Genomic DNA, 55,863 nt, shown 5'->3' with positions numbered 1-55,863 from the left:
TTACTTCTCTTTCTCTACATTTTTTTAGCACATAAATTTTTATTAGCCAACACAAAAAATTATTGACATAGTATAAAAATTTTTGCATAAAATACAAACTTATGGATATAGCATAAATTTTTTTAACGTAGCACAGAAATTTGGTGAATTTTATCATATCCTTTATAAAGTAACATGTAATTTATCTTGCGTCATATGTCACTTTTTAATTGGTTATTAAATTAACCATGGTTAAACTATTTTATAATTAAATTAGTTTTTAAAATGGATAATTATGCAATTTTTTAAAGTATTAAAAATTGAAACATGGCTTTTTTCCCAAATCATTTCCAGAAGATGTATCCTAACCCTCTGTAATGACTTTTGGCCTTTCGCTTCTCCCTCATTCCTTCACCCTCGTCGCGCCTCCCAAACAGCACCGCCTCGTTGATTGTAATCAAATTATAAGTCAATTGAATAACTAAAAAAAAAAAAAACAGATAGGGAGTTTCAAGAACGCAGAGAAGAGAGAAAACTAACCTGTCCAAGCACGGTGAAGCAGACTCTGGCCAGGGATCACAGCTGCGACGGACGAAGACGCGACGACGAGAGACGCATCGGAACAAGGAGACGCGACGACGCAGAGCAGGGAGCCACAGATGCGACCGCGCAGGGTTGGAGACGCATCGGAGACGGCAAGAAGAATCGGAGGAGCCGGCGATTGTGACTTTTGAACTCTGGAGTTCGGCCATTCGAGACTTCAGGAGAGGCTGACTGGTGAGGAAGAATTGTTGAGTGACACTGAGAGAGAACGAGAAAGAAGAATTTAGGATTAGGACCGTTGTTAACGTGATTTAGGGCCAGTTTGGCTAAACTTCTTAAATAAGTTCTTTTGAAAAAAGAGTTTAAAATATAAGGACTTTTATTAATAACAACTTTTAAATAAGTTATTTTGTATTTGGAAAGTTATTATAGAAGTCTTTATTTTAAAGTTGTGTATTAAATAGGAGTGATAAAATAACTTTTGAAAATAGGAGAAGTCACATTTTTTAACTTCTTTAAAAGCTCTTAAATAACTTTTTAAAAAGTTAAAAGTTTATCTAAAAAATTATACCAAACACTATTAATGTAATTTTTTATAAATCAAAAACTAAAAAAAAAAAAGGTAATTTTTGGAGTTTTTTAAATGGACCCTTAGAAAATAAAAAAAATTAATTTTTAATCTTTTAATAAATTATACATTTATCTCTTTTAAAAATTTAATTACAATATAATTTAACTATAGTTAAGATAATAATTTAAATTAAAAATAAATATTCAATTAAGATGTGATTTAAGAACGTATAATAATAAATAGCGTGAAGATTAATAATTTATCTTCTGCTAAATTTATTATTCAAACTTGCTACATATTTACTTAGCGGAGATTATTTTTAACTTCATTTTAACTATTTATCTCATCAAGACCGTCAAAAAAGCGAAGAAAAATTCTTTAAATTAATTACACCATTAACAAATATTCAATCTTCTAGTTAGTTCAATAAGATTATATTAGGTTTGATTTTCTGTTTGGTCATTGTGTTATTTGCCGACTTAACAAAGCAAACAGATTCTAACCATTTAGAGTAAAGGGTAGGGAAAAGGAAGGGAAGAAGCATATCTTATAGTCATACCATAAACTAATAATAAATAAATAAAAATAAAAAATCATTTATAAACATTTCCAATTTCTTCAATGCATGCTTCTCCAAGAGTCAAATATCTTGATAAACAGTAAGCAAATGAAATTAATGTTGACAAAGATCTCACAAAATTCAGCAGTCGCTGCTTCACAGCCTGGCTAGCCTCAGATGGTAGGATCAAAGTTTTTAACAATTGGGCCTACTCAAATAGTTAACAATATTCTGGATAAACATAAAAAAATGTTGTGACCCAATTCATGATATTTCTCATTCTAATGATATATTTTTTTATTTTTCTCAAATAAATAAAATAAAGATAAGTAATACCAATATATACAAAATTATTGACTAATAAAATAGTAATTGCTCATTGAAATTTTATTAGTAAAAAATAGATATATCATTATATAAAAATATGAAATTTTAAACTTTTTAGTATTAAATTATTAATTTTGAATTTTTAAACATTTTTATATAGATAATTTGAATAATTTATTATTTATTTATTTATTTAAACTGGTTTGACTACAATTAAACCACAAATAAATTATTAAATCTTTGAATTAATTTCTTGACCGATTTACTAACCGGTCCAGTTCTCATAACTTTGATCATTTCTCTATTAATAATTAACATGATTTATTTTCTATTTATCAAATGTTCATAACGTATAAAACTATGGGATGTTGATTTTCGATCCAGTGAACAATCTTTCGATTCTACGTTAGTTTGGATTTGGGTATCCGGCCTCCCAATCTGGTGTTATCAGGAGCAGGCAATACTACGTATTGCAGTTGCAATAGGAGTCCCGATAAAAGTCGATTTGGCCACCAAACTGGCAGAGAGGAGGAGATATGCCGGTGCTTGTGTTCAAATAAATTTAGAGTTGTCGGTGATCAAGAATATCATAGTTGAGGGTGTCTTTTATAATGTGGAGTATGAAAGTCTAACTCTGCTTTGTGAATTTTGTGCAAGATATGGCCATGATAAATCTCAATGCTTAGGTAGGGTTCTCAGGGAAGAGAAGAGGGTTGATCTGTTCAAGGGGAAGTGCAGAGCGGTGACAAGTCAGATCCGAAAATTCAAAATTCAAGTAGAAGGACTGTTGATCCGGCCGATAATTTAGGCAATGATAATGACACTAATTTGCGTGCAAAATATAGAGATGATTCTGTGCAGGCCAATGACAAGGAGGCATGTGGAGAGGGAAAAGTGGGCTGGCATAAGGTGCTAAAGAAAGAAAAATTTAAACTGGGCCACAATTTAACAATGAAGGCCCAAGGTTTCAATCAAACCTGTTCTGGGTCGGATGGCTACCAGAGGCCCAAACCTCAGCTTTCATGAGGATCCAGGGAGCAGGGAGTCCGAGTCAGGCATGAGGCTACCCAGCAGCGCGCACCATCGTCTACCCATACGCCAGCAACGAGAAGGCCCTCCATTAGGAAACGTTCATGTCTGGCATTCTTGTAGAACTTGTTGGTTGGAGCCATAAAAAACAATATTGAGGTGGTGAAAAGGCTTGACTGGACTTGTATTAATAGTGGATGGTTATCTCTTTTTTCTGAGGCCTATATAGAAATATTGAATAGACTGATGTTTGATCACTGTCCTATCTTAGTGTGCGGTAAAGGGTGTCCGCAGCTGAAAAGGAATAAATCCTTCCGTTTTATGGTGGCTTGGGATACTCACCCTGGTTACAGAAATATTGTGAAACAATCTTGGTGGTCTGACTTTAGAGGGGTGCAAGCCAAGCTTTCGGAGGTGAAGAAGAACTCTCTTGAGTTTAATTCTATAGTGTTTGGTAACATCTTTGTTAGGAAATATAATTTATGGCGTCAAATTAATTATCTTCAGAAGCGTTTGGAAAAGAAGGAAGATTCTTTCATGCGTCAAAAGAAACAACAGTTGATTGAGGATTATAATAACACTCTTGTGCAAGAGAAACTTCTTTGGTTTCAAAAATCCAGAGAACTGTGGGTGAAGTTCGGGGACAGAAACACCAACTTCTTTCATCTTCAGACACTTGTACAGCGGAAGATAAATAAGATTCAAGGTCTCTTTCTCAAGGATGGTGTGTGGCAGACCGATCCAGAGGCTCTTAGCTGAAAAGCTAAATCTTTCTTCAAGAGCTTATTCTATCAGCTAGAGGATGTTGATTTAGGGTGTTTGGATGAAGTCCCACTTCCTTCTCTAAATGAGGAAGCTTGTTGTAATCTTACTGCGCCTGTTACTATGGAGGAAGTTAAGTCAACTGCTTTTAGCATGAATTCCTTTAAGGCTTCGGATTTAGATGGTTTCCAAGCTTACTTCTTCAAAAATTACTGGGAGATTATTGGTTCGGATGTTTGGAATATGGTTAGGGAAGCTTTTTCTTGGGGTACTATTGATTCAAGGATGATGGAGACTCTTCTGGTTCTAATTTTTCAGGTGGATTCACCAGTATTGATGAAGGAATTTAGACCCATTAGTCTCTATAATATGGTCTACAAGGTCATCATTAAAGTCCTGGTTAACAGACTCCACCCTCATCTCACGGATATTGTTGGCCCTCTCCAAGGAGTTTATTCCTGGAAGGGGAGTGCCAGACAACATTATTATAACACAAGAGGTTTTTCATTTCATGAAAAGGACTAAGTCAAAGAAAGAAACTCTAGCGTTTAAGATTGATTTAGAAAAAGCATAAAACAGAGTTAATTGGAGGACTCTAAAGCAGACCCTCATGAAATTCGATTTTCCTATTCCTACAGTCAACCTGATTATGAGCTGTGTCACTTCATCTTCTTTGTCTATTCTCTGTAATGGCGATAGATTGGACAGTTTTACTCCTAGACGGGGTCTTCGACAAGGAGATCTTATGTCACCATATTTTTTTGTGTTGTGTATAGAGAAACTGTCCTATTTGATTAACCATCAAGTTGTTATAAGGAGGTGGAAGCCGGTTGCTATTTCTAGAGGGGTCTGAGAATTTTCCATTTAGTGTTCGCTGATGATTTGCTTCTCTTCTGTAAATTGGAGAGACGACAAGTTCAAAATATAATGGCAGCATTGGAGAGTTTTTGTAAAGCTTTTGGGATGAAAATTAATGTGGAGAAGTCTAAAGCGTTGCGTTCCCGTAATGTTTCAGCGACTAGAAAAGAAATCTTTACTGGGGTGTCCTCCATTCCTTTTGTCCAGAATGTGGGCAAATACATCGGAATTACTCTTAGTCATTCTCGGGTGATCCGGACATCTTTTAATGAGGTTCTGGATAAGATCCGAGAATAGCTAGCCAGCTGGAAAGGTTGTTTACTCAACAGGGCAGGAAGGCTCTATTTGATTAATTCAGTTGTGACGGCTATTCCTATTTACCACATGCAAGTCTCTCTCTTTTTTAAAGGGATAACAAATTTTATAGCATCTATGATGAGAAATTTTCTCTGAAAAGGTCAAGCCAATGGTCGGGGGCTAAATCTTGTTAGTTGGAAGGTGTTGGTCATTCCAAATAAGTTTGGTGGTCTGGGAATATGGGATCCGTTTTGTGCCAATGTTACTCTTTTTGGGAAGCTAATTTGACAACTCTTTCATCATTCCCACAAGTTTTGGGTTCAATTGTTGGCAGTTAAATATCGTTTTTCTCTGAGTGAAGCTTTTAGCTATTCTATGGATAACGGATCTTATGTTTGGAGGAGTCTATGTAAAATTTGGGATATTTTGAAGGATGATTTTGATTGGTGCATTGGGAATTTGGCCCAGAAATTTTGGTTCTCTAAATGGAGGAAAGAGAGGTAGCTATGTAATGAGATGGATTATGTTCACATTTCTTATTCGGATATTCAGATTTTAGATCTATAGTCGGTTGGGAAGTTGTACCTTGAGAAGGTCTATTCTCCTCTTCACCAGGTTTTGCATGAAAGCATTCTCTCCTACAATCCGAATGTGCAAGCAGCGGTAGGTTGGATTTGGTCCGGTGGGACGGCTAAGGTTTATGATGCCCGTAATGGCTACTTATAGTTCTGCAAGAAGATGTTTGGATGGAAGGAGAGAGGGAACTGACTTCGGCTTTGACGTGAGCTTGTTCCAGAAAAGATTAAATTTTTGGCATGGCTTTGTCTACGAGAGGTAGGGCTGGAAGTGAGTCAAGCCAGCTCATGAGCCAGCTCGAGCTCGACTCATTAACAGCTCGATAAGCTAAACTCGTGAGCTGGTGAGCCAAGCTTGAGCCTAGAATTGAGCTCATAAATTAAATGAGCCGAGCTTGAGCTTGGATAAGCTCAGCTCATTAGCTCGTGAACTGGCTCGATTATATATATATATATATATATATATATTTTAATATTTAATATTTATATTTATTTTTTACATATAATTTTAATATAGGACATAAATAAAAAATTTAGAATTTATTGATAGATAAACAATATATAAAATTGATCTTTTCAAATATTTTTTAAAATATAGAGTGTTTGATTTACATAATTAAACAAATAAAAAAATGAAAAAAAAAGAACAAGTTTCCTTTTTTCTTTAATTTTTCGGTCTTTGGTCCAACCTAAATGGCCTCACCCGCCCTAAACTCATAAGTCATATCCCTTTCTGAGCTTAATCTTAGCTATAGATCCGCCTGGAGAAAGTTGTTGCTCTAATCAGTAGTCATAGCCACCTAATCGGAACTTGATTGCCTGAGTTATCTTCGTCTGGTTCTGTTCTCTCCCAGTGAATGCCTCAGCATCACTCGCATCAAACCTCCTATTAATATTTAAATTGGTCTGTGAAATTTGACCTGCGATTTAATTTAACTCTCGAATTTTCAATTGATCCAAATTTTACCTTAAAATTTTAACACATGCTTTAAATTGGCCCTTCTGTCCATTTTCATTACCGAAAAAGTGACGCGACAAATTTAGTTGACACCTGGCAGTGGCACAAGAAAAAACGATGTCATTTTACAAAAATCTAATTCTCTATTCCTTCATCACTGAAAGGGGAGTCAAATTTTTATGGTGTCAAATCCAAACAAACCAACAAGAAGCTCCTGCAACATCCTTCCATCACCGCCGTATTCGTGATCGTTGCCACCTCTTCTTTGATCGTGCACCCTTGGCCACTGTACCGACATGCACCATTCGTCGCCCCCTCTTTCTCCTCATCCTCCTTATACTGTATCTTCTTGTTCTTTTTCTTATCCATTTTGTCTTGGCTGGAATAATCAGCCACTTCAATCACATGAAAATCTTTCTTATTTTCTATTTGTAGATGTAATGCAGAGAAAGTGAAGAAAAGTAGAGCAGCACTCACGACGGTAACGGCAGAATCGTATGTGCCGAGGTCCGAGGTGGGGGCGGCGATGTGGTCAATGGGGTAGAGGTAGTGTTCTGGCATCAACGGCTTTGAAAACGTGGATGGGACTCTCGATGAAGGAAGAGGGTGAGTTGAGGTTGTAGTGTTGCACTGAACCCTATCTCCCACTCTGTATTTTCTTTTTCAATAATAATAATAATAATAATAATAATAATAATAATAATAATAATAATAATAATAATGATAATTAAGAATCAATTTGAAGTGAAATGGAGAAAGTAGAAGAGGCCATGGTTGTGGTTGTTGTTGTGAATGAAGCAGTTGCTCATGCGTGTGTAAATGAAGGGGATGATGATTACTTGATCACTGAAAATGGGTTAGAGAGAAGCTATGGAGAAAAGGAGAGAGTGCGAGTGATGGATTTAATGGCTATACCGAAAGGAGAATGAAAAAAGAAGAAGAGATGAATCTAAAGTTGAAGATGAGACCATACCTGAGATTTTTGAAGCTCGAAGTAGTACCCAAGCCATGGCTGCTTATGGAGGAGGAAGAAGAAGAGGAAAAGAAAAATGACGTCGTTTTGGAACAAATAGCAAAATGACGTCATTTAATTGTGCCAGGTTAGCTTTTCGGTGACAAAAATGGATGGAAGGGCCAACTCGAGGCATGAGTTAAAATTTCAGAGTACAATTTAGGTCAATTGAAAATTCGAGGGTTAAATTGAATCGAAGGTCAAATTTTAGAGGTCATTTTTTACTATTAACTCAGGAAAGAACCGAACAGGTTCTCTTAGGTCTTTACCGTGAACAACGTCCCCAAGGGAGGCTCAAATGCTGGAAGGATGACCCTCTAACAAGGCGGACAAAGAAGAGGCGTGGAAGTGCTCAAAGTTGTGGATGACAGAAGACGGCAGAGAATGTATCGGGACTGAAGACCAGAAGCGGAAGGTGGGAAGTGGCATGCGATGTAATATTGGAAGAACTCAGGAACTGACAGATCCTTCTCCTCATTAGCGATGATGGCGATACACATTGAAGGAAGATTTGAAGTTGGCAAGTTCTAGTCCTTGGAGGAGACATCCTAGAAGCCAATTTGCAGCATTATCCTTGTTGGGTACTCATCCAATAAATGGTAAAGATACAACCTGAGTTGACAACTCTTTACAAGGGAGGACTTACTTTTGCATGTAAGAACCTAAAATTTAATTAACCGTTTAAATAAGAATAAAATAATAATTTAATTGTTTGGAATATATAGGTTCAAAAATTTAGAAATATTAATTAGAAAAATTAAAGGTAAAATTCAGATTTAGTAAATTTTTCTGAGTGAGAAAATATAGTTTTCAATGGAAAAATACATTAGTTTTCAATGGAAAAATACATAAAAATGTGTACTGGATTAAATTAGGCCGGCATTGTGAGTAAGGAAAAAAAATTAAATTATGAGTGAATAAATTTAGGAAATTGAATTTATTAACTTGGAAAGATAAAAATAATTTAAAATTGAAAATCAGACGTTAATTTTAAAGGTTTTGGCCTGAAATTGGACTAAACGAACCTAAAACACTAACGAATTGGGCCCAAGGTCTAACATATATATACCCTTTTAATGAGTTTCAAGCTCATTTCCACCAAAAAACAAGAAGGGGCGCTGGGATAAGAAGTGAGGAGAAGAGGGATTGTTACTATTCATTTCCACCTTTTTTCATTCATAACTTGAGATACGGTGCTCCGATTTGTGTGCCGTTTACGGCTACGGGAAACTCTTGTTGATCTCTTTGATTCTATCTAAACTAAGTGATAAGAATCTTGAAAATCCATGCTCCAGTTTTCTGCCCTAAGAGTTTTGCATTTTTAGGTTTGATTTTTGAATAGATTTTGTGATTTTTGTTGTTTAGGGATGATCTAACATTGTAATATTATTGGGTTTTGCCCCTAATACCATTGGGTAAGGTAAGTCTCTTCGAAATCCTTGCGGTTTGATGTTTTGATTAGCCATAATGTTGATTTTGGTATACTATATGATGTTGTTAGATTGAGGTTTGGTGATTTTTGGAGTTGTTTTGGCTACTTGGAGTATTGAGATTGAGTTTGAAGTTTTTGGATTAAGCTTGGTGGCATTGTTTCGGTGTTTTGAATGTGTTGGGAATCAGCCAAGGTATGGTTTTGGTTTTCTTTAGGTAATATGTAATGTTTCGTGAAACTTAGGCTAATGGACCTTAGGATAGGATTGAATTGATTGTTGATAATTATTAAATTGATGATGTATATTGTTGATCATTAATGTGGTGATGAATTTGGATGAAAATGGATGTTAAAGAGGATTGGTGATGATAGATGATGAATGATGTTTATGAAGAGTTGAAATGAGCAAAATTGTTGATATTGTAATCTTGATTTGGAAATTGTTGATTTTGTTGAACTATGAAGAGAAGAGGTGGAAAGTTGAGTGAAATAGGTGTGAAAATGATTGAGATGTACTGAAATAGTAAATTGTAGTGTGTGATAGTGATTTGATGATGATTTTGAGTATGTTTAAGTTTGGTTTACATTGAAGTTTTGGAAAATTAGAGAACTTTGTTAAATTTTGTAAAACCTTATTTTTGATGAATTTTGACGAGGTATAACTTGGCTTCTGGACCTTTATTTTTGATAAAATTTCATTTAAATGAAAGTTGGGTCAGAAAGCTTTAAGACGTTCAAAGAACGAGCGAAAAATATTTTAGAACGAAAAAGTTATGCGCGTTTGAAGTTTGACACTAAAATCTGAATTCTGCAGCTATTTAAAGTTTCTAAGTTTTTCAACCATGCGTGCACGCGACACGGGGATTGGCTGTCGCCAAGTACCCATGCGTACGCGGCACAAGCATGCGTACGCGAAAATGTCTTTTTTACTGGCATGCGTATGCGGCATATTGCACGCGACGCGAGCCTCGCTTGCTGTTTTGAGGATTCACATACGCAAGTGTAACATGCGTATGCGACATGGAAATTTTGATACTATGCGTACGCAGATAGGGGCGTGCGTATGCATGATCCCTGTTTTGCTGAAAACTTGCTTTTCTTCATTTCAATGGTTCTTCTAGCTTTCTAAACTTCCTTAAATACTATTTAAGACTTATAACTAGTGATTAGGTCTTAAGACTAGTGAGGGTGAGTTAGGTAGTTTAAATTAGATATTCTCTGTTAATAAGATTAGAAGACGGTGACTTAGCTTTGGAAAGTTCTATGAATGGTATGACCTGAGTAAATTGATGGGGTGTTAAGTTATTGATGAATTGAGGAAACGGGAGAAACTGAAGTTGCTGAGATTGAATACTATGTTAATGATAAAAACAGATATTTGATTAACTAACAGTACAGTAAATCCTTAAAAATAGCTAACACCAATTACAAACCTAATAAGCTAGGCCTTTAAATTATGTTCTTAGTACAACAATAATAATCCTAACTTTACATACTAAAATAATATCAATAAAAGATACTTTAAAATTTGTATTTAAATAAAATAAAATAAAATTAACAACACTAACCTATAAGTCAAGGGCCTAACAACATGTCACGTGTCATTTATTTTTTGATACATATTTTGTTTTTTAAATAACTTTGTCTATGTTATAATACAATATTGCAGTACATCAATAATTAAAATTAATATTTATCAAAATTTGATATAATTAATAGCATTATATGAAATAAAATTAAAACCATTCAAAAATTTATGTAATATTTTTGTAGTATCCCTTTCTCGGGTTTAGAGTATTTCTTGCATTCGCACATATAGCTTATTTGACACAAACTCTTTTGCAAATAATCCAAATATTATTTAAGGAAAAAAAAATTCAACAGTCAAAATTTTAATTATATTGACTAATATTTTTAATAGTTTATATTTTTAGTTTAATAACCTAATTTTATATTTTTATTTTATACTTTTAAATATTAATAATTAATAATTAATTAAAATAATAAATTATACTGAAATTATACCCACGATTCATTATTTAAACAAGTTGCATCTGCAGAACCCACCGTTTTGTATGATAAGGCATTAAGGCCGCGGGGCGATATTAAATTTATATTTAAAAAATTTGGATTCATATAACGTGGACTACGGCGGCTTTTGAGCCTCTTGTTCCTTTTTTAATAAAAATTATAATGTTCAAAGAAAAAGTAAACGATATATGAATAATGAATAAAATATATTTATTACTTTAATAATGATAGGGTAAAATTAAAAGAAAATTTGATTCCAGAAAATAAAATAAATGAAAGTGGGTAAGAATTAGTTATAGTTGTCTATTAAAACACGTTGAAATTTATTATGGCGATTGAAGTTAGACCTTGAACAACTAATTAAGAAGTGGAAGTCTTAATTAAAGACATTCAAGAAAAACGACACATTGCGTGTATAAATAAGGAACGAAGTAGAAGCTGAAATTGGCGCGTATAAGAATAATGGCATGTTATCCTGCACGATCTGAAGCCATGGTGGTAGAGATTGAGCATGATAATGATGATGAGAAGGGGAATAAGAGAAACGAAGAGGGTATGTGTATGTATATGACATGGAAGGATGTGTGGGTGACTGCATCAATGGGAAACAAAGGAAGCAAACCAATTCTTGCCGGTCTAACCGGTTATGCCAAACCGGGCCAGCTATTGGCCATAATGGGTCCTTCTGGTTCTGGCAAGTCTACCCTTCTTGATGCCTTAGCATGTATTTCATATTTTTCATTTCATTCAAAGGATCGGAATACTTTTTTTTTTTTTGGTGAACAACCAAGAGAAAAAACAAAAGAGCAGAAAAGAAAAAAAAAAAGAAATCAGGTTCTTAACAGCAAGAGAGGACAAACCACCTCTGGCGGCTGGTGCCAAAGGTGAACCTCATCAGCTCCGCTACCTCCAGATCCCATCTTTGCCAACCGATCTGCCACGACATTAGCTTCTCTTGGGATAAGCTCAAAACGAATATCCCAATCCCTTCTTAACTTCAAGTCAAAGATCCGTTGTATCACTTCTTTTTCAAGATGCCAGAATGGAACTTGCCAACTAGTCACTAGCTCAAAAGCTGATGCGCAATCTGTCTCACAGACAACAAGCTTAAGACCCGCCTCCCAAGCCCAAGCCAAACCTTTCCATATACTCCACAACTCCATCTTGATGACACTAGATCCAAAGGAATTTCCTGAGCATCCCATTACCCATTGACTGGAGCTATCGCGAATTACCCATCCAAAACCAGCACAATCATCTCCCAAGTTCACACTCCCATCACAATTTAACTTCCAAGCACCAGGTTCTGGCGGAGACCAAGACAGAGATTTTAATCCCTGGATGCAACACACTCGATTCTGAGTTGTATATTCAAAATCCACCATGCACCTGCGAGCCTTGTATGCAACTGACCCAGCAAATCCAAAAATTCCCTGAAAATTACCCATATTTCTGTCTTGCCAAATTGACCATATTATAGCTGCAAATTTGGAACAACCTTCATTGAGGAGGCCATGCTTGAACCAATCATGCACCTCGTGAGAGCCAAAGAAACACACATCAGAAAAACCTAGAGAAACCCAAACTGATCGCACCACTTCACAATCCCGAAAACAATGAAGAATTGTCTCCGGAAGTTGATTGCAACGTGTACATAAGGATGAGGAGGAGAGATGTCGCCAAAAACGCAGATATTGAGTTGGTACAGCATCATGAAGGCAAAGCCACATTAGGAGCCTCAACTTTTCAGGGACCCGCGCCTTCCAAAGCCAAAGCCAATTGATATTCCTATCCCAATTCAACTTATTCTGAATTAACCATAAATATTCTTGTTTAGCAGAGTAAAGAGTGTGCTCCCAACTCCAACTCAAATCACGACCAGAAGCCGAAATATGTACTAAACTAAGAATGTCTTCCCTTAAGTCCATAGGAATAAAAGAGTAAATCCTCTCCAAATGCCAAACTCCATCATGGTAAACATCTTCAATGGTCAAAGCAGCCTCACAAATATCAAGAAATTCAACCCTCGCTCCTACTGGCCCAGAGTGCAACCAAGAGTCAAACCAGAAATTCTTAGAAAGAGCTCCCACTTCCCAAACAAACCCTTCCTTTAATACGGAAGCTGTGTGCACAATAGACTTCCATATATACGATGAAGAACCCATTGCTTTAATTGCAAATAGGTTTCTATTCTGGAGGTATTTTTGAAGCATAATCTTGACCCACAGTTTCTCTTGATTCATCAAAATTTGCCAAACTAGCTTTCCTAATAAAGAAAAATTGACCAACCGCGACTCCCGCAAAGCAAGACCTCCAAACTTTTTCGGAGTCGTCAAAACTCTCCAAGATGCTAAATGAAGACCACGGTGATTATGACTACCACACCAAATGAAACTTCTAGTAAACTTATCAATGTTAGAGCACACACCTGATGGAAAAAGGCTTACTTGCATCCTATAAATAGGTATAGAAGATAAAACTGATTTAGCAAGGCAAATCCGACCAGCTTTATTAAGGAAGCGACCTTTCCAAGATGCTAGCCTATTAGTAAGCTTATTAACCACATCATTAAAATCAGCTTTAGTAACTCTGCCATGCTTAAGGGGGACACCAAGGTATTTTCCCAGAGAATTAGCAAATCGGATAGAATAAATACCAGTGAAGAGATCCTTGCGTTGTCTAGAAACATTCATAGAACAGATAGCACGAGATTTGTCAAAATTCACCTTCATACCAGATGCTCTGCAAAAGGTGGCCATAGTGTCCAAAACATGAAGCACTTGAGATTTCTTCGCTTTGCAAAAAAGGATAAGGTCGTCTGCAAAAAGGAGATGGGAGATTACAGGACCTCCCCTAGACACAGTCACTGGTTTCCATCTACCAACCTCCACTTGCCTAGCAATGAGGCAACTCAACCTCTCCATACAAATAACAAATAAATAAGGAGACATCGGGTCTCCTTGCCTTAAACCCCTCTTTGGCTGAAAACCATCCAACCGGTTACCATTCCACATTAGAGAAAGGGAGGAAGACTTTACACATTTCATAATAAGAGAAACAATAGTACCTGGAAAGCCAAACATTAGGAGAGATTGCTCCAAAAACTCCCAGCTCACCCTGTCATAAGCCTTTTCTAGGTCAATTTTAAAAGCAAGAACACCTTTCTTTGATTTGGTTTTCTTCATAAAATGGAGAACTTCCTGGGCTACAATGATATTGTCTGGGGCACCCCTTCCAGAAATAAACCCTCCCTGCAGAGGACCAATGATATCTTGTAGAAAAGGTCGTAACCTCTCCACAACCACCTTAGTTATAATCTTGTAGATGACATTACAGAGGCTGATAGGACGAAACTCTTTCATGCGAGACGGGTTATCAACTTTAGGAATCAGCACCACCAAAGTGTCAAATAGAGCACTATCCAGATCAAACCCAGCGAAAGCCTTCTTAACAAGTTCCCATACCTCTGTACCAACCACTTCCCAATATTCCTTGAAGAAAAAAGCCTGAAAACCATCGGCACCTGGGGCCTTAAAAGAGTTCATGCCCATAACCACCTTCCTAACCTTTTCTTTAGAAACATTTCTTGTGAGACTTTCAATAGCCTCACGAGATAAAGAAGGTAATTCCTGATCCCCCATCACATCAAGTTCTACCTGTTCCACATTACAAAAAAGATCTCTATAAAATCCAATTGCACATTCTTCGAGTTCTTGCGGATCAGTACTCCATCTTCCATCCTCCAAAAACAACCCCTGAACCTTGTTACGCTTCCTCCGCATAATGGTTTGCATATGAAAGAACTTAGTATTTCTATCTCCAAATCTGACCCAGTGCTCTCGGGATTTTTGATACCAAAACAACTCCTCTTGCATAAGCAGATTACTATATTCAGCCTGTAACTCCCTTTCTTCCTGTATAAGGGATAAAGCATCAACTCTCTCCATTCGCTGTTGGATACTGGTCACACGCCTCTCCAATTCCCTCTTTCTTTTAAAAATATTTTCAAAGACATCTCGGTTAAAGGCCAAAGCATCATCTCTGACCTGAGAAAGACAACGAATAGGATTGGGTCTACCCTTGTCCCAAGCACCCCTGACCACCGACAAAAAACTTGGGTGATAAGACCAAGCTACTTGAAAACGGAAAGGTTTTACCCCGACTCTTCTATCATTACCTTGACATTGTATCATAATGGGACAGTGGTCAGAATGCATTCTCGCCAAATTCTCCACATAGCTTTTCGGAAAACGAAAACACCAAGCATCAGTAGCCACAGCCCTATCCAGCCTCTTCGAGATGAACCGATTACCCTGCATATGTCTGAACCAAGTGTACAAAGATCCATGGGCTCCCAAATCAATCAAACCACACTCATCTAGGAGAGCTCCAAACCGCTCTGCCCTTCGAGAGACAAAGTTCCCACCTTTAACCTCAGATGAAAGAAGGATCTCATTAAAATCCCCAATAGCTAATAAAGGACCTGAATAATTTCTAGAAAAATCTGTCAAAACCCTCCAAGCTTCTTCCCTTTTGCTAGGAACGGGACTTGCATAAATTGCTGCACAGACCCAAGAAAAACCGCTATTCGAAAATTCAACACACACCACTTGCGAACTCGCTGCCACGACATTGCAAGATACTCCGGGCGATGCAGAAAGCACCCAAATACCTCCACTATGCCCCTGAGCTTCTTCAATATGAATAGGAGTATAACCTAATCTGTTCCAAAAGACAGCCATCTTTTGGAAAGCACAATGAGTCTCTAAAATGATAAAAACGTACGGATGAAAATTCTTTACCAATTGTTTCAGATGCACCCGAGCCAGCTTATTTCCAGCTCCTCTCACATTCCAAGCTATAATGTTTACACAATCCATATTAATATTACTTGGAGTGAGACCCACACCTCAGATTATTTGAGGGTAGTGAGTGGGGTCTCCACTGTAACCACACTGTGCCCATTCTCAACCGGAGAATTCTGAAAAGAATTAGGCCTTAATCTCTTTAAATTGCTTTTGAATGGCATTTTAGAAGTCCCCGCGCCTTGCGAATAAGCCCCTGCCCGTTCTGAACCAGGTCCTTGCTTGCCACCCGTCACACCTTGAGCAGAGGTAAAACCTGACGAAGCTAATTTAAAGTTCCTCGCTTGTTTTAACACTTGATTGCCCTTACTTATGTGTAAAGATGATTCAACCACATTGATGCCTTTCATAGCAGGTTCTCCTTTAGCAACATAATTAGAAGATTTATCCACATAAACTTTTTTGGACTTATCCTGGTCATGCATACCCAAAAAGACCTTCTTGCCCTTTGCCTTTCTTTCCACTTTGGTCCACGTTGTATCCCCTGCATGTGCCCCTTCCATTACATGCACTTCCTTATCCTTATTCTTATCTATCCCAATTGTAGTACTACCAAAAACAAAAGGCTTTTCAATATTAGAAGAAAATGGCACCTAATCTATCTTCTCATGATCTTGTTCCTTGTCTTCATTCACCCCTATTTTATCAATGTTCGCTGAAATTGAACTAATCAATTTACAGTCCACACCAACATGCCCATAACAACCACACGTATTGCAGACCAACTCAAGGCTTTCATATTCAACATCCAAAACCCTCCCATCCACCTCAACACTACGAGTAATGGGAACGCCTAAATCAATCTCCACACAAGCCCTCGCATACTTCCCTCTTGCTGCCATCTTAGTTGCTACATCGACTTTCACTGGCTTTCCCACCGCAGCGACGATCCTCAACATAGCCTTCTCATGGTAGTAACGAATCCCTAAGCCGTAAAAGCGTACCCATACCATGGTGGATCCAAAAACCTCCTCCTCTGAATAGAACTCAGGTGACCATGGTTTTACAGTAAGATAGAACCCAGATATCATCCAAGGACCACCAAGTAATACCCTCTCCCGATCTTCGAAAGCATCAAATTTCACCAGAAAATAACCATTTCCTACATCCAGAACTTGAAACCCACCCTTCAATCTCCACACCATACCCAACTTATGCACCATTGCCGTGTAACTCATATGCTTGCCCAAGACTTTGACGACGATCGCTTCCTTATATGGTACAGATAACGCCGCCAGCCCTTCTTCTGAGAAGATGACCCGAGGAGGATGCGAATCCCCGTGGTTCCCTTTGATCACCTTGGCTAGCCTCTCTCCATCTAAAGCCTCATTCCAAAGCATAGGAGACGGAGACTTCTATCCAGTCACCATGTCGCGGAAGGAAACCTTTTGAAAGCCATGTTCTTCCTTAGAAACCCTAGTATCCTCCTCCTTCTCACCAGATACAAACCCCCGACGCTCTCCCCTTAGTTCTACCGCCAGCATTACTGGTTACCTCACTGTGTGTCACCCTCTTCGTGAACCCCCCGCTCACTCCGTCACTCATACCTAAACCCTAGCAGAAAGAGTACAGAAAGAGTACATCGGAATACATTTTAATTTACACTTGTCTTCTTATAAAATTATTAATACTTAAAAATTGTTACATAATGATTTAATCGTTACGTGAGGTTTACTTTTTAATTTACCCATTAATATCACTACTTATGTTAAACTTGATTCCACGGCAGGGTAAATGTTACGGCCTGGCCCAAACTCACGCGGGTTAACCCGACCCGAGTTCCCGCTGGCCCAACAACGCGCCCTCCACCCGACCCGGACACGCGTCCCGTACGGCTTGCACACAGTCGTGGGATAGCGCCCTTGAGGGTATGGGCCTGACCACTTGAGGGGCCCACTACTGACATGTATATAAGGGGGAGACTGGCTCTCCCCCCGAGGTACGTCACATTCTTACACCACCTCCTTTCCGCCTGCACATATTCTGACAAGAGCGTCGGAGTGTCTTTGCAGGTGGCACCCCCCTCTCCATACGAAGTGCTCGGGACCTCGCACACCCGGGACCAGGAAACCACGACCAGACGAGCTTCTCCACCATCCCAAGCGTTGACCTCGGGGTCCTAACCCGAACCGTCCGGTACCCGACACACCGAACATTGGCGCCGTCTGTGGGGAAACTCGTCCATGGATTTCGTGCTGGTCCAGACTGGGACAGGTTCCGAGGTAGCGCCTCCCGTGCTCGGGGGAGGCGCCGTCGCGACGAAATCCCGGCAACAGCAGAGGTCGCCCCCGAGGGATGCGACGCAGACTCACGAGAGACGCCCCTTCGGGGGGACAGGTGATAACCACGCCAGGATAATGCAGGAACTACGCCACAGAATGCAGGACTTAGAGCGCAGGCTAGCAGAAAGAGAGCGCGACCAACGCTCCCCAGAGCGGAGCCCCACCCGTTCCCGTTCAAGGAGCCGCTCGAGGCGCACACCGAGTCCCCAATACGAGTCGGAGAGCACTGGGGGGCGGGTACGCCCCAGAAGAAGAAGTCGCGACCCCATTATCTACGCCCGACACGAAAGGCGGCGCGCGTCGAACAGGGGCGACGAGGAGGCTCACCGCGAGAACAACGAGTCGAGAAGAACTGCCCGAGGACCCGTCATAATAGGAGCGACTCCTTTCCACCGCTCCATACTCGAGGTCCGACTACCGAAACACTTCGACAAGCCGACAAACATGAAGTATGACGGAACGCAAGACCCCCTGGAACACTTGACGGCCTTTGAGGCCAGGATGAACCTAGAAGGGGTGGGAGATGAGGTCAGATGTCGCGCCTTCCCGGTCACCTTAGCGGGCCCGACAATACGGTGGTTTAACAACCTCCCGCAAGGCTCGGTGATCCAATTCTCCGACATCAGCCACGCCTTCTTGGCTCAATTCACAACTAGGATTGTCAAAGCCAAACACCCAATCAATTTGCTGGGGGTGACACAGAGACCCGGAGAGCCGACCAGGAAGTACCTGGACCGTTTTAATGACGAGTGCTTGGAAATTGACGGTCTGACGGACTCAGTGGCAAGTTTGTGCTTAACGAACGGGCTCTCGAATGAGGACTTCAGGAAACACCTCACCACAAAGCCCGTCTGGACAATGCAAGAGATCCAGTGCGTGGCCAAAGAATACATTAATGACGAGGAAGTCAGCCGAGTTGTGGCTGCCAATAAACGGCAGCCGGCCTATAACCAAGCCCGGCACTTCGAAGCCAGAGAAAGACCAAAGGAACACGCCAGGGACGGCGGTCCGAGTAAACCACCCAAACCGTTCCCCCGAGTTGGGAAGTTCACCAACTACACCCCCCTCACGGCATCGATCATAGAAGTTTACCAACAGATAGCAGAAAAGGGGATACTGGCGAAGCCCCGACCACTGAAGGACAGGACGGGAGGAAACAAGAACCTCTACTGTGATTATCACAAGGGTTACGGGCACAAGACCCAAGACTGCTTTGACCTAAAGGACGCCCTCGAGCAAGCTATTAGGGACGGCAAACTCGCCGATTTCTCCCACCTTATAAGGGAACCAAGGAGACGCAACCGGGACCACGACAGCGAAGATAGATCCCGACCAACGAGGCGACGACAAGAACCAGAGGGTGACGACCACGGCCTCACGGTGGTAAACGTGGTAACGGCCAGAAATACCGCCCCGAAGTCGAAATCGGCACAGAAAAAAGATGCCAAGGTCCTAGCGATCTCCACCTCACCCGTTAGAAGTCTTAAGGGTCTCCCAACTATCTCTTTCGGCCCGGAGGATCAATGGTTCGACGAGGCGCCGGAAAGTCCGCCCATGGTCATCACGGCTAGGGTCGGAACTGGCCTCATCAAACGAATCCTGGTAGACACGGGGGCAGACTCAAATATCATGTTCCGAAACGTTTTCGATGCCTTGGGATTGAGAGATTCCGACCTGACGACCCACCAGCACGGTGTGGTAGGGTTAGGTGACCACTTCATCAAGCCGGACGGAATTATCACACTCCCGACCTCTGTGGGACAAGGGCAAAGACGGAGAACAGTCATGGCAGACTTTGTGATATTACGAGATTCGACGGCTTATAACATCATCCTGGGGAGAAAGACCATTAACGACTTGGGGGCAGCTATGAGTACGAAACTACTGATGATGAAGTTCATCACCGATGATGGATCCGTGGGATCCCTCAGGGGCGACTTGGAAACGGCGGTCGCTTGCGACCACGCCAGCCTTTCTCTCAGGAAAAAATCCAAGGAAGCGTCAGGGGTCTTCCTGGCCGACCTGGATGCCAGGGTAGACGACAAACCCAGACCAGAGCCAGAAGGAGACTTGGAAAAGTTCAGAGTCGACGAGGAGGACGATAAATTCACATTCATAAACAGAAACCTCCCCCACGAGATAAAGGAGCCTTTGATGGAAATGATCAGGGCCAATGCCGACCTCTTTGCCTGGACACCTGCCGACATGCCCGGGATAGATCCCCAGCTCATGTCGCATCACCTGGCCGTAAAGGCAGGAGCCGAACCAGTGGCCCAGAGAAGGAGAAAAATGTCGCAGGAAAGGGAGGAAGAGGTGGCCAAGCAAACGGCCAGCCTCTTAGAAGCGGGATTCATCCGGGAACTGGACTACTCGACTTGGTTGTCGAATGTGGTTCTGGTTAAAAAACACAACGGGAGGTGGAGAATGTGCGTGGACTACTCTGACCTCAACAAGGCTTGTCCCAAGGACTGCTACCCCCTACCTAATATTGATGCACTCGTCGACGCAGCGGCAGGGTACAGATATCTGAGCTTCATGGACGCCTACTCAGGGTACAATCAGATACCGATGCACCGACCCGACGAGGAAAAAACGGCGTTCATAACGCCAGGGGGCATCTATTGTTACAAGGTAATGCCGTTTGGTCTAAAAAATGCCGGAGCCACATACCAAAGGTTGATGAATAAGATATTCAGCGAACTCATGGGCAAAACAGTAGAAGTCTATGTGGATGACATACTCGCAAAGACCGCACGACCTGACGATCTCCTGAGCGACCTTAACGGCGTTTTCTCGTCCCTACGACAACACAACATGAGGCTTAATCCGCCCAAATGCGCGTTCGCCATGGAGGCCGGAAAGTTCCTGGGCTTCATGATCACTCAAAGAAGAGTGGAAGCCAATCCCGAGAAATTCCAAGCGGTCCTTCAAATGAAGAGTCCGGGTTGCATCAAAGACGTCCAGAGACTTGCTGGGAGATTGACAGCTTTGTCCCGTTTCCTCGGTGCATCGGCAGCAAGGGCCCTACCTTTCTTCAATTTAATGAGAAAGGGAATGACGTTCGAATGGACCCCAGCGTGCGAAGAGGCATTCAACCACTTCAAGGAAATCTTGACGGCACCACCAGTCCTCGGGAAACCCAGAGCCGGAGAACCGCTCTACCTCTACCTGTCAGTAACCGAGGAAGCGCTTGCCGCGGTCCTCGTTACAGAAGAAGCAAAGACACAACAACCTGTTTACTTCGTGAGCAGGGCACTCCAGGGACCAGAGCTGAGGTATAGCAAACTGGAAAGACTGGCGCTGGCGCTCCTAGTGTCCTCCCGAAGGCTAAGACAATACTTCCAGAGTCACCGTATAGTTGTGAGGACAGATCAGGCGATTCGACAAATACTGCAAAAACCTGATTTGGCTGGTAGGATGATGACCTGGGCCATCGAGCTCTCACAATATGACCTACAGTATGAGCCCCGACATGCAATCAAGGCCCAGGCAATGGCAGACTTCTTGGTGGAGGTAACGGGCGACCCTCCCGAGGAAACGGGCACACGGTGGAGGCTTCATGTGGACGGAGCCTCCAACCAAACGTCCGGAGGAGCAGGGGTCATCTTGGAAAGCCCAGCAGGGGTCATCTATGAGCAATCGACCAAGTTCGAGTTCCCAGTGTCGAACAATCAAGCAGAATATGAGGCTCTCCTAGGCGGACTAATGCTGGCTCGGGAAGTCGGGGCGACGAGGGTCGAAGTATGCAGCGACTCCCAAGTCGTCACCTCACAGATAAACGGAAGCTACCAAGCCCGGGACCCCCTCCTCCAAAAATACTTGGAAAAGGTTAAGCAAATGACAAGCCAGTTCCAGGAGGTCATTGTCCAGCACGTTCCAAGAGAAAGGAACACACGAGCAGACCTCTTGTCGAAGCTTGCGAGCACAAAGCCAGGATCGGGCAACCGGTCGCTCATCCAAGGCATGGTGAAGGAACCAACGGTCACCCTCCACTTGACGGAGTCGAGCCCTTCATGGCTGGACCCCATCACCAACTTCCTGGAACTCGGCAAGTTGCCCGAAGATGAGAAAGCAGCCAAAGCTTTAAGAAGGGAGGCGGCCAGATATGCAATCATACAGGGACAACTATTCAAAAAGGGACTTAGCCAGCCCCTATTGAAGTGTTTGCACCCCGACCAAACGGACTACGTGCTCAGAGAAGTCCACGAGGGGTGTTGCAGACACCACATCGGGGGCAAAGCCCTAGCAAGGAAGCTCATCCGAGCAGGATACTACTGGCCGACAATGATGAAGGACTCAAAGAAATTCGTCAGAAAATGCACGAAGTGTCAACAAAACGCCAACTTCCACAAGGCACCGGCCTCCGAGCTAAGCTCGCTAACGACTACACGACCTTTTGCACAATGGGGAGTCGACCTCCTGGGACCTTTCCCGGTCGGCCCAGGACAAGTCAAATACCTCATCGTCGCCATTGACTACTATACCAAATGGGTGGAGGCTGAGCCACTAGCCACGATATCGTCCTCCAACTGCCGGAAGTTCATGTGGAGGCAGGTGATAACCCGTTTCGGTATCCCGGAGGTGGTTATCTCGGACAACGGGACCCAGTTCACCGACAAGAAGTTCATGGAATTCCTCCCTGGCCTGGGGATAAAGCAAAAGTTCTCCTCAATAGAACACCCCCAAACGAACGGGCAGGTAGAGGCCGCAAACAAAGTCGTCCTCCTTGGTCTAAAGAAGCGCCTAGACAATAAGAAAGGGAGCTGGGCTGACGAACTCCCCTCCGTCTTATGGTCTTACAGGACAACCGAGCAAAGCGCCACGGGGGAAACTCCCTTTCGCCTGACATACGGGGTCGACGCGGTGATACCAGTCGAAAACGGCGAACCGAGCCCCCGACTACTGCTCGCGGGCATGAGCGAAGCAGTCGAGAAAGACCTGATTGAGGAAACGAGGGAGATAGCTCACCTAACAGAAACCGCGCTGAAACAAAGAATAGCCCTGCGTTACAACGCAAAAGTCCTCAAACGAGATTTCGAGGAAAGGGACCTCGTCCTGCGACGCAACGACATCGGCGTCCCGACCCCAGGGGAAGACAAGCTAGCGGTAAACTGGGAAGGACCCTACAGGGTAAGGGAAGTACTCGGCAAAGGTGCTTACAAGCTCGAAAGACTCGACGGCAAGGAAGTACCCAGAACATGGAATGCGGGTAACCTGAGAAGGTTCTACCCATGACCAGACGATTCGCCGAACTAAGAACTTAAATAAATAAGTAAATACCCGCTTTGTCCACATGACAATTTACCTTTTTATCTTGTCAAATATTCGCCATATTGGTTAAATTGCTTGGCTAACGATTAACTCATACTTAGTTAATTTGCTTTTTACTCATGCTTGCCTACTTGTCTGCTTTTTTACTTCCTCCCTACGTGCGACGCACACGAGCGCACCTTAAAACGGAAGACCGGGACTGATCACCCCGGGGGCCATCTTAGTCACGGCCAAAGACCACTGCGACGACAACACGACCACGGCAATCCAAGCCATAACTATCACAAAACGGGAAAACCGGCGCGAGCCCCCCAAGAGAAATAACAACGAATACAATAAACGACAACCCGGCCAAACGACCAAACAAGTATAACTTATCAAGAGTCAAAACAAAGAACGAACAACAGGTTGTTCAGCAAATGCATTACAAAATATCCTAAGTTACAAGACTTCACTTCCTCGGCATATCAACGATTTTTCCGTCCTGGATAGTCTTGAAAACGCCAATTGACGACGTCTCGAAATCAGGAGCAGCGATCCTCAGCTGAGCCTTCAGGGCATCTTCGGTCATCAAGATAGCATTCTTCCCTTGCTCCTTGGCCACCTTAAGCTTCTTCTTAAGCTCAGCGGCCTCTGCTTTAGCGGCCTTCGCCTCCGAGACGGCCTGCTCCCGCTCCTTTTTCAAGGTGACAACCCGACCCTGAGCGGCGTTCAGTTGACCCTCCAATGTCATCTCGCGCTCAAGAAGCCGGGCCACGGTCTTATCGGATGCCTTCAACCTCTCCGCAACAAACGACGACTTCTCCTCAGCAGCACTAAGCTTTCCCCCCATCTCGGACAGCTGACCCTGGAGGAGTTCAACTTGAGCCTTAAGGTCATTGTTTGCCTTAGCAGAAGACTCAAGCTTCCTCCGAAGCGCCTCCATACCGGATAACTCGAATTCGGCCTTCCGAGCTATCACGGCCCCACGAAGCAAGGTGCGATACATCCACCTCGCCTGCCCGGACAGTTCGGTCTCATGAAAATGCTCTTCTGTCCCGGGTATCAGTTGGGAGTCAATGAATTTGGTAGCATCAAAGTTCCTCTCCATTATGGTAAGGGCCCCTTCCGGGCTGGAAGACATCTTTCGCTTCTTGGGAGTATGGATAAGCTCCACATCACTATCCGGATGAGGGGTGAGAGTCACATGCCCATCAGTGGGCCTTTCCTCGCGGGTAGGGGAAACCTGGCCCCCTACGCCCTGTTTTCCCGACGTTTCGGTATCCCGGGTAGGGGAAGCCTGGCTCTCCTTCTCCCCCGAAGGACCCTCCGACTTACTGACGTCCTTCTCTTCGGCATTCTCGTCATCACTTGCCTCAAAAAAGGTCTTCATCAGATTCTCAAGACCGGTCATGGTAGCAGACATTTCCACTGCGACAAACAACAGGCACGTTAGTCGTTAGATCGGAAAGAGAAAAACAACGACAAAGAAACATAGGCAAACAAAGAAGACAACTCACGAATATAGCTCCTGGCGGCCTCCCGCTCACCCATAAGAAGATGCGGGTTCACGGGGTTCTTTTCAAAGATAGCAAAAAGGACGTCGGCTATCTGCTTATCTACAGCCGACAACCTTTTGTACGTCACTTTGACGAAAGGATTCGACCCCGCGCCAAAACTCCAGTAAGTCTGGATAAGGCGCTCCCCCTCTAACGACAACCAGAAGGGGTGACGACCCTTGACGGGACGAACCTTGAAGTACTTATCTTTAAAACCGTGGTAGGAATCCTCAAAAAGGCTAAAAATCTTCCTACCCTGGGCAGAACGGAAAGAAAGAAACCCTTTTCTCGCCTTCCCCTGTTTGGAGGGGTTGGTAAGGTTGAAATAAAAGAGAAAAACGTCCACTGACGCCGGCAGCTCCAAGTACTCGCAGACCATTTCAAAGCAGCGGATCGAAGCCCAGCTGTTCGGATGAAGCTGAGACGGGGGGACGGATATCCGGTTCAGCAGCGCCATCTGAAACTCGGAGAACGGTATCCGAACACCGACTTGCGTGAACATGGACTTATAAAACCAGATCCAATCGGGGACACGAGGGGAGTGAAAATTGAGCTCATAAATACGCTCATGGGGAGCAGGGACAATGGCCTCGTAGTTGGCCTCTTCGTCAGTCCCCCCACACAAGTAGCCGGCTTGCCGGAACTCCGTCAATTCCTCCAAACCCATCTGGTTGGGTGAGCTCCTTATATCGTCGGTCACCCAAGCATACGGGTCGTAAGCCGCACCAGATCCGGAAGACCGGGAGACAACGCGAGGCATACCTACAGCGGGGTACCACTCCGTTAGTCTATGAGGTCGGGAGTCCGAAAAAACTCAGAAACTACGCCTTTTCAACCCAATCGTGACCAAACACGGCTAAAAACTACGCCTACCACATAAACCACCCAAAAAACCTATCCTGGAATGGTACCCCTCCCCTAACTCACCTACCCCAACATTGAAAAACCTTTCAACAAAAATAAACTAGCCATGCAACAAACGCAAGCTGCAATCGCACAGCAGCAGGACATAACACAGATACCAAAGGAAAGAGACCAAAAAATTACCTGGAATGATGAAGGAAACTTGGACTGAAAGTTGAAGCAGGAGGGAGTTCGCACTGGAAGCTTTGGATGTTAGGGAGAGAAGGAGTTGGAAATAGTAAGAGTGGGAGGTGGATAGGGAGAAAACTGTTTAAAAACCACTTCCAAAAGCGCGAAAGGAAGCAGGGGCAAGATAGTCTTTGCCCGCAGGTTTTTTCAAATCATTATGAGCATTAAATGCCCAGCGCGGAGAACGAAACGGCAAACAGATGGCACAGCAGATCAAGAGACACGCGCACAAGAGACGTGTCTCTCCCACGATCAGCCGACCCAACGACAACGTACGAACGTAGGCATGACGCGCCACCAATGGCCCTCACGGCCATCGCTGACACGTCGGGGGCACTGTTACGGCCTGGCCCAAACTCACGCGGGTTAACCCGACCCGAGTTCCCGCCGGCCCAACAACACGCCCTCCACCCGACCCGGACACGCGTCCCGTACGGCTTGCACACAGCCGTGGGACAGCGCCCTTGAGGGTATGGGCCTGACCACTTGAGGGGCCCACTACTGACATGTATATAAGGGGGAGACTGGCTCTCCCCCCGAGGTACGTCACATTCTTACACCACCTCCTTTCCGCCTGCACATATTCTGACAAGAGCGTCGGAGTGTCTTTGCAGGTGGCACCCCCCTCTCCATACGAAGTGCTCGGGACCTCGCACACCCGGGACCAGGAAACCACGACCAGACGAGCTTCTCCACCATCCCAAGCGTTGACATCGGGGTCCTAACCCGAACCGTCCGGTACCCGACACACCGAACAGTAAACATTATTATTATTATTATTATTATTATTATTATTATTATTATTATTATTATTATTATTATTATTATTATTATTATTATTTTGATAAAATCTTAATATTGTTATATTTATAAAAATAACTATTTTTTGATTCACTATTTAAATGATTAACAAAAATAATAAACTCAAATAAATTATTTTAATTGTCCGTATTTAAAAGATTTATTTTAAGAATTTAAATAAAAAATTAATTAATTTTGATATCTATTAGTATCCAAAAAAATTTACACAAATATAAAATAATTTAATATATATGAACAAAAATATTTAATTAATAACTCATATATGATTTTAAAAAATACTTAAAAATAGGCGTGCAGCATTTGTACTTAATTCCGTATTTTTAGGTACATGGATCTAAGATCGTATAAAATAAAGATGAAAATTTTATGTAATTATTTTTATGTAAAGTTAATAATTGATAATTATTAGATGATAATTTAAATAGTCAATGAGTAATAGCTCAAATGGCATAGTCTCTCCATACTCATCTAAGAGGTTGCGAGTTTGAGTCTCCTATTTTTAGAAAAAAAAAAGATGATAATTTAATCAAATTTTTCAAATTATCTGAATAATTTTTAACTATTAACTTCACACGAAGATAATTAGAAACAATTGAACTATAATGAACCCATCATTGAAACTCCTGATTTGATATTTCTATTGACATTAATTATTTTAAGATAAACTAAGAACAAATTTAACACCTTTCCATTTTTTTTTTAAATTATGTGCTATCCCTCGATCGAGTGACATTATTTAAAGAAGATTACATGATGGGATATCAAATATAAAATACAACACACACATAACCATAGAATACATTTAAATTTATCTTAGAAATGTTAATTAAGAATTAATAATACAAAGTTTTACATTGTGATCATTTAATAAAATGTCTGTACTTATTAAAAGAATGTAAGATTGTAAATAACCGAGTTATATACCTTTTCTAATGCAATCATATATACTTAATAATATATATTTGTCAAAAGAATTTTAATATTAAGATATATGTAAATGCATTATTAATAATGAGCTATATGTTTGAACTCATATTTCAGGTAGATTAGATTCAAACACAAGACAAACAGGAGAGATTCTCATCAACGGTCGCAGAGAAGCGCTGGCCTATGGAATCTCGGTACAAAACCACACACTATAATATTTATTATTTTTTATTAATATTTAGCCAGTAATAATTCGTATTCATATTTACATGAATTTTACATACAAGAAGCATATAATTTGTACTTATATTTATCAGAATTTATACACAAAAATCAATACTATTTGTAATCATAATTTTCAAAATTTGTACATATAAATTAGTAAAATTAATTTGTTAAAAACACTTTAGTATTGGTGCTGATTAAATGATGGTGAAAAATACTAAAAATTACCATGCCACAATAATGATTAAGTAGTAGTCTTAATTAATTTGAATAATTAGCAAGAGTTTAAATGTATGGCATAGGCATATGTGACACAAGATGATACCTTATTAACAACCTTAACGGTGAGGGAAGCAGTGCACTACTCAGCTCAACTCCAACTACCTGATTCCATGTCCAAGGCAGAGAAAAGAGAGAGAGCAGAAATTACAATAAGAGAAATGGGTCTGCAAGATGCCATTAACACAAGAATTGGAGGTTGGGGCATTAAAGGAATCAGTGGTGGTCAGAAGAGACGTGTGAGCATCTGCATTGAGATCCTAACACGCCCAAGGCTCTTGTTTCTTGATGAACCAACAAGTGGACTTGACAGTGCTGCTTCCTATTATGTCATGAAAAGAATTGCAAACCTTGTTCAGAAAGATGGCATTCAAAGAACCGTTATTGCTTCAATACATCAACCAAGCACTGAAGTCTTTCAACTTTTCCATAACCTTTGTCTTCTCTCTTCTGGTACAACTGTTTACTTTGGACCTGCCTCAACTGCTACTCAGGTTCGTATCTTTTTTTCTTCTTTTAATTCATTTAGTTTTAGTTATAATATTAAATTCTGGTTTTGTTTCAATGTATGTAGTTTTTTGCTTCCAATGGTTTTCCATGTCCTGCACTCCAAAACCCTTCTGATCATTTACTGAAAACTATAAACAAGGATTTTGATCAGGTAACTAAGATTAGCTTCACTTGAAGATACTTGAGAGCATTCAGAAATAATTTGATGGTATTTTGAATTAACTACTATTTCAGGATACTGACATGGGTTTATCTGGCACTAGAACAGTGCCTACAGAAGAAGCAATTAGAATCCTTATAAGCGCATATGAATCATCTGAAATTAACCAACAAGTTCAACAAGAAGTTGCAATGCTATCTAACCAGGTTTCTTTCATTTCATGTCTATTGCGTGTGCATTCATAAGCTATAATAAAAGCATTGATCCATAACTCAATTTATGTTTCAGGAGACTAGATCAGTAGATCATAAGAAGAGAAGGCGTGCTGGTTTCCTTAATCAGTGCATTGTTCTTACCAAAATATCATGCGTGAACATGTTTCGTGATCTAGGCTATTATTGGTTACGTCTTGGAATATACATTGCATTGGCCATAGCCACTGCCACAGTTTTCTATGATCTAGGTACAAGTTTCAGCACAATTCAGGACAGAGGAGCACTTCTTATGTTTGAATCTTCATTCATAACTTTCATGACCATTGGTGGATTCCCTTCCTTTGTGGAGGTCATGAAGGTAATTTAAAGAACTATTCATCACAATATAGAATTTAATTTTGATGCACTGTTGGTATAAAACTATTTTTCGTATGCATCCAATCAAATAATGTCATGTTAGTAAAAATAACTATTTTTAATTGAATTGTTGTTATATATATACGTAGGTATTTGAACGAGAAAGATTGAATGGGCATTATGGTGTTGTGGCATTTGTAATTGGGAACACAGTATCTAGTGTGCCGTACTTGGTTCTAGTATCAGTGATTCCAGGAGCCATAGCTTATTACCTTCCTCATCTTCAAAGAGGATTCGACCATTTTGTTTACTTCATATGTGTTCTGTTTTCTTGCCTCATGTTGGTTGAAAGCCTAATGATGATAGTTGCAAGCATAGTCCCAAACTATCTAATGGGAATCATAAGCGGCGCCGGAATCCAAGGAATCATGATGCTGGCCGGAGGGTTCTTCAGATTGCCCAATGATCTTCCCAAACCATTTTGGAGATACCCAATGTTCTATGTTGCATTTCATAGATTTGCATTCCAAGGATTGTACAAGAACGAATTTCAAGGGCTAAGCTTTGCAACAAATGATGGAAATGGCTCCTACATTAGTGGTGACCAGATTCTGAGGGACATGTGGCAAGTTGACATGAGTTACTCCAAGTGGGTCGATCTCGGAATCTTGCTTGGGATGATTTTGGTGTATCGAGTGTTGTTCTTCTTGATCATCAAGATTACGGAGAAGTTGAAGCCATTTTTTGTGTCATTCATTTCAGGGTCTCCCAAGCGAGAAACACTAGTGATGGAGAATAATGATGATAACTCTGCACTAAGTCATGAAGCATAAACCCAAACATAAATCTAACTGTATGCTTATAATTATTTTCAAATTAAATCTATAGTAGCTAGGTTTGTGATTTATTTTGGTGATTTTAATTTGTATATATATTATTGTTGATTGGTACATAAGTATTGTCTTGTAAACCAATTTAGGTTGGTCGAGTAATCAGTTCTCTCATCCAATTAGTTCAGGAATTATGCTTGAGTGTTGAAGGCAAGCTTCAGATTTATTCATCCATGGGCAATGCAATCTTGTAATCCATACGATAATCATAACCACTATTACTCAGTATCTGATCTCCTTAAAAAAGAAATAATTATATACAGTTCTTCTCAAGTATTATAATAACCTCAGTTCACACATACTAAGCAAATATATGATTATATTATATGTTATTATGGTTCTGCAAGGCAAGCAAGCAAATGAATCATGCCATTGCTCCTAGTCTAGTCACCTTAGTGAACCTGAACTTTGCTTGCGGGCAATTATTCATTGCTGTCACAACAATAGGCTTCACTTTCTCAAAGCTCTTGATGATCACCAAGAACAAAATTCTGTATGTCACTGCCATTCCTATCAATATAGCAACATCATTCCATTTTGAGTAACCAATTTCCACTTGCCACAAGTTTCTAAGTATCTCTTCCCCACTAATGTTTATCATAGCTCCTCCATCTTGATTATTGTCGGTGAATGTTAGGTCTTGAAACTCGTTCTTGAACAATCCTTGGTATGCATACTTGTGGAATGAAATATAATGCAAAGGGTATCTCCAAAACGGTTTAGGGATATCGCTTGGAAGCCTATAGAATCCACCATCCAACATCATCACTCCCAATATTCCGGTGCTGAAGATTATGCCTAGCAGGAAATTGGGGACAATGCTTGCAACAATCATCATGAGACCCTCAACCAAAAAGACAGAAACAAAAAGTATAGATGTAAAGTAGATGAATTCTTGGTGTCTTTGGTAAAGTCCAACTAGGTAATAAACCACTGCTCCAGGGATCAGTGACATCAATAGCAAGAATGGAACTGAAGATAATGTGTTGCTAATGGTGTATGCAGTTACCCCATAATGTCCATTGAGTCTTTCTCTTTCAAACACTTAATTATGGATCATTTCACCAACATATTCAGTAATTTGACATGATCATATTTAGAATGTTTCTTGAATACAATCATTATTGCGCTCTCTGCCTAAATATTGTTCATCCACGTTGGATGAGGAGTGAGTTCCAATCTAGGCAGAGCTCACGCCCCATTAAATAGTGGATGAATAGTACGTAAGTGCACATAACAGGGTGGTATAGGTATAATTATGTCACATAGTTTGTTCTTAACAGAAATAGTAGTTTACCCTCATATCTTCCACAAAAGAAGGAAATGCACCAACAGTAATGAAGGTAAGGAATGTAACAACAAATACAAGCAGTGAAGTTCTGGCTTGACATCAAATAAATCAAGATTTAAGCCTTTAACATTAGGTTTATTAAAATTTTTGCTACAAATAATGTAGCTATGATTGTTGAATTTTGTGCAATATGTGTCTCAAGGTTGATTTGTGTACCTGAATTGATTCACTGCTTCAGCCAATGTCAAAGAACATGGTACCAAAACTTAAAGCCAAAGCACCATAGATAAGTAGGCGCAACCAGTGATAGCCTACGTTACTTTACATGTGCACAAAAGATCCCCTGGTAAGGACCATGCACTGTTATAAAAAATCAGCATGACTTTTCTTCTCCATTGCATCTAAGTCTTGCATCTATTATTAAGACCTTCAGCAATTATACAATTTCTACTGCATATGGATATTAAATCAATTTTTTCAACAAGTAGTACTCACCTTTTTTTTATTTGAACTATTTCTTTATGAACTTGGTGACTAATTTCAGATGAATCATTTTATTCAACAAGTATATGAATGGATTCTTCTGTGGTTAGCCCTTTAGCCAATCCTTTCTCAGGTCCTCCTGAAACAAAGAGGTGAATCAGTTGAGTTTCTTTACAAATTTAGCATTGTAGCATTGAAAAATAAATTAAATTCATATAACTCAAAAGTAATAACGCTATCTTGCCAATGTTCTTACTTCAAAAAGTTCCATGTTAATCAAGCAAAACTGAGAAGTTAGTCTTTAAATTAAAATGTGAATATTTACAAATAATACATTTGCTGTAGATAAAGAAATATCAGATAGTATTCATAGAAGTTAAAAGGAAATCACAGGCCCCATGCCGAATTTTACCAATTGTTGTCTTTCAGATTGAAGTGTTAAAGAACCCTATGAGACAATGAGATTGGGCAGTAATATGTTTAATGGTAGCTGGTTAGTTCTCCGTCACTCACATCAGCTACTTCTGATGAAAGCATAAAATATGTTAAATGATTAACACAATCAAGTAATTTCATTATTGATTTAGAGGCAAACCATGATATATTATCCTACGCATAATCGATGCTAAAATAGTTAAAGCTCAATGGTCTCTCGAGAAATATTCAGTTCAGTGACCAAATCTGAAGTAACATAGGATTTGCAGTTTGCAACTTTACATTATCCATGATGTTTGCCATTGCTGCTATAGAGATAATTGAAGGGTATGCTAGAATTAATGGTAGCTGCTAAATGCTCTACAGTTGCATAAATAACATCAGAATAAGGATGTGTTTTATCCTCTACCGAGAAAAGATGAATATTGTTTAATTCAATCCAGCTGCACCCTGGATCTTTTCTCAATTTTACACTCTGCAATCTCTTCCTAAGAATTGACTTCTGCCCCCATCTACCTAGCACCGCATACATATTTGACAGAATTACCAAAGGCACGGTCGGGTTCGGATCCAAGCTGAACAACTTTTCAGCAACTTTCTCCCCTACTTCCATGTCATTCCAGAACCAACATGCATGTAGTAAAGCTCCCCAAATTAGGCATCTTTCTAATAAACTCTTTAGCTTCTCTTACATGGCCTGATCGACCAAGAAGATCCACCACACATGTGTAATGTTCTATGCTTGGGGTTACTTTGTAAAGTTCCTCCATCGAGTGAAAGATTTTCAAACCTTCATCAACTAGACCGGCATGGGAGCAGGCAGAAAGAATGCCAACAAAAGTAGCAGCATTTGGCACAACTCCTTGAACTAACATCGAGTGGAAGAGTAAAATTGCCTCGGATCCTAGTCCATGATATGCATACCCATTGATAAGAGCTGTCCATGCTGCTACATTGGGTGAAAAAATGCTGAAGAATGACCTTTGAGCATCAGCCAAGCGACCACATTTGGAGTAGAAGTCTATAAGGGCAGTCCCAACATAAACATTTGCTTGGAACGGTGTCTTGGTTAAGTGGCCATGAAGCAACCGTCCTTGCTGAAAAGAACCTAGAGATGAACATGCACGAAATAAAACAGAGAACGTCGATCTACTATAATCAACTGACAACCTACGCATCTTCACGTATAATTTTAATGCCTTCATGTACTGGCCATTTTGAATACAACCAGACATCATCGAATTCCATGTCACAGGATTTTTCTCATCTTTAGTTTTATCAAAAAGTTTCACAGCTTCATCAAGTTCACCGTTTTTGGAGTATACAGATATCATGGTATTTAAGGAAGTTAAATCCTTGAGACTCATTTGATTGAATAATTTCTTTGACTTCTCAAAATGACCAATCATAGCATAACCTTTAATCATCAAATTATATGATACGTGATTCGTCTCTCTCAACCTGTAAAATATCATCTCAGCTTCTTCAATTTTTCCCGCGGAGATAAGGCAACCAATCAACAAGTTAGTCACATTCAAATAAGTTTCTCCTCTCATGCTCTCATGAACTCTCTTGGCATCACCTATGGCTTCACAATCACAATAAAATTCAATCAACCCGCCACCAATCGCATTATCAAAAGCAAACCCTTCCTTGATGCAATGCCCATGAACAACCTTTCCCTGCCATAGAGCTCTCAGTCTAGTGCAAACTCTCACAATAGAGCACAACGTGACCTCATTAGGCAACACTCCAGAACTCCTCATACACCAAAACAAATCCAAAGCCCTCTCATGCCCATCTTCCCTCTTCGCATATCCAGAGATCAACATGGTCCAAGCCACAACATCACGATTAGGCATCTTTTCAAACATGTCTAGAGCCTCACCCATATTGTCACGCTGCACATAACCCGCAAGCATCAAGCTCCATAACACATCATTCCCGCCATGAAGCTCCTCAAAAACTACCTTAGCTTCTCCAATTCCACAACACTGAATGTAAAAATACAACAAAGCACTCCCCACAAGGCCAAATCTCTCGTATCCAGACCTCAAAAGTAATGAATGAACTTGCTTCCCATGAACAAGTGACCCATAACGTGAGCATGCGCTCAACACCGAAGAGAAAGAGACCTCGTCAAGCTTAACGCAAGAGTGGTGCATGAGGGAAGCAAGGGCCAGAGCTTCAATGTAGCATCCCCATTGCGAATATCCGGAAATCATAGTATTCCAAGTGGAAACAGTTCGAAGCGGCATATCATCGAACAGGTGGCGTGCTAATTCAGGTCCGCCGGATTTAACTCTCCTGCTAATGGAAATGTTGGTGGCAATCACGTGACGAAGACAAGGAGTATCCAAATCTTTCAAAAGGGTGGTGAAAAGTCGAAACCTTTGCTTCCAGCAGTTGCACTTCCAGGTGCCAAGGAGGAACAACTTCTTCATGGTGTGGAAAAGATGGTGGTGTCTGGGCTTTGGGACGTAAAACTTGTGTTATTGTTCTCTCATCAATCAGAATAGACATTAAAATAACTAGAATGAGACCTGCGTGATGCGCGGACGATAAATTAATGATAGTATATAATAAATATTAAAAATGGCTATGTTTTGTAAAATTAAATTAAATATGGATAAACTAAAGTTAAATTTAAAAGGTATTTTGTTTAAAATAATTTATAATACAAAAAATTTGGATATTAGAACAGTACCAAACAATCCAATTCAATTCTCAATTCCATGAATCATAAACAAAAGGGTGTCTAAAATATCCATAGAATCAATCAAATTCAGCATTAAAAAATATCAAAAACCAAATTTTGCAGTTAAACAGAATAAAGTAAAGATGGGATTTATACTCAAATTCTCCTTAATCTTAAACCATGTCTCAGCACATACTTTGTGAGCAGCAACAAAATCATCTTTACAAGCACAACCCAATTCAATTGGAACACCAGACTTAGAACTATCACTCTCCAAACCTATGTGACAAATTCTGCAATCCCTCTCCACTTTGTGATTAGTATTATTATTAATAATATTAACATTGCCAACTAATAAATGGATATTGAAGCTTTAAACTTTATTTAACAACAAGCTGTAACAAGGCTCAAATAACAAATTAACCAATTTAATTAATACACAACTCCAAACACAGCAAGTAATCTACTTCATACACTCTTCAAAAGCAGTCCCAAATCATTTGCAATAACAGTGAACTATGCTTCATAAACTACTCAAATTATCAAAATCAGAAACATGAAATGCACTATTTAGACGCATACCAATTTCAAGAAATGCATAATTGGCACAATTTATTAAGCATAGCAAAGCTAAGTTCTCAAAGAAAAATTTTAATTGAACACAAAAACACAGCACAACAGTCAACAGAGCACAGCAGCGAAGAAGACACAAAACAGGCATACCCCACGTGCAACACTTAGTTTCAAAGGATTCAAGCCTGAAGACCCCATCACCTTCTGCAGATGAATTATTAGAATCATTAACAATGGAGTAATTCACAGAAAAAAATACCGCCCACCTTCTAAAGAATTTCATCCTTAAGCTGGATAGCCTTTAGGCTAAGTTAGTTAAGAGTAATTCCCCCCCCCCCCCCCCAAAGTCCCATTCAGCTACGCAACAAGCAAGGAATTGAACTCAATGCACGCCTAGCGCGCTCTGCAACCTCACCCTACAACTCTTATTTCATTTTCAGACTTTCACACATCTACACACTTTTTTAACCATCTAATAATCCCATCTAATCAAAATCAAAATCAAAATCAAAATCTTTAACAACTGGCACCCTAATTCTGAAGTATGCGAGTTTTCGGAATCATTCAATCGAATAATTGAAGTGACCCCCCTCTCTCCCCTTAAAATACGCCAGTTAAATCAGACAGTTCTCAACCTCCATCAAAGACCAACCACCAAACAATCAGAAGGAATCTACTAAATTAAAGGAGACATTAACATGAATTAATTATAAGGCGACTGCTTGAACAAAGAGCTAAAATCAAAGATCTCAAAAACCAAACTACACCGAGTTCACATAAATAAAAATAAGCTAAATCCAAATTGAAATTAAAATTATAAAAAAAAAAAAAGAAACGAAGAATAAATTTGGGGATGGTGGTGGCAGCTAGCGGAGGCACATTGAAACAGGTTACCAGGTTTTTCCTTTTTTTTCTTTTTTTTTTTTTTCTTTAACAGAGTACCTGAAAATGATGATGAGTAAGATGATGTAGTAGTAGGAGGGGATTTTGGTTTTCTGCAGAGGACCATGTGCATCGGTGAGAAAATCCCAGTGTCACCACCTCTGGTCAAATAGTCAGCGGTCTTGAATAGCATCTCGTGAACATCCACGGTACCCTTGGGAGCAATCCCCAGCGCCGCCAGAACAGTGACCACAATGTGGTTCCTCCAGTAAGCGATCCGACCCTAGGGTCTCCCAGCAAAACGATGGAGTTTTGCAGAATTTAAAAAAACGGCCGGGTCCGGTTCAACGGTCCAACATAGGTTTTTCAAATCTTCGGTTTCAACGTCTGTCTGAACCGCTATTCTCTTTGGTTTGCAGTTCGACAAGTTTGACCGATCAGTTCGAATCGGTTTTCAAAATCTTAGTACAAAGTGATATTTTTATTTAGTGGTTTGATTTTTTTATTTGTTTTAGTTGATAGACTTGGATTATATTGTGAGTCGATATTTACTAGACGGACATCTAGATACCGCTCTCGACAAAAAAAAATTGGTGTTGAGCCCATACATCACAAAAGTATTAACAAAATCATAACATTAATTTTTTTACAAAATTTTGACAGTATTTTTCTTTAATTAGAGGCGTTCACCAAACAATATTCTAATTTCTTAAAAAATTAAAGCTACATAACATCACTGACATTATAAATTCAAAAGTTTTTAGAGAAATTATGGCAGTTTTTTTTTTTAAATTAGAGGTCTCTCAACCAAACAACATTTTTAATTTTTAATTTTCAATTTTCAATTATTGAAGTAAATGAAAGGTAGAATTGGTAAAAAATGAATAAATTTTTTACCTAATTTTTCAAGAGTAATCAGCAACCATGAACGTGAAACGCGAAAGCTACAAATTTTTAGGTTTTCCTGAACGTGCGTTTAGAGACAGAATTATTTTTGGGTTCAGAAAGATAAAAATTGTCAAACATAAAAATAAAACTTTCAAAAAGTTCAAACGCACTTTTTTTTTTCTCAACGCATTTGCTAAACACATCCTTAATCTATGTGTTAATGATAAAAAAATATTGACAAAAAAAGCTAATCAATCTTATAAAAATAAAAATTAAATACCAAAAAAAATATTTTTTTTTATTGAGAGACTTGTTATTTTAGAGGTAATTTGTTAGAGGCGTTTAGGTCCAAAAAAGATTCATAGCGTGTTCTGGAAGCAGCTGCACTACCCATTGGAAGCTGCCACAAAACGTGAAAAGGGACACCGCAAATTTCTCAGCTTTGGAATCCAACTTTTGGAACGCATAAATTAGGGAACGCCTTGAACTCAAAAAGAACGCAACGCGAAGTTTCATACGATCCAATCTAACCATCTTTAAGACGAGTAAGTTTCTTACAAACTTTTCCTTTTTTTTTCCTCTTTAAATCTTCGAATATGTAGGATTAAACGCTGAATTCTGAATTTTTTCAGTTTTGGCTGAAGACTTTGATTCAATGGGTGAAGCAACGCCATGTTCTTCTTCTTCTGTTAATGGCAGCAGCAGCACCATAAGTTCTGAAGCCCCAAAACCGAGGAAGAAAATCTGCTGTGCTTGCCCTGAAACTAAGAGGCTCAGAGATGAATGCATAGTTCAGCATGGTGAAGACTCTTGTACAAAATGGATTGAAGCTCACCGTTTGTGTCTTCGTTCTGAGGGGTTCAATGTTTGATTGTGGTAATTTTTATCTTAATTTTCTTTAAAAAGGGGACATTTTGGAGGGATAATTGGTTTTGAAATTACATTATTGTGTTTTGAAATCTTAGTATAAGGAATAGAATTCATAGTTTCATAATTTATTGTAATGAATCAGGAGGTTTTGTCCTGGTTAATCTTCTTGCTGAGACTTTAAATTGAAATGACTAGTTGATATGTTCCACTTGTCAAATTCCAGTGGCTATGGTGTTTTGAATTGTAGAACCTGACTGGTAAATCAGGTAGGTGATGATGTTTTTCTCTTTTGACTCTCCAACTGAGGAGTAGCAAGCATACATAGATACACATATTTCTGAAATTTGAGTAGTAGAGAGGTTTAGCTTGGTTCTTCACTTTATGTTGTTTATGTGGTGAACGGTGATATTGTGTTTTTTCTTAGTTCATGGATAGAGATTAGCTCTGATTTGTTCTGCTGAACCTTAGTGCAGAACTGATTAAAAAGAAATAGGGTGAGATATAGATAAGCCTTATATAAATGCCTTTTGTGTTTTGATGTTGCATAGTTGCATGCACCTAATAATGAACTTGAATATACTAATAGTGAGTAGTTAATGCCTTAATCCAGCAGAATTCCTCATTCACTTTTGTCATAATGTGCATACATTAGAACACTTGATTCTGTGTAGCTTTAGGAAGCTCTTTTAGAAATTATTCTAGTAGGTAAGCCTTTCAAATTTGTGTTGGATAAACAATTTTTATTTCTTAAAATGTGATTCTAGAGTCAATTATGCTTAGATTTTTTTCCTGTGATTCTTTAGTTATGTATGATTCAATTATGTTCAATAAAATCGTGCACAAGTAAATTATTATCTGAAGGAATCCAAGTAATGGATAAAATCAAAGAGATTCTACCACTCTTCTTTTGCTCTGCCTCTGCTCCTTTGCTTTTGGTTTTATTTGTTCTTTTTTTTTTTTTTTTAATCTGGAACTGGTTCTTCTAGTTAGAGTTAAGGGGCGGCAGTGGCAGTGGTGTAGGGGTGATGGCTGTTGGGGTTGTGGGTGGCAGCTAAAATTGTGGTGATAAGGATGAGGGCTGAAGGGTTGTGACTGTTTGGGGTTGGGGATCGGATGGATTTGAGTTTAAGGTTGAGATTAGGGTTGAAGATGGATTTGGGGTAAAGGTTAAGGTTTGGGGTAATTTAGATTTAAGATGGAAAGGGGGTAAAATTGTAAAATTCGTTTGAGTAACTAATAATTGTAAAGAAATTAATAGTAGAGGCAGTATTGAAACTATAGTTTTTATACAAACTAATATATTTAAAGGGAAATTCTATGGTGTCTAACACATTTGTGTCTAATTTGCCTAAAAACATGAGAGTTGAAAGGTGAATCCCACTTTTTGTATTTGTGTTAATGTAGTTCAAGAAAATAGAGATGGTAGAAGAGACCTTATTTAAAACTAGTTTATGTTGTTTTGTTTAGTAAAACTGTTGAAGACTTTTAAATGACAGCCAAACCTAGATGTTCGCTGACCTATTCTGGGCGACTGTAGTTAGGGTGGCAACACTATCCGAATCCGTGGGTACCCACCCCGCTCCTACCTGCTTACTCGCCCCCACATCGGGCGGTTTTTTTAACGGGGCGGATTTTTTAACGAGGTTGGTTTTTTTCGGGCAGGGCGAGATGGAGTCGAGTTTAGGTTAAATCCATCCCGGTATATATAATATATATACTTTTAATATATAATATATGTAATATATATAAAATAATTAGTAAAATAATTAATAATATTATATCATATTTAAACTTTTTTACTTTAATTTATGTTATGTATGTAACGATGGTTATATAAATTTTAAAATTTAATTTTACTTGTTGGATTTTAATAATTATAGGGACAGGTAGGGGCGAGACGGGTACTCGCAGAAGCGGATTAGCGTTTAACTTTTTATTATCCTAAAAACGGAATGGGTTCGATGCGGGTTATTGTAGAGCGGGGCAAGGTCTGATAGGGCAGAAATCCACCTCTACCCGCTCCATTGCCACCTCCAAGTGTAGTTAATTGCTAGCCGATTGATCCCAAGTCGGTTGCCACTTGCCAGTCGTCCCCTGGCCGGCCTGGGCTGTTGTCGATCAATTCTTAGCCAACCTCAGGTCAACACCATAGCCTACCCTAGGCTAATATAGTCAGCTAACCAATGGCAGACCACCGGTTAACTTTGGCTGACCGCCAGGTAACGTCAACCAAATTAGTTCAAATTAATTACATATATAAATTGGTTGAAAACCACTTTTTATATAAACAAATTTAAATGGCTTTTTTTATATTTAAATAAAAAATTCATTATTTACCCAAATAGATCAGACTTAAAGAATTTATTAAAATGCACATTTAGTTATTTTTTAGCTGGCTGAAATTGCAAAAATTAAAATTACATAATTTTTGTTAGTACTAACAGCGAAAATAAGACATAACAAATTGCTTATTTTTTTCATATACTGCTAGTGAAAATGAAACAAATTTTTTTTCCCCATGTTTTCGGACTCATTGACAGTGGAAGGCGGGCTCTCCACATAATATACAAGCACATATCTCATGGATAATATTAATGGAATTAATAATATTATAATTATTGAATTTGGATCGAGGAGTGATGACTACAAGGTAAATGGTTTGATTGTTTCATTGATAAATGAGCTAATTTTAATCTTGAGGAATGCATTTTTTTTTTCTTTTGTGATAATTCAATTGAGTTAAAAAAATATCCATGGAAGATACAAATATTTAACATATCAATTAGAAGTCCAAATATCTCAACGGGACTTCCAAACACGTTTGTGCGGGGTGTAATTTTTTGTTAAAATATTAATAACATAAATGAGAATAAAAGATGAGGTAGTTATGAAAAATACAATTACGGCAAAGTATTTGATGAAACTCATGTAAAGAGCTCCATTCAATGGAACTGCCAAGAATATTTATAAATTTGTCCTAATTTATTAATTTTTATTATACATTTTCAACAAAAATTTTTATATTTTTAAAATAAGTCTAACCCACAACCTCCCATATGTAATGATTTATAATAAGTAAATAACTATTAAATTAGTTAATTAATTTAATAATTTAGAGTATTAATTTTTTATTTTTTATGTTATTAATATGTATAAAATTTGAAATAATTAAATTTTATATTTACTTTAAAAAAATTGATATTTCTGCAGATAGAATAGAATAGGGTAGGATTTAAAACTTTAGGATGCGGATAGAATTAAGATTGGGAGATTCTCAACCTGCAGGTAAGGTAGGGTTAAGATAAGGTCCAAACCTTATCCTACCCTGACCATTGCCAACCCTAGTTATCAGCCCCACAGAATAATATCCAGATCTAAACAGTATCAAAATCTGCTTCTAAATTGCAAGTTTCAAGTACAAAATGCACACATTTCAACTTAATTAACCCTTCCTAAGTCCCTATATAGATCTCAGCTCTGCCAAGCCTCTCTCTCACGTTCCAACTTTCAAGTCGCAAACTCGTATAGTAACAACAAAGAAGAAGAAAGGCTCCAAGCCCGTGAATTGAAATTCCCACTTGGTTTCAGGTTCCACCCCACTGTCGACAAGCTCGTCATTTACTAGTAGGGCAAGAAATGTGTTTCACTCCATTGTTGTTCCCATCATTAAGGAGATCGATTTATACAAATTTGATCTATGATACCTTCTAATTATACTACTTAATTTCTCAAGAAAAAAGAGAAAAGAAAACACAAACCAAAACAAGTACTGATATTCCTTTTTTGTATATGTATATAGAAATGGCTCTATACGGTGAGAAAAAGTGATATTTTTTATGAGTTAATAGTCAATTTCGTCCCCGAAAGTGTCCTCGATCTCCATTTTCGTCCTCGAAAGTCAAAATTAATAAAAAACGTCCTCGAAAGATACCCGTGTTGATCACGTTCGTTCTTCCGTCTTCTCGGTTGATGAGATGGCAAACGGCCGCTTACATGGCACGTTAACTGCCAAGCTGGCCAACGCCAGGGTGTAAGATGTTGTTGCTGACAAGATAAGTTATGTTTAAGCCATCAAATTAGTCCTTCGAGTTTATAAACCCTAATCCCAATTCGAACGATAAATACTTCGAGGTGATCACTTTCGGTGGCAGTAGAGGTAACTAGGAGGCGTAATCCCTGGCTGGCTGTGTGGATGGAGAGAGGAGATGGTGGTTGTGGTGGCGGTTTGTCACATGCATCGCACGACAGTCATGGATCCAGTGTTTCGATGCGAAGGAGGAGGGTGAATGCTCATGATGGATCATGTTTCTGTGGGCTGAAAACTGTGATTAAGAAATCTGGGACAGCGGAGAATCCGAATAGATTGTTCCATGCATGTCCAAGGTACCGGGTGAGTGATGGTAAAGGAAGTTAAAGCTTTTTCATGTTCTTATCCTCTGTTGGGTGTTCTCTGATTTTTTTGTTTACTCCCATCTGAAATTGCAGAAGGGCAGTCACTGCAATTATTTTAAGTGGGTTGATGATGATGAATTTGAAGCAGTGGGTGTGTGTGGTACAAAGAAAGATGCAGGAGCAGATATGGAGGTTGAAGGTGAGTATGATGAATGGAGGGTGAAGGTGGCATGGAAGTTGGGCACTATGGAAGCTGAAGTTAGAGCTTTGAAACTGCTAATGATTTTGCTGTTTGTAGTAGTTGTGATAATTTGTTGTTTCTTATGTACTTCTAAATGAACCCAGTTATCCTGTATGAACATGTAATGATGTCTTGAAATTGTTGATTTGAATGGGAGTAGTTATTCGAAGATGGAAGCAATTTTCTGTCAAATGTGGATAATTTTATAAAGTTTGGCAACTAATTCTATGTTTGCATGAATTATGTTGAGGCATAAACAAAATGAAGATAATAAGTAAGGTTAATAGTAACTTGTCATTGACGGCTAATTGTCACATTGTCTTAATAGAGAAATAGCATAACAAAGTCATAAGGTTCTTAACTGACAAATACATTGTCCATAAACTAAATTACCACACACAAAAGTAACAAACAGAATGTTGTTTCATACACAAAATGAGTCAACAACTAGACATTCCTAACAAATCAAACTTTATCATCAGTCTTCCTTGGAGCCTTGAAGCCTGGAGTAGGCACAAAGGTCATGCATTTTTCCAGCCGCTTAGCAGTTTCAGAACTTGTCCCTTTAGTGGTCTCAGCAGAAACAGCCACAGATCCAGTTGCAATATGCTTAGGGGAGGAAATTAACCTTGCTTTTCTTTTGATCACTTGCAACTTAGGTGGCCTACCAATCAATTGATCCTGTATGATTCAGTAGCAAATGAGTTTGTTACATGATTAGGCTACATCCAAATTTTTTTAGGAGTGATGATAGATGATACTACCTTTAAGGGCTCCTGGGTTGGTGGGATGCATTTCGAGTCACTGCTGTCACTCTCTGAGTCAGCCTGAGTGGGTGATGGAAGTGAAGGCATAGGTGCCTCAGCTTCTGTACCAATGTCAGTATCAGTAGGGGCAGCATTTACTTGGGTTCAGCAGCTTGTGGAGCAGGGGTAACAACTGCCAATTGTAGCTGCATCTGCTTGGCATGTTCCTCAGCATCCACAGCCTTTTTCTTTGCGCACCCTCTTTTGTTGTGTCCAACCTCACCGCATTACATGCACCGGATTGGGTTGTATTTTATTTTCATTTTTGTCTTTGACCCACTAGGTTGTTCTTCTTTGTCCCTTCTTCGCTTCTTTGTTGGCCTCCCAGGTTTAGGCTTCACTGGGGGTGGGACTGGTGATGGATGTGGCGTTTTTTCCCATAGATCTTGCCCCTTAACTGGATTGACATTAAAACAGTAGGTACGCTTATACGCTTCCATCTTTAACCACTCATGGCAATATTCTTCAGGTCTCTTGTCATTCTTATCTTGTATTGCCGATATTGCATGCATACACGGCATTCTTATCAAGCCAAACAAATTGATACAGTAAATATAATATCATGAATGAAGACATTGTTAATTAAGTAAGGGAAGAAAGTTGTTACCTGTAAGTTGCCAAAACCTGCAGGTGCATGTGTGCTTGCCCAAGTCAACTACCATATTCGTCGGCCAGCCATTCACTTCGTACAACTCCTCTTTTTCATCACCAGACCACTGAGGAGCCCAATGGCGGGACAGCACTGTCATAGCTTCCAACCTACTTTGCTGAACAGGAGGGAGAATTCCTTGGTAATTCTGCAACTTCTTTCTGTTATCAACCATACTCTTCATGATGATTCTCCTAACTTCCTCAGCCAGGGTCAGGATAGGCTTACTCCTTTCGTGTTTGATCTTTGCATTGAATGACTCACAGGCATTGTTGCATATGTTATCCACTTTCAGAACCTCACTGAAATGCGCCTTCGTCCATGCCTCTTTTGGCCATTTATCAAGATACTGCCAAGCTTTCTCGTTGATCAACTTAACTCTCTTCATGTTTCTGTCAAATTCAGCTGTTGTCCTTGACCTTGCACATTCCCACACAATGTCTTTTAACTCACAACTACCCCACTGTTTCGAGAAATTGCACCACAAATGCCACACGCAGAAGCGGTGGTGAACTCTTGGAAAAACTTCCTGAACAGCAGGGATTAAACCCTGCACGAAAAGACCAAACACGAAAAGATATTAAATCAGTTCCGTCCTCAACATTGAATTCATTAAATCAAAATAGTCCTTCAAAGAATATTCAGTAAATCAAATTAGTCCTTACAGAAATCATTACCTTCTGTATATCTGAGATGAAGCACCATTTGTGCTCTCTGTAGTCACCTAGATCACTGTGAAGTAGTTCAAGAAACCATTGCCAGTTATCCTTGTTTTCCACGCTGACAATTGCATAGACAATCACAAAGATGTGATTGTTAGCATCTTGTCCGTAAGCAGTAAGAATTTGTCCTCCGTGTAGTGTCTTCAGAAACGCGCCATCTAGTCCAATTAGAGGTCTACAACCTGCCTTAAACCCCCGCTTGCAGGCATCAAGACACACATAGAATCGATCAAATAGTGGAGGACTCTCAGGCATTGGGATCACTCTAACTTGCACTCTGGATCCTGGATTGCTAGTAAGTAACTCGTTTGCATAATCCCACACCAAACCATACTGGGCTATCTCATCACCCTCTACAATTTTCCTAGCAGCTTTTAGTGCCCTGGTGATGCATGTGCTATTGAGGTACACATTACACTTTCGGACAAACCAATCATACACCTCTCGATGCTTCATAGTTGGGTGCTTTCTAAGCTTAGGTACTAGCTTGCTAAGTGTCCAGGTTTGGGTTGCAGCCCCATTTTTCCTCTTTCTAGGACAGGTGTGATTATCAACTAGCGTTTTAATTTGCCAAGACAAGTCTTTACTGTTACAAGCACAATAAAACCACCCATGGACAATCATTTGACTTACAAACAGCTCTAACCCTTACTCTATCATTCTTGGTAAATAATATATTTCTGCCCCACTGGATAGTGTAATCCCTAGTGGCTTCTATAAATTCAGCTTTTGATTTGAAAGTCATACTAACCTCAAACTTCAGGTTTCCAAATTTGATTTTTTCATTATACTGGGGATAAACAGTAGGTGTCTCCTCATCAGAGTCTAACTCCTTCCCCGAATCCTCTGAATGCCATGAGTCAGGATTTGAGAAACTTCCAAGATCATCATCATCTTCGTCTACATCTACCAAATCATAACATGAAAGACATTAAAATTTGGCCAAATGAAATATTAAAACAATAGCAATCCAGATTGAGAGCTTACCAGATTCAGAGCTTTCTTCATCTTTGAAACCCTCATAACTTGAGTCATCAGTGTCAATTTCTTTATCTGCTAGTCTAGACTTAGGAGGCCTATGCTTCTCCTTTGCTTCAGCTTGCTTTTGCTTTCTTTGTGAGCCTTTTCCACTGTCACTATCACTTTCACTGCTGTATAAACTGTCTCCTAGAACTTTTGGAGGCTTGTACAACTCATCTTCAGTACTCTCATACAAGTCATGAGAGTCAGAATCTTCATCCTGGATAGGACCTTCCCTTACAGTTCTTCCGGATCTTGTTACTCTACATGCACTGGTATTTCCTTTCTTCTTATTACTTTCTGGGTTTTTGGCTGGTTGAGAGGATATTTTGGAATGATGTGGGACTGTCTTCCCCTGATTGTTGGTTTTGGTTTGTTGAGGGTGGAGTTTTGTTGACTGCAAGGGAGTCTTTATGGGCTGAGAGGTGGTCTTTAAGGCCTGATGTGTTGGTTTGGTGGGCTGAGAATAAGGCTTCTTGGGCTTATTGGGCTGTGAGGCTGGCTTCGTGGGCTGAGAATTGGGCTTACTGGGCTGAGCTTTGGGCCTACTGGGCTGTGAGGCTGCCTTAGTGGGCTCATAGGTTGGTTTCTTTGGCTGAGGGTGGTTCATTGTGGGAGTTTTCACAGGTTGGGAGTGGTGCATCTTGGCCTGGGAACTGAACTTCTTCTTCTTACTAGTTCCTGCTTCCAGAAGAGCTACACCTTCCCCTATGTTGTCCACTACACAGGGCTGTGAGATGCAGTCCTCAAAGTATAGGTTGATCAAATTGTGGTTCCTCCTACAATCCTTGTACATTGCAATCAAGTCAGCATCTATCACCAACTTCTTCAACCCAGATGGAATTGGAACTCCAGGAACTTTCCACCAACAATTGCCAGCCTCAATGTATCCCAGCTCCTTATAGTAACCCCTAACAAAAAACACATCAAGTGTGTCTCCCTCAACACCCATCAATACCTCTGTGTTATCAGGTTCATAAACCATGTCTCCATCCTCACCCGTCCTAAACAACCCACCATGGTGAAAAACAAACGTCATGGGAGGACCCTCCATCTACAATAACAAACACCAAAACAGCATAAACAAACATGACCAGCAACAACTGCTCTGTATCAATCACCACCTAGTACACCCAGTTGGGACCAATCAACCTTTATCCCCAAAAAAAAAAACATGCAACAGAACCATCACTAAATTCAAACATCACTGACTACTGTCACAGAGCCATACAAACTAACACAATCTCATACACGAAAATGCTAAAACAACACTAATAAACCCTAAATCAGACGAACACTAACACCACCATAGTAACAATACACCACATCACAGAATAAGTAAGAAATGATATTATGAGTTCAATCCTTACCTCTCAATGTCTCAATGCCTTCTTTTACTAGCAACGCTGCTCCAGTATAACATCTACTCTGCATTCAACGGCCAAAGCCTTTCCACTGTAATCGTCTAGCAGCACTAACGATCCTTGTCAGGGTGGTACAGAGCTTCGGTTCCACACTTAGGGTATACCTTGTGGGAGATGACACCTTTTGGAGCGAAAGACAGAGCGATGGTTGATATGAGACAAGGGTAAGGCATCGCAACGTTTCAAAACCTCTTCAGAACACAATACGGCGACGTTTCAACGCTTCTGCCTCACTCAACCAAAATGACGTCGTCCTGCTTTACTGCCAACTTGGCAGTTAACGTGCCACGTAAGCGGCCGTTTGCCATCTCATCAACCGAGAAGACGGAAGGACGAACGTGATCAACGCCGGTATCTTTCGAGGACGTTTTTGATTAATTTTGACTTTCGGGGACGAAAATGGAGATCGAGGACACTTTCGGGGATGAAATTGACTATTAACTCTATTTTTTATTGTATAGGGATTGCAATTCTGCAAATATTCCAACGATTCACACTCAAATTGAGCCGTAGGTTATCTTGCCGAGTTATATTCGCCGGTATGATCTTGCTTCCAACAATTGCTGTATAGAGTGAAAGCTTTTACGCTGAAGACTAGGGTAGTGATGATTGGTACTGAAAAGCTGTTACAATGAGTAAATATAAAATAATAGGTTGAGACAAATCTATAAATTGTTTTGTAATTCCCTTAAATGAAGCTCTCTGTGAGAGTTCCATAGAATACTTTACTCTATCTATACATAGATGTTTGTATTTTAAAATTTAAGGAGTTTCGTTTTTGCTGACAATGAATCTGAAAATGTAGGGGTGTACATGACTCGAAGGACCGGGCCGGGTCTAAACGTTTTAGCAATTAATTTGGTGTGTGGATAAGAGTCTTAAAAATAAATCATGTCATTATTTAAGATTGACTCTGGATCAAGGCGAATCCGACTTTACTCTACCTATATACATCTTAAGGGGATTAAAAAAATATATACGTTTTTAATTAATTTTAATATTATGTTATATTAATTATAAGTTTATTGTTTTGTTTTTAATCATACTTGTTGAATTAGAAAATAGATCAAAGAAGCATGAAATTAGAATTTATGGACAAATTTAAATTCAAATATGGATATCAACTTCTCGTAACAAGTATGTTTTCTTCTCCTTTATAACTAAGTGCATCATAATTTTTTTGACATAAAGTTTATCAAGACGTGGACTTCACCGGTTTACACCCAATTTTAGTGTGACCCGAAAATAGTATGATTTTACCATATTTAGAACTGGATAAGAGTTTCAAAAATAGACCCGACCATTATTTAAGATCGAATCTGGATCAAAATAAATTCGACTTTACCCGACCCATGTATATTCCTAGTAGGGGAAAGTTATTTCATTTTCGCTGTTAGTACGTGTAAAAATGTACCATTTGTTCTATCTTGTTTTCGTTGTTAGTACTAACGAAAATCATGTCATTTTAATTTGAATAAAACCCAAATCAGCCCCTGACAATTACCTCGAAAGACAACGAGGCCCCTGACAAAAAAAAAACCTCAACCCGGCCCCTGACAAAAAAAAAAAACTCCAACCCGGCCCCTGACAATTACTTCGAAAGGACAACGAGGCCCCTGTGCCAAAAAAAAATTAATGTTATTTTTTTTGGCACAGGGGCTAATCAGTCCTTAAAAAAAATTATCAGGGGCCGGATTGGGTGTTTTTTTTTTCTTGGGGGCCTCGTTGTCCTTTCGAGATAATTGTCAGGGGCCGGATGGGGTATTCACTCTTTTAATTTTTACATTTTCAGCCTGCGAAAATGCATCAGAATGTATATATTGATAAAATTTTAATAATTTGATTTATTTGGGTAAATAATATATTTTTATTTAAATAAAAAATAGCCTAATTTAAATTGGTTTTACTTTTGTAACTTAATGTCTGGTTTGAGTGGTTTGCTACGTGAGGAAATGATTTGGTGTAGTTTCTAAATTATTTATAATTATTTAAAACAGTTTCAGTTTAATTTGTGAAAAATTATATTATAAACCATGGTTTTAAAAATCCAACTTGACCGATAGATTTGATTGGATTAATTGGGAGCTAGTCTTGTAGCCGATTTGGATAATTTCAAGAATCGCCTGACAAAAAATCAATTTAGAGAATCAACGATTAACTGGTGAATTGGTCTAATTTTTAGAGTGATCAGTTCTGGATCTCACACATAAAAACGATATCATTTAATTTTTTCAAGATTTTCTCTCACTCTGAGTGGACTAAACAACCCTAAACCGATACATGATTCATAGATTCAGTTCACTCTCATGGCAGGCTAGCAGCCGTAGCAGGCACTTTTTTCATGGCAGAACTCCTCTCCTCGGCCAGAGTGTGTCTAGAAGCGTAAAATCACATTGAACTAATCAAGGAAGGAGTAAATGTCTAAAGTTAAAGGAACAGAACCAAATAACATAAACTATAGGAAGGTGTTCAGGTGTGACAGTGTACTTTCACAGAACAGCAGTGTTATAAGCTTTATGGCCTTACAGATTTAATTTAAAATATTCGATTGGCGTTGATTGAAGGGTTGCTTTCTTTTGTGGAAAACATAGGAAGAAAGTGCAGGATGGACTAGTAACAGGTGCAAAAGTTCTGCTGTACATATTGATAGAGAATGTCAAATTTGTCCAATATTATTGAAAATTGCATTGGTGGAGGGGGAGTATCCTGAAGCTGTAGTCGAGGGTAAGCCGAGCCAAATGGTAGTGTGCCGGTTATTTTACTTGTTAGGTTAATTGAATATATGATTTGGTAAAAAATATAACAAATAATTTTTTAAAATTTTAAAATTAACAATTTAAAATTTTAAAATTATTGAAGATATATGAAAAATTGTTTAACACGACGATATTGTATTAGTTTGGTTTTTATTTTTTTTAATTTTTTTTATGCATATAATTTAAAACATGAAAGGTACGAAAATTTATATTAAATATGTAAATTAATATAATTTAAATTAACGATATAATTTAATCGAATAAAAGTAACGTACTCGTATTATTGTAGTGGGACGAATAATAAGTACTTAATTCAGCTTTAAAGAAATTTCAAATACAAAGACATACATTTCATGATTATTCGATAATTAAAAATCCAATGTTTAACAAAAATAAGCTATTTAATTATAAGTTATACTAAAATTTTGAGTGTGTAAATACATGAACATCATATATAAAGAATAGAATAATATAAATACTGTTATTTGTATTAGATTAAATTAAGTTGAGATTTTGTAATTATATACATGTGAATTATAATTGTTGGTATTGCATTTATTTTAAAGATCTGAGCTAAATTTTTTTTAAATGGTAATATAATTAAAATTCAAATTCAAAGGTATATAGTTAAAAATAAGCGTAGTTTTGTTTGATGAAGACGTGAGTGGGAGTAACGTAGCGGCTAAGGATAAAAGACTGAATCAATTAGTATATTAGTGGCTAATAATACATTAGTATTTATAATTTAAAACTAGAATTATATATAAATACTAAAAAAAATTAAATTTGTATATAAAAAGTATGTTTATATAAAATAATAAAAATATAATTTACAATTTTTTTTAAATAATTAAATTTGTTATTTAATTTTTAAATAATTTAATTTTGATATAATATTAGATAAAAGATTTTATGTATCTGTTAATTATGTATTGTAATTTAAATATTTTTTATTACTATTTCTAAAAATAAAAAATATATTCTAAATTTGTAAATTAATCAATTTATTTTAAAATTTTATATGCAATATAAGTACATATAATAGAACAAAAGATATAAAACAAGTAATAAAGATGAATAAATTGAGAATAAAATAAAATATATAAAATCATGAAAAAAATAAAACATTAGATTAATATCTAAATTATAATTGTTTGAATTAAAATTTGTAATTGAAAATTTTAACAAGATCAGAGAAACAATAAAATTGGAAGATACATAGAGTCATAGAGAGTTATATAAAAAATATGAAGAATTTAAAATTTATCTTTTGATGAAAAAAAGATGACTATTAGATAAAGAATAGAAAAAAAAAGTTGAAAATATAAAAATAAAAAAAGATTTAAGGAAATAAAAAAACGATGACCCAATAACTAAATTTGATTAGGTTAAATAATAATTAAAATAATAAAAAAAATAAATTACAGAATTTGACCAATTGAATTTAATTTATTTACAGTGAAATTATTTAAAATTTAAAATAAAAATATATTATAAATAACTATTTATTTAAAAAAAAATATACAGTGGGGTAAATATTCCCTCATACTTGTTGTCGAATCCATGCCTGCCTCTGTGTAGCTTCTTTCGTTATTATTCGTGTATTCCAATTTAAAATACTGTCAGCCATAAATCATTAAATCTTATGGCAAGCTTCATCCATTACCTATTTAAGTTGGTCATTTTCGAAAAACACATTATTAAGATGGGTCATTTTCGTCTATTCCAACCTTAGAAAACGACAAACCTTAAGTGGAAAACTTATTCGTACGCAGAACATTAGAGTTCCAAATCCGTACGCGGGAACACTGGATAATTTTCCTAAACTATAATGGAATATAAATTTCTAGTAAGTCAGGTATTGAGAACTTGTGAAGAAGTGAGAGAATTGGTCCAAGACTATCCACAAGCATTGCAGAAGCTGATTTACCAAGAAAGAAGGAATTCAAAGAGAAGTAAGGAGCAGAATTTGACAGAAAGGGAAGAATACATAGCCTCCAAGCCTTGTTTTGTATTTACAGTTCTCTCTCATGCATTTTCCTCTCTAACTAATTCTTCATCATTTTGGGTTTGAGTATCATCCTTACTTGCCTCATCCCCGTTATTGTTATTCTTCTTCCTAACAGAGCCTCCTTTGTCTTTCTCTTCTGTAGCCGACGCCGTCCCCCTGCTACGCCATTATCCTCTTGAAGCCTCAATTTCACCCTCTGCCATGCTGCCTCCAATCTCGCTGTCCCTCCATCGAGCTTAGCCTTGCTCGCCTCTGTTAGATACACCTTTTTTTTTCCATTTTGAGTTTTGATAGCATATTTTGCTGATTGTTGCTCAACTGTTGTGTTGTGAAACTGTGGAAAGTTGTTCTTGCTTCTTTAGTGCTTTCTTTTTGTTTAGTTTTATTTAATTGTTCAGTTTTGTTGTGTTCTTGACTTATTGTGCTGTGGAATTGCTTCTTCCTGTTCAGATTGGAGATTACACTAACTTCTTTTTATCTTTGCACCATACTAAAATTGCAGCTTCATATTTCGGGGGTCGTAGAATGCTCTCTTAGAAAATTGATATCTTCATTTGAAGTGGAAGCCTTTTCCAGATCAGCTAAGAGAAAAATATTTTTGTAACTAAAAGAATCTAAAACCTATTTTGTAGGTTGCCTATCATGGACGAGCATCTTCTATTGTTATATCTGTTGCCAATTCTAACTTGTATTCCGCCTCAATATGCTTTAGCTACATTTTAAGATATCTGCATTTTTTAGGTCTTATCAAATTTCGCTCTATCCAAGTTGTTTTGGTTAACATAGGAAGTTTTGTCGTGCATCTAAATATAAGTAGGCTAATTTAACATAATGTCAATTACTTCAAGAGTAATCTAAATGTGTTATATATACATGAAGAATGAGAAAAATTAAATGAAAGAACCAAGCTTCGCCTAATTTTAATTCATATAATGCTTTAATTCCTCTGCACCCTATTTCACAATGTATGCCACTTTGACAACACATTTTGTTGATAGTTGCTCAGCTGCTGTGTTATGGAATTGTGGAAGGTTGTTTTTTTTTTCTTTAGTTTTATTTTTAATTGTTCAATTTTGTTATATTCTTGGCTTCTTACTTTGCTATTTTTTCAGTTAATTGTTATTGTGCTTTGTTTTGTGTTATTGCTGCCTTAATTTTTTTTAGTCATAAACTTTGATGCTTAATATGTTTATGAATTTCTAATGATAAATTATAGATAAATTATTATGTAAAATTATAAAATTTTATATTTATTTTTTTAATAATTTTATTTTATATTTAATTAAATTGATTTAATCACAGTTTAATTCTGATTGAACTATTGAACTTATCACTTGATTAGTTCACTATCAATCTGATTCTCACAACCTTATTATAAAGTATAAACACTTTAATTACCTTCGAAAAAGTTAAACATAATATTATTCCTATATGTGAACAAAAAACAGGAGAAAAATTACACTAAGAAATGAGTTAATAACTTTGAATAATTAGTTCATAAATTTAAATTTATTTTTAATTATTCAAAGTGTAACTTACTATGATCGTTATTGATTTTCGAAAATGCTGATATAAATAATTTTTATTTTTATTAATGACAAAAATGTCTTAAAAATATTTTAAAACATGACAAAAATACTAATATTAAATATATATTTTCAAAAAATATTTTAGAGATTAAATTTTGATGTAATTTTTTGTAAGTATAATTAGAAAAATGAGATATTTTTATTTCTAAAATTTGTGAATGTATGCTTAATAATTTTTTTGTAATTTTTTTGGTTAATGACCAAGAATATTTTTCCAAAAAGAAAAAAATCTAGAGAATAATTTTTACAAATAAGAAAATAAGAAAATAATTATTTTTTATGATTTTTATTGCATTTTTAATATTTTAATTTTAAAATTATTTTTATTCTTATTAAAATAAGAAATTATTTTTGTCGTCATTTTTTAAAATGTGAGACGATTATGATAGGTTTATCGTTTACCCTTCTTCAAAATAATTTTTTTTAACAGGAAAGTTTGTTTCATTCAATGCTTGGTAAAATATCCAGCATAGCCAAAGTCTAAACATGATGTGGGGCCTCTTTTATCCACACTTGATAAAAATTAATAAGGGCTATTTGTGCAAGTTCATGTGCTACCATATTTTTTTTCTCTCTTTACATGACTAAAATTAATTACTCTAAAGTCTCTTAACAAGGATAATGTATCAGTGATGAAAAAGTCAAAACAGGTTCCATTGACTTTACCTTATTTCAAAGCGTTCACATCGTCTAGATTATCGCACTCTAAAATGACATCTGTGAAGCAACAATCTTTTGCAAAATTCATTCCTAAATACGCAGCCAATGCTTCTGCTTCATGGGCCTGTACGCTGAAAGGGATGGGCCATGTAGTTGCAGCTAAGATGAGGCCCAAAGAGTCTCTCACTATCGCTCCAATTACTCTATGATCACTCTTCCTAACTGCTGCATCAACATTTATTTTGAATAGGGAGTTTGGTGGGATATTCCATCTGCTTCTTGATTTTGCCAGCAGGTTAGAATGTGGTCTTATCTCCTTCTCTTCAATTAATTGTGCTTTCCAAAAATTCTCTCAATTCTTCCATGCCTTTCCAATTTCTTCATCAATTTGTGGCTCAATTCCTTCAAAAACTAATAGATTTCTCGCTTTTCCATAGCTGATTCAGGAGGAAGCTAAAGAGAGACCTCTCCTTTTCCTAGAGCCTTTGCATCATCTCAATTACCCACGTCTTCAAGTTCTGACTCTTTGATGCTTCGCTCCTCAAATAAAAAGGGGATGTAAACCAAAATCTTCGAGCAAAGGAGCAGTCTCCAGCCAAGTGGGATTCAGTTTCCTCATGGCTCCAGCACCTTGTGCACGTCGGATTTCCTGCTATACCTCTCCTTGAAAGGTTTCTTCTTTTTTAGAGATCTTTGGAGTAGACGTCACAGAAAATTAAGAACTCTTGGTAGAGCTTTTATCTTCCACACTTCTTTCTAGGTATTCACCTCCCCTCTGTCTGTTTCTGGACTGGCTAAATGGTTTTGATTATGTGCTTTAATATCATGATATGTAATTTTGACTCTCAAATTTTCATCCCTAGCCTTCTTCCATATGTAAACGTCTGATTGTTCTATTATAGGAATAGAGATTTCAATAATCTAATGAAATTCAAATGGTAAAAAATTTCTCTAATTGCTTTCCAATTTCAGCTTCCAATGTATTCGGGCAGGGACAGATATATGGGGGGGGGGGAGTAGAGGCCTGGGCCCTCAACTTTTTTTAAAAAATAGTAGTAAGAAGCCCAATCCAACCCAACCCAAATAAAAATAACGGTTTTTAAAAAT

At 38.6% G+C, this 55,863-nt stretch overlaps 3 protein-coding genes and 2 pseudogenes across 4 annotated transcripts; 2 read left to right on the top strand and 3 right to left on the bottom strand.

The window, feature by feature from the left end:
- Positions 1–16,391: 16,391 nt before the first annotated feature.
- On the bottom strand, positions 16,392–17,138 carry LOC148547490 (uncharacterized). The gene has a single exon (XM_088495464.1). It carries the CDS (start codon positions 17,136–17,138, stop codon positions 16,392–16,394), a length of 747 nt encoding a protein of 248 aa, XP_088351590.1.
- Positions 17,139–27,894: 10,756 nt separating this feature from the next.
- Positions 27,895–30,635, top strand: LOC107610758 (ABC transporter G family member 1). The gene is made up of 6 exons (XM_088497029.1): positions 27,895–27,924; positions 28,258–28,728; positions 28,809–28,895; positions 28,979–29,110; positions 29,193–29,477; positions 29,626–30,635. The coding sequence occupies exons 2-6, from the start codon at positions 28,348–28,350 to the stop codon at positions 30,307–30,309; spliced, it is 1,569 nt and encodes a 522-aa protein (XP_088353155.1). The 5' UTR covers positions 27,895–27,924; positions 28,258–28,347; the 3' UTR covers positions 30,310–30,635.
- On the bottom strand, positions 30,583–31,568 carry LOC107610757 (ABC transporter G family member 1 pseudogene; annotated as a pseudogene).
- A 1,203-nt stretch (positions 31,569–32,771) lies between these two features.
- On the bottom strand, positions 32,772–37,037 carry LOC107612974 (pentatricopeptide repeat-containing protein At2g13600-like; annotated as a pseudogene). The gene is made up of 2 exons (XR_015896528.1): positions 36,789–37,037; positions 32,772–35,118 (listed from the first exon to the last, which is right to left on the bottom strand). The product of XR_015896528.1 is annotated as a pentatricopeptide repeat-containing protein At2g13600-like (transcript).
- Positions 37,038–38,020: 983 nt separating this feature from the next.
- LOC107611870 (cytochrome c oxidase copper chaperone 1-like) lies at positions 38,021–38,703 on the top strand. The gene is made up of 2 exons (XM_088497208.1): positions 38,021–38,161; positions 38,249–38,703. Exon 2 carries the CDS (start codon positions 38,272–38,274, stop codon positions 38,485–38,487), a length of 216 nt encoding a protein of 71 aa, XP_088353334.1. The 5' UTR covers positions 38,021–38,161; positions 38,249–38,271; the 3' UTR covers positions 38,488–38,703.
- Positions 38,704–55,863: the final 17,160 nt, after the last annotated feature.

The sequence above is a fragment of the Arachis ipaensis genome, chromosome B8 (genome assembly GCF_059453495.1).
Source record: "Arachis ipaensis isolate K30076 ecotype BB chromosome B8, ASM5945349v1, whole genome shotgun sequence".
Classification (NCBI taxonomy): Eukaryota; Viridiplantae; Streptophyta; class Magnoliopsida; order Fabales; family Fabaceae; genus Arachis; species Arachis ipaensis.
Note: the sequence above shows the minus strand (reverse complement) of the source record. Positions and strands in the feature narration are given on the sequence as shown.

Coding starts and splice junctions, on each gene's coding strand:
- LOC148547490 (XM_088495464.1), bottom strand. CDS start 17,138: ATGCTTTGGAATGAGGCTTTAGATGGAGAGAGGCTAGCCAAGGTGATC.
- LOC107610758 (XM_088497029.1), top strand. CDS start 28,348: ATGTCCAAGGCAGAGAAAAGAGAGAGAGCAGAAATTACAATAAGAGAA. Junction 28,896..28,978: donor TAAACAAGGATTTTGATCAG/GTAACTAAGATT, acceptor CTACTATTTCAG/GATACTGACATGGGTTTATC. Junction 29,111..29,192: donor TTGCAATGCTATCTAACCAG/GTTTCTTTCATT, acceptor TTTATGTTTCAG/GAGACTAGATCAGTAGATCA.
- LOC107611870 (XM_088497208.1), top strand. CDS start 38,272: ATGGGTGAAGCAACGCCATGTTCTTCTTCTTCTGTTAATGGCAGCAGC.